The sequence below is a fragment of the Halichoerus grypus genome, chromosome 9 (genome assembly GCF_964656455.1).
Source record: "Halichoerus grypus chromosome 9, mHalGry1.hap1.1, whole genome shotgun sequence".
Lineage (NCBI taxonomy): Eukaryota > Metazoa > Chordata > Mammalia > Carnivora > Phocidae > Halichoerus > Halichoerus grypus.
In genome coordinates this window covers 144,383,541-144,453,551 of record NC_135720.1, presented here as the reverse complement: position 1 = coordinate 144,453,551, position 70,011 = coordinate 144,383,541, and the positions used below count along the sequence as shown (strand labels likewise).

The 70,011-nt window shown below is 49.5% G+C and overlaps 1 protein-coding gene and 8 non-coding genes across 9 annotated transcripts; 4 read left to right on the top strand and 5 right to left on the bottom strand.

The window, feature by feature from the left end:
* Positions 1–5,897: 5,897 nt before the first annotated feature.
* TRNAV-AAC (transfer RNA valine (anticodon AAC)) lies at positions 5,898–5,979 on the bottom strand. Its single transcript has one exon. It is a non-coding gene; the product is annotated as a tRNA-Leu (tRNA).
* Positions 5,980–11,709: 5,730 nt separating this feature from the next.
* Positions 11,710–11,781, bottom strand: TRNAE-CUC (transfer RNA glutamic acid (anticodon CUC)). The gene has a single exon. It is a non-coding gene; the product is annotated as a tRNA-Glu (tRNA).
* A 9,215-nt stretch (positions 11,782–20,996) lies between these two features.
* Positions 20,997–21,069, top strand: TRNAM-CAU (transfer RNA methionine (anticodon CAU)). Its single transcript has one exon. It is a non-coding gene; the product is annotated as a tRNA-Met (tRNA).
* Positions 21,070–23,204: 2,135 nt separating this feature from the next.
* TRNAK-UUU (transfer RNA lysine (anticodon UUU)) lies at positions 23,205–23,277 on the bottom strand. Its single transcript has one exon. It is a non-coding gene; the product is annotated as a tRNA-Lys (tRNA).
* A 1,877-nt stretch (positions 23,278–25,154) lies between these two features.
* Positions 25,155–25,227, bottom strand: TRNAM-CAU (transfer RNA methionine (anticodon CAU)). Its single transcript has one exon. It is a non-coding gene; the product is annotated as a tRNA-Met (tRNA).
* Positions 25,228–25,871: 644 nt separating this feature from the next.
* TRNAL-AAG (transfer RNA leucine (anticodon AAG)) lies at positions 25,872–25,953 on the top strand. Its single transcript has one exon. It is a non-coding gene; the product is annotated as a tRNA-Leu (tRNA).
* Positions 25,954–29,374: 3,421 nt separating this feature from the next.
* On the top strand, positions 29,375–29,446 carry TRNAQ-CUG (transfer RNA glutamine (anticodon CUG)). The gene has a single exon. It is a non-coding gene; the product is annotated as a tRNA-Gln (tRNA).
* Positions 29,447–29,762: 316 nt separating this feature from the next.
* Positions 29,763–29,868, bottom strand: TRNAL-CAA (transfer RNA leucine (anticodon CAA)). Its single transcript has 2 exons — positions 29,831–29,868; positions 29,763–29,808 (listed from the first exon to the last, which is right to left on the bottom strand). It is a non-coding gene; the product is annotated as a tRNA-Leu (tRNA).
* A 19,164-nt stretch (positions 29,869–49,032) lies between these two features.
* On the top strand, positions 49,033–66,950 carry TRIM27 (tripartite motif containing 27). The gene is made up of 8 exons (XM_036122774.2): positions 49,033–49,736; positions 50,890–50,985; positions 53,506–53,736; positions 60,052–60,074; positions 61,814–61,929; positions 62,060–62,092; positions 63,487–63,513; positions 65,334–66,950. Exons 1-8 carry the CDS (start codon positions 49,317–49,319, stop codon positions 65,927–65,929), a joined length of 1,542 nt encoding a protein of 513 aa, XP_035978667.1. The 5' UTR covers positions 49,033–49,316; the 3' UTR covers positions 65,930–66,950.
* The last annotated feature ends 3,061 nt before the right edge of the window (positions 66,951–70,011 follow it).

The window sequence follows — 70,011 nt, the reverse complement described above, 5'->3', positions numbered from 1 at the left end:
AGAGAAAGGTAAAAACGGGCCTCACCAAGTTTTGGCCAGGCCGTGGAGTTGCAGCATTCACTGGTGGTGCTGTAAACGGATGCAGCCTCTTTGGAAAGTGAATAGATGCCATCCTGTAAAGCTGGCCTGTGCCCTACAACCTTACAGGTCCATCCCTAGGGACGCACCCTGACAAAAGCCCCACCAGCACTGACAGCCACGTACAAGGATTTTCACAGCGTATTTGCTCATGATAGCCAAACCTAGCAACAACCCAAGTGTTCACCAACAGTAAGGAGAAGAACATATTTTGCATTTTTAAAAAATGTTTTTCTTGTAGAAGTGAACATGAATGACCTGACTGGGTTACCTACACAGTAACATGGGTCAACAGTGGACAATCCCGGTTGAAGGGGAAGAGCAAGGCCCAGAAACCAGCATACAGTTTGGTGCCATTTGTATAAAGTTCAGAAACAAGGAAGACAAAATAATACATTGATTGGTGATCTATTCATAAATGTATTATTTGTGTAAGTAAAGGAATGATAAACACAGAATTTAGCATAGTGGTTACCTCTGAAAAGGAGTCACAGTGATGGGATAGGAGAGAGGCACATAAGCTGATGCAAATGTCTTAGTAATATTCCAGCCCAGACCTGTCCAGTGGAAACTTAATGCCAGGGGGCCCGGGTGGCTCAGTCGTTAAGCGTCTGCCTTCGGCTCAGGTCATGATCCCGGGGTCCTGGGAAGAGTCCCGCATTGGGCTCCCTGCTAGGTGGGAAGCCTGCTTCTCCCTCTCCCACTCCCCCTGCTGTGTTCCTGCTCTCGCTATCTCTCTCTGTCAAATAAATAAATAAAATCTTTTTAAAAAAAAAAAAAGAAACTTAATGCCAGCCACATACATAATTTAAAATGTCCTCATTAAAAGAAAAAGAAATAAATTTTAGTAGTGTATTTCTACGTGGCCCAGTATGTTCAAACTATCATTTCAATACACAATCAAAAACATATTAATGAAGTATTTTATTTTATTTTGTGCTGTATTCTACATTTACAGCACCCCTCAGTTTGTATGCTAAATTTTCATTAGAAATACTATACTTAAGTCTGTACTTGGATTTCATAAAACTTACAGTTGAAAAAATAAATTCATAAGGCCAAGTTGTCCCAAACAGAAGTTTTCTTTTTTTTTTTTTTTTTTTAAGATTTTTTATTTATTTATTTGAGAGAGAGAGAATGAGAGAGAGCAAGCACATGAGAGGGGGGAGGGTCAGAGGGAGAAGCAGACTCCCCGCCGAGCAGGGAGCCCGATGCGGGACTCGATCCAGGGACTCCAGGATCATGACCTGAGCCGAAGGCAGTTGCTTAACCAACTGAGCCACCCAGGCGCCCCCAAACAGAAGTTTTCAATAACAGAATGCAGAACCCTCTTTTAAATTTAAATTTTAAATAATTAGAATTAAAAATTAACTTCCTCAGTCATGCGAGCCACGTTTGAAGCACTAAATCACCACATGGAGCTGATGGCTACTGTATTGGACAGTGCAATTCTAGATTTTGAGTGATATGTTCAAAAGTGCTCATTTTGGGGCGCCTGGGTGGCTCAGTCGTTAAGCGTCTGCCTTCGGCTCAGGTCATGATCCCAAGGTGCTGGGATCGAGCCCCGCATCGGGCTCCCTGCTCTGCGGGAAGCCTGCTTCTTCCTCTCCCACTCCCCCTGCCTGTGTTCCCTCTCTCGCTGTGTGTCTCTCTGTCAAATAAATAAATAAAATCTTTAAAAAAAAAAAAAAAAAAAAAAAAGTGCTCATTTTGATATTGTGCTTCAAAATTTTTATACTTGCATATCTTTTCAAATGTATAAAAGGGAAACCAAAAAAAAAAAAAAAAAAGTCTAGAGAAGCAATCCAGGAATCCCAATTAGTAGAAGTTCCAAAAGAATGAAATGATCAAAAGAGACAGGAATTATCTAATCATGTAAGAAAATCAGTTCCTAGAGGGAAAGGCCTGCCATGCACATGGTTCAAAGAATGGCAAAACATCTGCACAAAATACTGTGGATAAAGAAAGATTGCCAAAGTTTTCAGGCAGGAAAAAGAAAAGTCAAATATAAATGACACGAAAATAAATTAGCATTGGAATAATCAAGAATAGCACTTGCAGATGACAGACAGTAGAGTAATGCCTTCAAATCCTAATGGAAACAATTTTAACTTAGATTTCTATATTCAAATTATTAAAACTATTAGGTAAAATAAAGATTTTAAAGACATGAAAGGTCTCAAAAATTTTACCTCACATGTTTATCTTATCATAAACTCCACCCAAGCAAATTAGTGAAATCAAGAATTAAAAAAAAGAGATGGGATCCAAGAAGCGACTTTACAGCAAAAGGAAGGAGGCGGCAAAGGCAAACCCCCATTTCTTTGCAATCAATCCAGACGAGCATGACAGAGAAGCAGTCTGGGAGCAAGGTCTCCGAGGAAAGATAATACCTGATGCACTGAGTAGTTAGAAAAGAGTATTTGGAGTTTCACTGTCATTTTGAAGAATTAGGGAATAATATGCAATAGTGACAGGAAATTAATCAAGTGACAAGATAAGGCAATTAGTAAATCCGATATGCTCAAATTTTACAAAATGGAAAATATCATCAGATAGCTCATCAATATCATCATTTCATACATGTCTCAGCATGAAAAAATGTGTTGTACCGAGAGGAGGAAGATGGGAATCCATTGTGGGATAATGAGCACCAGAGGGCAACTCTCAAATTCCAGAGTGGAAAGAAAAGACAAGTGTCTAAAAGGGCTAATAAGGAAATAACAATAGTAGTATGATTTTTTGGCTTTATGCAATCTCATATCCTGCGTCCCTTCCCTTCACAGCACTGTAATTCCTAAATGTGAATTGTAACTTACACTTAAGTGGTAACAATTTAAACACCAAAGTGTCTCCTTTTCTCTGCCTGTTGACAACATGTATCTTTCAAGAACTGTGAACATTCTGATATTTTACTGTGTTTATAAGGTAACTAATTAACCTGCCAGTTCCAAGGTTGCTTGTAGAACACAAGAGACTCCTGGGTCAGAGATGTAAGGCAAAAATTTACCTTACCCTCTCAGGATTTTCATCTGGGCCTGACATAGGATCTGACAAGCAAAAACCATACAAACTTATTTCATAAAAGTTCTACATGACATGTGAACCCTCATAAGGAATGAATATCCAAAGAAGTGGCAAAACTGAACTGCTTTTATATGAGGTTGAACAAAGAAAGGCAATGGTGGGAAAGTAACTAAAATAGATGAGGAGGCTAAAGGAAGAATTATTGTAACAAGGTCTGTACAGAATCCTCTCAGCTTCAACTTCCTGCCCTTGATGTTAAGAAAATTACTTTCATTTTAGTATATAGGGAGGACATCTTCCACATAAGGGTTTTATCTCCTGCTTTCCAGAAGAAAAAGGAGAGGGTCAGAGCACCTTTCTTGCACCTCTATTGTTAAGTGCCTTTAGCTCAAAATAATTCTTATGCCAAAGTGACATATTCTGCCACCCGTCAGAGATAAAGGACATTTTATTTCTCACAGTAATAGCAGGAGCCAGATTATCAGCCTCCCTGCAGATTCCTCAAAAGCACCAATTCCCACAAGGGTGGCTCAGATGGGCCCAGATGGATGCCTGCACACAGAGTGGGCAGCGTTGCAGGAGAGGAACCCTGAGCACCAGGAACTCAGTAAGAACGCCTGTCCTTTGCACCAGATGGAGACACTATCTCTGTCTTCCAAGGCTGTTCTTTATATGCATATCCTCGAAAGACAGTCCAGGACAAAGGACAGTTATTGGCTCTGTGGGATAATAAGAAACATATATTTGGTCTTTGTCCCCAGTTCCTAGATAGTTTCAGAATGGGACTAGTAGCTGGAAAGATCAAGCCGTAGTTAGAAGCCTAGAACTTTCAGCCTCCACCTCCATCCCCAACCTTCCCAGGAGGGGAGAGGGGCTGGGGATTATAACCTGTCATGCCTACATGATGAAACTGTCATTTAAAAAAAAAGAACCCTAAATGACAGAATTAGGAGACCTCAGAGCTGATGAGGGCATGGAGGTGCTGGGAAGGCGGCCCAGCTGGAGAGGGCATGGAAGTCCCATATCCCCCCACCCCTGCCGAGCTTGTCCTGTGCATCTCTTCCATTTGGCTGTTTCTGGTTTACATCGTTTATAATAAACCAGTAAATGAAAGTCAAATGTGTGCCTGAGTTCTACGAGCCATTCTAGCAAATTATCCAACCTGAGGAGGGGGTCTTTGGAACCCCTGATTTATAGCTGGTCAGTCAGAAGTAAGGGAAGCCTGGGACTTATAAATGCCATCTAAAGTGGGTTACAGTCGGGCTGCCTGGCTGGTTCAGTCCCTACAGCCTGTGATTCTTGATCTTGGGGTTATAAGTTTGAGCCCCATATTGAGTGTAGAGATTACTTAAAAAATAAAAATCTTAGGGGCGCCTGGGTGGCTCAGTCGTTAAGCGTCTGCCTTTGGCTCAGGTCATGATCCCAGGATCCTGGGACCAAACCCCGCATCGGGCTCGATGTTTCTCCCTCTCCCACTTCCCCTGCTTGTGTTCCCTCTCTCGTTGTGTCTCTGTCAAATAAATAAAATCTTGAAAAAAAAAAAAAAAGTAGAGTACAGTCTTGCGCGACTTTTTGGTGTCTGCAGAGAATTGTTTTTCGGTGAGTGAAAATGATAAAGATCCTCACGATGCATGCAGAAACTGAGAATCGGTGAAAACTTGCCTGCCATCCCACCAGGGGATGTCCCCCCCCGAGGCTGGGGGGACCCGAGGCTGGGGGGGCGGGCACCCGGCGCTAGGGGGCACCAGACGCTGGGGGGCACCCGACGCTGGGGGCACCCGGAGCTGGGGGCCGGGCACGCAGCGCTAGAGGGCACCCGGCGCTAGATGGCACCCGAGGCTGGGGGGACTCGAGGCTGGACGACACCCGCAGCTGGGGGGCACCCGGCGCTAGAGGGCACCCAGAGCTGGGGGGGGACACCCGACGCTGGGGGCACCCAGAGCTGGGGGGCACCCGGCGCTGGGGGGCACCCGGAGCTGGGGGGCAGCCGCGCTCGAGGGCACCCAGAGCTGGGGGGGGACACCCGACGCTGGGGGCACCCAGAGCTGGGGGGCACCCGGCGCTGGGGGGCACCCGGAGCTGGGGGGCAGCCGCGCTCGAGGGCACCCAGAGCTGGGGGGGGACACCCGACGCTGGGGGCACCCGGAGCTGGGGGGCACCCGCGCTCGAGGGCACCCAGAGCTGGGGGGACACCCGACGCTGGGGGCACCCGGAGCTGGGGGACACCCGACGCTGGGGGCACCCGGAGCTGGGGGGCACCCGGCGCTAGGGGGCACCCGGAGCTGGGGGGCACCCGGCGCTAGGGGGCACCCAGAGCTGGGGGGACACCCGACGCTGGGGGCACCCAGAGCTGGGGGACACCCGACGCTGGGGGCACCCGGAGCTGGGGGCACCCGGAGCTGGGGGGCACCTGGCGATCCCGGGGGTCCGCAGCCGTGGGACCAGCACCCGCGCTTTCCGCGGTGTGTCTTCTCGGATCTGCATGACAGGGTCCGGAACAGCGGTCAGGCCGCGGCAGAGGCTGCAGGAAGATCAGCAACTCCGCAGGCGCGGGAGGCTCGGTCCCGAGTTCCGAGAGGACTGCGGCGATGTGACGCCCAGGACTGCGTGCACAAGAGCACCTGTCGGCCGGGGGCCTGCACCGGCCTGTCCTCGTGGACGAGCAGACCGTGTGGGCGAACGTTCCGGGGCGGCCCTCTCCCGACCCTGCGCAAACAGCGGTCCCAGCAGAACAGGCGGTCTGACTGGAGGATGCGGCCACACTGGGCGCGAAGAAGGAAAAAAAAAAACCTTGGCAGCGGTGGGATTCGAACCCACGCCCCCGAAGAGACTGGAGCCTTAATCCAGCGCCTTAGACCGCTCGGCCACGCTACCACTTCCGGCGCAAGCGCTCCCTCACGCCCCCTAGAGACATGAACACCGCCCCGCCAGAGCCTCCGCCCTCGCGCACGCAGGCGGCTTCCCTCACTGCGCGCGGCGCCGGGAGCCCCGCCCTACCGAGCGGCCGGACGGCTGCGTCGCATCCTTATGTCGTCACAGCGCAGTACGTCAGCTGTGTGCGCCGCGTCTCCTCTGCGCAGGCGCGGGGCTGCCGCGACCAGACGCTGGCACCCGGTCGGGGATGTTGACACGTGAGAACACGCGGTACGCGTTTTATGTCAGAAATACGGTCGCAGTAAAGTTAGCAGCTGCCGTTTCTGCGATCGGCCCTTCATCCTCAGTAATTCAAGGCATGTATTTAGCGGACGTTACAGCGAAGACTGGCCTTCCTTACAAATCCCCACCTGAACTGCTCTGGATTGCCCTGCGCCGTAACGAATTACCGCAACCCCGGACCGCGCGCTCGCGGTTCCGGACGCCAGAGCCGGGGTGTCCTCGGGGCCGCGCCCTCCCCGCCCGGCCCGGCCCTCCCGGCTGGCACGCCCCGCTTCTGCCACGTCTCCGTTCTTCACGGCCAGCGCCTGCAAAGCTCTCTCTGCTCGGTCTTCGCAGGCCGCCGCCTCCTATAAAACGTCCCAGATCTGCTCCTTCTGAGGTTCAAACTGGAGCGCCTCCCACATAAGCATGAAGGGGCCCAGGAGCTCCGCCCACTTCAGACCCCCCCCCCCCCGCCCCAGGAGCCCCAGGGCAGCATCGGTTATGTCACCAGGGCTTTGACCGGAATGCCATCTTTGGGAGACCCGCATAGACTCAGCTATGACCAGGCAGCTTGGCTTAGGGAGCCAGGGAAGCCCCTTGGAAATGTTGGCCGATACCTCGCTTGCAGAGTTCTCAGCAGCCTCACCACGTAGGAGAGCACCTGCACCTCCGTCACTGACAATGTTCGTCCACCTGCAGGGGAGGACTTTTCCAGATGGCCGAAGCCTGGCTTTTCACCCTGTGGCTGACACGACCCTCTCCCACCAGAGCCAGGAACTCCCTGACTCCCAGCCCACGACAGGGCGTTTGTTGTGTTAAGTTGTGGTTAAAAATAGACATCACCTACAACTTAGCATTTTAACCATTTACAAGTGCTGAGTTCAGTAGCATTGGGTACATTCACATCCTGGTCATGGCGTTATCGCTCTCCATTCCATTTTTTAAACAACCCCAGGACCACAACTCAGAGTCACAATTTGCCCGAAGAGAGCCCCACCCACCCCTCCCTGAGGAGGTGCCAGCTGTGGGGCTGGTTCATGTTTGTCCATCTTCCTCCCTCCTTTCAATGGAGAGAAGGTGGCTCGTGAAACAGCCAGTGACTATGTGGAATGAGACAGGATTTCCTTGGGAAGCAGGTGGGAGGAGGAGGACAGATGGATGAATAATCAATAAAGTGTTAGTGTGGCTACAAAAAATAAATCAATAAATAATAATTTAAAAGGTCACAAATTGATCCACTGGTATCTCATCATCCTTAGTTGCAATACTTTAGCAATTACCAAACGTTCTTTCCTGGGGATAATCTTTTATCAAGAGAGCAAAGCGACACAGCCACCCCCTTCTCTTCCTCCTCTCCAAAGCCTCACTGTCCCCTGTTCCTCCCTGTATTCCAAGCTGGGAGCCTCCTTCCTTCCCTGCGGTGTCTGCTGTCCTCACCTGGGCTCCCTGCCTCGTTCTCCTCAATCCCTCACCACAGCAGCAGACCCCTCTCCACTGTCAGGACTGTGGATTCCCGCGGGTTCTGGATCTTTGGGAGCAAGATGGCCGAGCTTGGTACAGACCAACCCCTTGGTGACCATTTTAACCCTCAGAGACACAGAGCAAGAGTGCCCTCCTGCGAGGTGTTGAGTCCGTGCTTCCCAAGCTTCATCGTGGTCCGTCGAGACATCAGTCCAGGAAGGAGTTTTCTCTCTCATGTTTGCACTCCTGCATGATGAACTCAGAGGGGGAAACGTATGGTGAGGAGGCAAGTTGACAGAAAGGAACTGTATCAGCCGTCCACTCCTCATTCAGCAGGACGGACCAAGTGCCAGCTACGGACGGTACAGTGTGTCAGCTCGCCGTATACACTGACGCCGCTCCGTGTCCGTCAGCTCGCCGTATACACGAAGCCGCTCCGTGTCTGTCAGCTCGCCGTATACACTGCAGCTGCTCCGTGTCTGTCAGCTCGCCGTATACACTGCAGCTGCTCCGTGTCCGTCAGCTCGCCGTATACACTGAAGCCGCTCCGTGTCCGTCAGCTCGCCGTATACACTGCAGCTGCTCCGTGTCCGTCAGCTCGCCGTATACACGAAGCCGCTCCGTGTCTGTCAGCTCGCCGTATACACGAAGCCGCTCCGTGTCTGTCAGCTCGCCGTATACACTGAAGCCGCTCCGTGTCCGTCAGCTCGCCGTATACACTGCAGCCGCTCCGTGTCCGTCAGCTCGCCGTATACACGAAGCCGCTCCGTGTCTGTCAGCTCGCCGTATACACTGAAGCCGCTCCGTGTCTGTCAGCTCGCCGTATACACCGAAGCCGCTCCGTGTCTGTCAGCTCGCCGTATACACTGAAGCCGCTCCGTGTCCGTCAGCTCGCCGTATACACTGCAGCCGCTCCGTGTCCGTCAGCTCGCCGTATACACTGAAGCCGCTCCGTGTCCGTCAGCTCGCCGTATACACTGAAGCCGCTCCGTGTCCGTCAGCTCGCCGTATACACTGCAGCTGCTCCGTGTCCGTCAGCTCGCCGTATACACGAAGCCGCTCCGTGTCTGTCAGCTCGCCGTATACACTGAAGCCGCTCCGTGTCCGTCAGCTCGCCGTATACACTGCAGCCGCTCCGTGTCCGTCAGCTCGCCGTATACACGAAGCCGCTCCGTGTCTGTCAGCTCGCCGTATACACTGAAGCCGCTCCGTGTCTGTCAGCTCGCCGTATACACTGAAGCCGCTCCGTGTCCGTCAGCTCGCCGTATACACTGCAGCCGCTCCGTGTCTGTCAGCTCGCCGTATACACCGAAGCCGCTCCGTGTCTGTCAGCTCGCCGTATACACGAAGCCGCTCCGTGTCTGTCAGCTCGCCGTATACACCGAAGCCGCTCCGTGTCTGTCAGCTCGCCGTATACACTGAAGCCGCTCCGTGTCCGTCAGCTCGCCGTGTACACTGAAGCCGCTCCGTGTCCGTCAGCTCGCCGTGTACGCCGAAGCCGCTCCGTGTCCGTCAGCTCGCCGTATACACTGAAGCCGCTCCGTGTCCGTCAGCTCGCCGTGTACACTGAAGCCGCTCCGTGTCCGTCAGCTCGCCGTATACACTGACGCCGCTCCGTGTCTGTCAGCTCGCTGTATACACTGAAGCCGCTCCGTGTCTGTCAGCTCGCTGTATACACTGAAGCCGCTCCGTGTCTGTCAGCTCGCCGTGTACGCCGCAGCCGCTCCGTGTCTGTCAGCTCGCCGTATACACTGACGCCGCTCCGTGTCTGTCAGCTCGCTGTATACACTGAAGCCGCTCCGTGTCTGTCAGCTCGCTGTATACACTGAAGCCGCTCCGTGTCTGTCAGCTCGCCGTGTACGCCGCAGCCGCTCCGTGTCTGTCAGCTCGCCGTATACACTGAAGCCGCTCCGTGTCCGTCAGCTCGCCGTGTACACTGACGCCGCTCCGTGTCTGTCAGCTCGCTGTATACACTGAAGCCGCTCCGTGTCTGTCAGCTCGCTGTATACACTGAAGCCGCTCCGTGTCTGTCAGCTCGCCGTGTACGCCGCAGCCGCTCCGTGTCTGTCAGCTCGCCGTATACACTGAAGCCGCTCCGTGTCTGTCAGCTCGCCGTATACACTGAAGCCGCTCCGTGTCTGTCAGCTCGCCGTGTACGCCGCAGCCGCTCCGTGTCTGTCAGCTCGCTGTATACACTGAAGCCGCTCCGTGTCTGTCAGCTCGCCGTGTACGCCGCAGCCGCTCCGTGTCTGTCAGCTCGCCGTATACACTGAAGCCGCTCCGTGTCTGTCAGCTCGCCGTATACACTGAAGCCGCTCCGTGTCCGTCAGCTCGCCGTGTACGCCGCAGCCGCTCCGTGTCTGTCAGCTCGCCGTATACACTGAAGCCGCTCCGTGTCCGTCAGCTCGCCGTGTACACTGAAGCCGCTCCGTGTCCGTCAGCTCGCCGTGTACGCCGCAGCCGCTCCGTGTCTGTCAGCTCGCCGTATACACTGAAGCCGCTCCGTGTCCGTCAGCTCGCCGTGTACACTGAAGCCGCTCCGTGTCCGTCAGCTCGCCGTGTACGCCGCAGCCGCTCTGTGTCTTTCTGCCTAACCTTTCCCGAGAAATCAGCCCTCCAGGCCTGATAGCAGCTGCTTCCTGAGCACCATCATCTTTTCGTGTTGTCATACTTTGTCTTCTCTGTATGTAGAACAACCCTTTGCTTCATTTCTTTTTACATCTCTTTGTAGGGAGCAGTCTGGGTGGGACCCCTGAATGTGCTTAATGTTTTGTTTTGTTTTTTAACTTCTCCACATAAAGCTAATTAGATTAGAGACAAGGGACTCTTCTTTGAAAGCTATTTGATTTTTCTCCTTCTGTTATAGGCTGTTACTCTTTCTCCACGAAGAAAAAAAATACTTCCCTGATCTCTATCTTAGCACAGTAGATGTCGTTTTGTTCACCCACCGGACTGCAGCCTGTGGATTTGGGGTTTGTACATATACTCAGTGCCAAGCCTAGCACCCAGGTCCATTGTAGGCAAATTTCTTAGACAACTGAATCTTACACACGTGTCCAAGTTTATTAACTGAAGGAGAGTATTGGCAAGATGACAAGGGAGTGTCCCAGCTCACAGAGGTTTAGGAAATCATGACTTTATATGTGGGGGAGGGGAGGGGGAGGCAGGGAATGTGCAATTAACCAGAAAAAGACGACTGCTTCATTTAACATGATCACGTAAAGACCATGTCCCCATCTGTTGGTGAAGCGAGATCAGAGGCCCCAGGATCTTTGGCAGCTTGCAGAGAGGTCAAACGTGCTCGGAACTTTTACGAGAAATGAGAAGGAAATAAGCAATACAGTGTGGCTGCTATTTAAACAAACCAAAGGGCGAAGATTCGCGCCACGGCGCCCAGACGGGAGCCTGGCAGCCCAGAGAGACCCGGAACCCTGACAGAGTCCGGGCGGTAGCAAGGTGCTCTCGCGGGCGCGCGTTCAGGATGCTGAGGCCGCGCGTGCCAGCGTCCGGGTGTCGCACAGCAGTGCCCCGTCCCCGGACCCCGCCTCGGGCTGCTGCCGCCACCAGCGTGCGGGGCAGGGCGGCGGCCCGGCGGGGCTGGGGGCCTGGGCGCTTCCGGGCGACCCCGCGGGCACCTGCCGCCGCGCCCGCCAGCTGACTTCCCGGCCCGCCTCTCCTCCTACCGTCCTCCAGGCGCTGTGCTCCTCGCGAACAACCCTGCGGGTGACCGCTTCTCTCCGGAATTCCCCGCTCACGGGGCCACCCAACCGACTCCAGAGGGTCCAACACTCAATGCTGCGGCCTCGCGCTCGAGCCGGGGCAAGGGCTCTGTAATTGCATTTTTAGAGCAATTTCGTTGCTTGTCATTTTGCACTTGGGAGTATGAACACTGTCGGAGAATTTCTAAGCACAAGACGCCTCGTGTGAAAATTAAGAGTTAAGTCTTACACGATTTAATGCCGAGTCTTTACAGGATTCCTGGTGCCCGCGGAGCAAAAATGCACATTCCCTGACCGGGAATCGAACCCGGGCCGCGGCGGTGAGAGCGCCGAATCCTAACCACTAGACCACCAGGGACGGTGTTAGGAGCGCGCTCTGAACAGGCCTACAGGCTGCACGCGGGGCCGCTCCGGGCTGCAGACCGACCGCCGCCTGGGACCGCGGCCGCAGCGACCGGCGGGGCACCTGGACCCGCCGAGAATCGGCAGGTGTGACAGGCTCCTCAGGGCGGGTCTCACGACGGCGATCTGCGCCGCTCTTCCCGTGTTTCTCAGCGACCGGTGAGCCGCTCGAAGAGGAAAACCGTTTTCTGATCGTCTCTGGTTCCCTCCGAGAGCCCGTCGCGTGTTCATTCCGTAAACAATGTGCACTGGGTAGGAAGCCGGGGCGACGAAGTCATCCGAGACACTTCAGCGCGGCGGGGGCGGGGCCGAGACGGCGTGGTTGGGAGGGCGTCGGACCGAAGCTCTGAAGGTCCCGGGTTCGACCCCGGGCCTCGGCGGCAGGGGGCGCCCTTTTAGATCCCGCGGTCCTGGAAACACGGGCCCTGCCGGCGTCAGACAGAGCCGGGAAAGCAGCGCGGCCCTTTTCCCAAAGACACGGAAACCCAGGAAGGCCGCGCACAGGGCGGCCGCCGGGAGCCGCGCGAGAGCACCCCCCGCCCGCTGAGCGCTGCTCCGGCCCGGGCTCCGCCGGCGCCGCGTCCCCGCCGTCACGCGCGTGGAGCTCCTCCCGCACCGGGGCCCCTCCTCGGCCGGTTCTCCCCAGGCCCGTCCCCGCCCGGACGGGCCTCCGGGGACTTGAGGAAGGGTTAACGTGGGGTCTTCTGCGCCCCACGGTCCGCCGGCAAACCCACGCGGCTCTGAAGAGCGACGGGGCCGCAGGGCAGGCGCCGGGACGGGAGCGGGCGGCAGGGCTGCGGCGGGAGGGAGCGGACTCCGCCGCAGCCGGCCTGCCCCGCCCCCTCACGCGCGGGCCCCGCCTTCTCCCCCGGGAGCCCCGCTCCCTTCTGCCCCGCGAGCCCCCTCCCGCGTCGGCCTCTCCTCAGACTCCGCGGTGCCTCCGTCTCCCTGCAGCGGAGACGGACCCGAGCCCTGCGGACTCGCCCAGGCGCTCCCCCCACCCGCCGCCGGGCGCGCTGCAGGGGCAGCATTGTCGCCGCTTCCGCGCCTCTCCCGCCGAGGTCGGCCTTCCAGTCCCGACACTATTACCCTCCAGCCTCAGAGCCTGGGTCCGTCGTGGCCCTAAAGTTAACTGGGTGCAGGCCGCCGACTCTGGCAACGCTTCCCTCCTGGACGGTCCCTCCGGCGCTTGGGGCCCGCTCCCCCCACTCCTCTCTGCGCTCTGCGTGCTCTGAGTGTCCTCTTCCCCTCTTGTAGGGACTCCTTAGAAATGGCTCCTTTTCAGCCCCCGACCTCCATCTTCTCTGAATTAATTTTTAATTGCTAGACGTGCAGTTATAAATAATACACAGAGATCCCAACTAGGCACCTTTACCGAGGTGCCCCCAGTGGTAACATCCTGCAAAACTGGAGTGCAGCATCTCCAGCAGGATACTGATGTGGATAAAGTCAAGACACAAAACATGTCCATCACCGCTGCGATCCCTAATCTGACCTTTCCTGGCCACGTCCACCTTCCCCTCTCCCCCACAGGCGGCAGCCGCTGATCTGCTTTCCGTTCCTATAGCTTGGCGACTTCAAGATGGGATGTGAATGGACTCGCACAGCGTGTAACCTGTAGAGATGCTGCCATTGGCTCTCGCACTCACCCTGATCCTCTGGAGATCCATCCAGGTGGTCGGGGGCATCGATAGTTGGTTCCTTTTTATTGCTGAGTGGTATTCTGTGGTGTGAATTTACCACACTCTGAACATCCTCCCACTGAAAGACATCTGGGTTGTTTCCAGATTTTTACTATGGTGAATAAAACTGTTGTAGACCATTGTGTACAAGTTTTTGTATAAATACCAGCCTTCATTTCTCTGGAATAAATAGGCAGGAGTGCAACTGCTGGGTGGCATGGTCCTTTCATGTTTAGTTTTTAAAGAAACTGCCAAACAGCTTTCCAGAGTAGCCGCACGGGTTAATGCTCCCCCAAGCCATGTACACAGCCTCGTAAGTATCTGGGGTGTCAGGATCTATTTTAGCCGTTCTGACAGGTATATAATGACATCTTGTGCTGGTAATTTGCCTTTCCCTGGTGGCTAATGGTGTTGAGACCTTCCTCATCTGCCTATTTGCCATCTGTGTATCTTCTTTGGTGAAATATCTCTGTAGGTCTTTTGTCCAATCCAAAAAGAACATTCGAGCACAGGTTTTTGTGTGAGAAGTCCCTGAAAAAACTTGAAGTTCAGACGTGTTGCAAATCTGTCTTGGATTGTGTAGTTGTCACACAATGCGATTGTTACGCAGCACCACTTACAAAATGTGACACAGTCTCCCTGCGTTGGGAAAGGCCCAGGGCAGAGTGGAGAAATCCCCAGGGTAATAGGCTAGTAAGAGGAGTTTCTTCCAGCCCCAGCTAACTACACCACCCTTCCCTGCGGGCAAAACCTAAAGGTCAAGCGTAGGATAGTGTTTAAAAAAACAAAGACAACAGGCCCAAAATGGAGTCACTTACCCTAAGCCCCAAGTCACCAAACCAAGACTTAAGGACGGTCTTGGCTCTCCCAGAAATGGAATCCTAAACCAATCAATTGGGAATCGCCTGATCAGCACTGGTGAGGTAACCTGCCTGATGGACACCCGCCCATCCCCCCACAGAAGAAGTTAGCCTTCCCATAGGAGGAGGGGCGGGAGGGTCCTAACAGGTGGAACACCTCGCCTTCCTTCCTGCGAGGGAGAAGGCCCACGTGACAGATTATCTGTTTGGTGCGGATTAGAAAACTCCCCACTGACCCATTAAGACTTTCATTCCTGGGGGAGGTTGAAACTGCAGTCGGGTTTGGTGACTCGGCCTAAGTGATGTCATTTGGGACCTGTGGTTTTATTTTTAACAATAATAAATACATATTCAGTCTTTGCACCGTAGCTGGCAGAGCTCCAACAGCCCTTGGAATTTCCTAAGTGAGGAGACCGGCGGAGGTGCCTTTTGTTATGTTAATGAGGCGACTTTGGGAAAGCTCTAGGTCCCCTGAGGAGGGAGACAGTTGCCAGGGAAACCAACCTTGAAAACCACTAGTGATTAGTTTAACTAGAGCCGAGCAGAGTCAACGGTGCACAGGCTGAGAGAAAGAAGACTTACCCGTGTAACAGCCGGTCTCCGAAGACTGACCCGAATGTCACATGTCTGTCAGTGATCGCCCCGTGGCCCAGTCCCAGTGGATCTGGGCTGACCTAATGGAATGTCATTGAAGGGACCCAGTGACAGTTCTGTCAGGGTGGGCAGTTAGTGAGGCTCTAACGGGATGCCCGGAGGCCGGCAAGGAGGCGGCCATGGCCGGCTGTGGGGAAGGTCAGAGGCCTCTCCTGGCAGCATCCACAGGAAAGCCACGAGAAACTGGATTAGCCCAGACAGGCCCAAGATGGCTGACAGGTGGGCCACAGTTCACGTTATCCCATCATTGTGCTACATTAACATACTAACATCTCCTCCCTAAGCGTGCCAGACAAGAAACCCCTAACCGAATGGGGGGGGGGGGGGGACCAGTAACTAGAAAAAAAGCACGTAACCTTGTTTCCAAGAAATCTGTCTCCAGTGATGAATATCCCACCCCCTCGTGAACACCTGTCAATGAAAGATAGAAGCCCAACCCCAGGGCGTCTCCCTTGAGCTGCCGGCTCTCACGTCTCCAGACGGTACTTTGCTTTAATAAACGTTCCTGCTTGAACCCGCCGTCCGCTGGGCTGTGTCTGTCCTTGAATTCTTTCTGAGGAGACCGAGAGTCTTGGCGACTTCTTTGGGACAGGCTGGGTTGAGGCGCCAGGGCCCAGGGTCTCCCAGTGCACCGGGCAACAGTTCCAGGCCTGAGTCATAAGAACCTTTGCAGCTTCTAACTCAGTTTCTTGGAATGCTCGATCCTGGGCCGCTCCGTCTGAGAACCGTGACCAGACTGTGAGAAAACCAAGCCCCGTGGGGAGGCCAGCGCACCCCGGGCAGCAGCTCGGGGAGATCACAAGCATCAGCCGTTACCTGAGGCGTCCCAGCCCTGTCAAGCCCTGAAGGCCTGGAGTTCTTGCTGTCACCCCGGGAAACAGAATTGCCCACGTGAGCCCACAGAATTAAGAAAGACACTAAAATGGCTTTTAAACAATCATAGCCTCATTACCACAAACTTACTGGTTTTAAGTGACACAAACTGATTAGCTTCGAGTTCTGTAGGTCTGAAGTCTGGTGTGGTCTTACCACGCTGAAATCAAGGCGTCAGCAGGCTGCATTCCTTTCTGGGAAGCTTTCAAAACCCAGGTCTTAGTCTTCTGCTGGCTGTAAGCTGATGGCCAGTCCCAGCTCGAACAGGCTGCTGGGGGCCCATCAGTGGTGGGCCTTCCTAAGTCACACCTCTCTGACCTACTCTGTGCTTCCCCTGCCACTTGTGATTAGGATCACCTCCCCGTCTCACGGTCCTTAACCTTAATCCCGTCGGCAAAGCCCCTTCTACCATGTACCATTCACAGGTTCCAGGAATTAGTGGGTGTCTGTGGGGGGGCATTACTCTGCCCACCGCAAGCCACTCTGCTTTGGAACCGTGTGTTACATTGTAGTACGTCGGAAGAACACATTGTGAGCTGTATCCTGACAATGCTCAAGACTTTGAACTCGACCTCAGAGCCTCCGGGGAGCCAGAGACGGGTCCCTCTGAACCAGCGGGTCAGCGTGCCTGGTACTGCGGCAAGCTTGTCGTGCCAGGACTGTGCAAGGGCGCCCACGGCCAGCACATGGCGTGCCTTTGTGCAAATCATGTAATAATGACCCACTTTGGTGGATGAATTCCAGAAGGGCAGCCCTCAGGCCTGATGAAGTACCAGAAAGGGAAAAGGCCACCTGTCTTCAAGGACTCGCGGCTCGGCTCTCAGGGCTCAGGCCCGACCTCAGCGCCTCTTCACCTGCTCCTCCAGTGTGTTGCAGGGCACCTCACATGGGAAATAGCACAGGACACGCAAGAATAGAAGCCAAGAAGCCAGACTGGAGGCTGTTGGCGGCCTGGAGGAAAGACGCCGGGAGGAGGAGCAAGAAGACACAAACCTGGCAGTGGGAGAAAGAAGACAGACCCAGGGATACAGAAGAGGGAGACCTCCCGGGACTCTGTCGCTGGTAGAATGTGGCAAGTAAGACAGAGCAGGGGGCTGAGGAGAGCAGGAACGGGATGATGCCATTCAGGAGAGGAGCCGGTCTTCTCTGAGGGGATGCTTTTCTTGTGAAGAAGCGAGATTTGAAAACCAGGGAGAAAACAGTGAAAACAACAGGCCTGAGTCCGTGCAGACGAAGAAAGGCCATTGCACGCAGGCACGTGGAGACCCCAGGGTCAGCAAGATGGGGTCCAGAGGTGAATAAAAAGAAGCCAACAGAGCTGATGAGGACATGTTGCTGGGAATCACCTCCTAAACACACTTGAGAATTGGCTCAGGATTGAGGGGTCTCAGCAGGTGAAGAGGACAGGGTAGGAGATTGAGAAGAAAAAGGAGGAGAAAAAAAGGATAAGAAGATGCTAACAGGAAAATACTTCAGGATAAAATCTAGGCTAGTCTTCTGGTCAAAAGGAAAGAAATCTTAACACTTCCCTTAATCTGAGAACTGTGGTTTCTTCCTGCTTAAAAATCAGTTTCAGTAAATTTGCCCGCATTACTCTGTCAGGAGCTTGACTTCTCACCTTCTCTAGGTATATATGAAACTTGTGAGAAAAAATCCTACCACACTGTCTTCCTTTCCCTCGCCAGCAGAGGGGACACCACAGAGCCTTCCAAACCTTGTTGAGCAAATGGGGTTCAGGTGTGCAAGTGGGATGTGGGTTCTCTCAGCCCTTGCTGCCCATCCCACCCCACCTCCCCCTAGGCTTTTCATTTCTAAAGATTATTTCCAAAAAAAAAGATTATTTCCTTTCCCTTCCTACCCTGATGTTTCTCAAACTTTTTCTAGTGGGATCCATAATTAGAAATACCATTCACATCACAACCCTTATTCATTTGTAATGCATGCTGACATTTTGCACTCAATTCTTTTTCACCTAAATTGAAATTCTAGTTCCTATCCATTGATTTCATGACGCACAAAGGCATCACAACCTGCAATTTGAAAAACACACTACCTTTGACCTTACACTTAATTTAAATTTCCAGTACCCACCCAAGATGCGCATTTCAAGCATATCTTATACTGACCACTTCTTTTTAGCTCAATTTCTCTTGCCTCCTGGCAAATTTTTTAATGCATCTCTTTCCTCTTCACCTCTTTACCTCCTTCCTTATGCAACCTAGATTTCATGGGTAATCACCAGCATTACTAACTTGGATAGCCTTCATGTCCTTTGTCCCACTCCCAACCCCTGGTCAAATCAAACACACCACCACTTTCTCTAAAACCTGAGTGTCTACAGAGGAAGAGAATCCCCCTAACTGTGCTCCTCTCTTTAACCCACTCTAAACCAAACTTCAGCCTCCCCTCCACGGAAAACTGGTCAAGTCCCAGCAGACTCCATCTTGAGAAATCGGTGGTCAATTCTCAGTCTTCAGTTTGCTCTACTTCTCAGGAGCATTTGGCCCAGTTGATATTTCCTCTTCATGGAAGCACATTCTTCACTTGGCTTCTGGAACACCACACCCTCTCAGTTTTCTTTCTACCTCAATGTAGTCCCTTCTTTATCTCCTCCTCTTCCCAACCTCTAAATTTTGGAGTTCTCCAGGGCTCTGACCTGAGTCCTCATATATTCTGTATGTGCACGCTCTGCCTGCCCGAGCTCACCGATCACGTGATTGTAAGTACCCTCCACACCCTGATGATTCCCTCAACTTACGCCTCCAACCCCATTTCCCAGTGAGCACAGCCAGTGATGTGACTGACGTCTCCACTGAATATCAAAAAGCATGAACATGTTCACAGATGCCTTGATCTCCTCTCCAGCCCACAGACCTGCTCCTTCTCCAGTTCTCCTCATGTTGATAAAAGCACAGCAGGAATTTGAACTTGTGAAATAAAACATGGATTTTAAGTAAGTTATACTTTTAGTAAAGAAATTAAGGAAGTCCTGTTTCACTGGATGCTTGGCTGTCCTTCCCTGTGACCATTCTTTTTTTTTTCTGAAGCAGTCTTGTTTCCACCAAAAAATGAGTCTTGTGTGTGTGTGTGTGTGTGTGTGTGTAAGCCTTTGTCACAATCTACATCACATACCACCAAACAACGTTGGAGAAAAAGCATACAAATTTCTGTTTGGCTGTGGTCCTTTTTGCCATTCTCATCCTTAAACTGTTTCCAAATTAGAGAAGACATTCTTTTTATCCCACACTTCGGAAGTAAAGGTTTTATAGAAGGCCAATGTTTTAACATTTTTCCTACAGCTCACAACGACAACAGCCGTCATGGAGATGCACGCCTAAGAAGGCTATCTCCTTCCATTTTTATAAAGTCAGAAATCTCATTAAGTGCTTCTGTGCATTTTGAAGAAAGTAAACAGTGACCGTAAAGCTCAATAAACCATGATGGCCTCAAAATCATGAGTAAACAAACCACATTTTTTTTTTTTTTTAGCAGTGTTGCCTACAAGATGCATGGAACATTCACCAGATAGTGTCTTTTCATTTTCTTTGGTAAAAAGTTTATAGGCTAAATGGAATTTGCCAAAATTTACATTTGCACTTTCTGCCAAATATGCAGATAGGCAAGCAAGGTCCAGTTTGTATTTGAACAAGATACCAGCAATCATTTGTTTTATGTATCTGGTAGTCTCATTAAAGCTGCATACTGATCAGGAAGAAGGTTCTGGATGCTATGCTTCAAGTAAAAGTAGGTAGGAGCTAGGGGGGATTTTTTGTTGTTGCTGCCGTGTTTTTACACACGACTTAAGTTGACACCATAGTGTAGAAAGCAAGGTCATCTGCTGGAATCAGCTCCTCGCTGCAAGGGGCCATACACGGTATGGAAATGCCCCGTTTTGTTTGTCCACCCAACCTCTGAATCAGGAAATAGAGCAATCAATAAGATAATGCGTGGTTGTTTTTTTTTTTCTAGTATTAGACCCAATGCTATTTTCAGCGGAGTGTTGGTGTCATTTGGCTGGCGTTCCTGGGGCAACCATTCTCATTTTCACTATCTAAAGCCTTAGACGAGGTGGTCACGCTGCTCACGAGGTTAACAATGGACCAGCACTGGAATGAACAAGCCAGGGGCTGAAAGGTTCGCCGCGCAGGGACCAGGCCCAGGGGTCCCGTAACGGCGCCGCACGGCGCGATGGGAGCACGGCCTGAGCACCGACTTGTCCAGCACCCAAGACTAATGTCCCATCGTGCGTCAGCTACGCGTCATTCCAAGTCCTTAAACTAGCACTGTGTGAACTCAAGCCAACAGTTCATCTCCAGGCAGAAGCACGTTGTTACCGACACGCTTCGTCGGCACAGCGAAGTCACCGAGGGCCTCGGCCCTGAGCGCGCGCCCCCGAGCCACAGAGCGCGGCTGGCGGGACGCGCGGGGGTCAGGACGGCAGGTGCCGAAGCGGGAGGACGCGCGCAGGTGCACTTGACTTCGACGCCGCCGAGCCTCCTGCCCCGGGGCGGCTGGAGGGATGAGGCTGTCCAGGGTGTGGCAACCTGCGCGCTGAGCTCCGACCCGAAGCGGTCTCCCGGCAGGTGGACAGCCCGGCGGCCCTCCTCCCGTCCCGCACCCCCGCCCGGGCGCTGGCACCCCTCGACGTGCGCTCCGGACGCCTCCCCCTCCGGACCGTGTGCCGTCCCGCGGGTGCCCGGGCCGGACGCCTGCGGCCCCTGGACTTGGGGCTGTCTCCTGGCGCGGACGGCAGCAGGCCTCAGGAGGAACCTGTGCGTGTTGTGCGAGACGGTCGCACGCGAGCGCGTGGACTGCTGATGCGCAAGCAGTCGGACGCGGGGGCCCGTGCAGGGCGGGCCTGGGGGCGGGCATCTAGGAAGTCTCCTTCTGGTGCCGGGGTGGGGTCGTAGCTCGGAGGAAGCGGAGCGAAGGCAGGAGCATCAACGGCTACTTTGTCCACCTGACTCGGGTTTGAGAAGCTGTTGTTGCCGGAGAGCATTTCCGAAGGATAGGGGGAGAGTAACCTGGGGCAGAACGAAGTCGAAGCGAAGTAAAACCCACTGTCACTGTTAAAATCATGTGCTGAGGCCCTTTCGTCACCTGCCTCCTTAGCGCAGTAGGCAGCGCGTCAGTCTCATAATCTGAAGGTCCTGAGTTCGAACCTCAGAGGGGGCAGTTACGTTTTGCGCGGACTCGGTCAGGAAATAACGCCCGTCCTTGACGTTATGCTGCCACGGAGGCTGAGTCTCAACTTTCTTCCTCCTGATGGGTAGATACGTACATACGGAGATTCTTCTTTAGTTCTACACGTGCAATGACTTCGTCTCTTTCCAATGAACAAGCTCTTTTGCCCAAGTTCCTCTCATTTTGATTCCTTCTTGGGAGGCTATCCCTCGATTGATGCAACTTAATTTACTGAAAAAACCAATGGACAGATAAGTGAAAACCTGATATTGAATTTTCTCAGCAAGTCTTGTAGCTTCCTCTTCTTACATGCATGCTATCTGCTTGCCGGGCCTCCCTGTATAATCTGGTTCTAACTAGTTTCCATCCCACTGCACTGGTCAGTGATCTTCGAAAACACATGTGCAAGGATTCCCACCAGAAGCTGGAAGAGGCGAGGAAGGATTCTTCCCTGGAACCTTCGGAGGGAGCACAGCCCTGTCAATACCCCGATTTTGGACTTCTAGCTTGTGGCAATTTGTTAAGGCAGCGTTAGGAAATTAATACTCAGCCACCAAACTCCCACTACATCGCTGCACCTGTTTTATTGTCTTCATAGCACTTATTACTATATGAGTTGCCTTGTCCTTTTATTTAACACCTTATTGTCTATTACCCGTCCACCTGCTTAGACTGTATATTATGTGAAAGTCATCACTGGTCTGTTTTATCCGCTCCTGTATTCCCAGTGCCTAACTCAGCATCTGACAATGAACACTTGTCAACTAAATCAATGAATTCATTAGCATATTAAATCCTTTTCTTCCCTATTCCTTATCACTCTTACTCAAGGCAATGAACATCTCAAATCTGGATTTTTGCAATAGTCCCCACAGGAGACACACCTACTGAAATTCACCCTGCAGGCCATACCTCTCTGATTCAGTCAGTGCTGGACAAAGAGAGGGCAATACTTGGACTGCTCCTGCAAAATGTCTGGACCTGAGAATTTGTATTTCAGGAGAGCTCTGTCAACAGTTCATTCTGATGCAGACTCAAGGCATATAACACGGCTCATCTTAGTGTCTTCTGGACCCTCGGCCTCTGGTTCCAGAAGCCTGCATCTGCCACCGTTTAAGAGATGCACTAAAAGATTCGGGAGAGGCCAAAGAACTGGATGGGCTAGTCAGGAAGTTGTTTAGAGAATGCTTGATCCTGGTCGGAGCCATCACTAGTCAGAATCTTTCCCTCTCCTTTATAGAAACAGAAACTATTTTTTAATTTATCCCAGAGTTTTTCAGGCTTGCAGGACTGACACACAGTAACCAAACGTCAGAGACATTCCAAGCCAGAATGTGAATATATTATAGCCATATTCGTGGTTGATTAGCATATTCTCACCTATGTAAAATAAACTCTACAGTGGAAATCAAATCTATGCATCTGTGATAGGAGTACCAGAAGTAATAAAATATCAGTGACTATGCTATCAAGCAACAATGGTCTGGTACATTCACCACCAAAAATGAAGCCAAGCTGATTTAAAGTTGTGTTGGTCCATGTGGTTCGCCCTGGGCGGACTCCGGAAACACGGAGTTCTGAGCATAGCATGCTACTTTCCTAAAGAAGGTTACGATACCTTTATAAGGTATTGTATAATGCAAGGTTAGATGAGAGTTTTTAGTTCTATTTAATTTTTATCATTGTCACCCTTATTGAACTTGAATGTCCAAAAAAGCCCCCACAGCCGGTCATTTACCAACCAGCTCTTGAGTAGAGTTCTTGTGCTTCACTCAGGGAATTCTAGAAATGGCCAACCACGTCCTTTACAAAGGGGGGGGGGGGGTAGTAACTTCACTCTGGCCTAATTTGTTTTAGTTAAATGAGATCAAAGGCAAAAATTATGACTCTGGGACTATGCACATTTAGTTCTCTTCACAGAGATTTGGGCCATCTTACTCTAAAGCTCCCACCTATTCACTACTATCTTTCTTCACTTACTTACCCATTTTGTGGGCTACACATACTTAACCCTAAAGGTTTTCTGTTGGTGTTGCAACCTAGGTAATTTGTCCCTGTCCCATTTCTGCATAAAACAGACAACTTTCCAAAGGTGGTCAGAGTTAGATGCTGAAAACCAAGAAATATGCCCAAACAGGGACTTGAACCCTGGACCCTCAGATTAAAAGTCTGATGCTCTACCGACTGAGCTACCTGGGCACCTCGCTGTGGTGGGTTTCCTCTGTGTCCTAGTGTGAAAAAAAAGTGTATGTCCAGAATGCAAATATATTTCTTTTTATTCTATCATTATTAATATTTTTAATGTCTCTCTTTTTAAATTCTGTTTGTGTTCCTTTTCCTTATTCCCAACTCCATCCCTTGCCCTTTTGAATACGGCTCCAGACAACTTCTGCCCCCAGGTCACTGGGGAAAAGTAACTTACATCCTTGTTTTAACACAATGATTGTCATGTGGTTCATTTCTAATTATGCATTTATTCATGCCACCATTAAAGGCAGATTTGAGGTGGTCTTCACAACTATACTATAGTAAGATAAAATGGGAAAAGTTAATAGATTTAAATCAGGATAAAGGGAGAACAGAGGTAGAAAATTAAGAAAAAAAAATATGCACACTATAAATAGTGCCCCAACCCCCCCCCCATACACACACACACACACACACACACCCCTCCAATAGCGTGGATTGTAAAGGGAGGTGATCTCTTCAAGGGGGTGAGGAGACTTCTCCCAGGAAGTGTTGTTTTAAACTGAGATTTGAAGGCTTGGTATAATAAGTTGGAGAAAAATGTGGCTCCAGCATTCCCAGGAAAGCAGAGAGCACAGCACCTTCAGAGTGCTGAAGGCAGGCCCCAGGTGCTGGCAGGCAGAAGGCTAGGGACAGAGTTGATGGCAGGGAGGGGGACAGGAAGGCAGGGGCCTAGCAGAGACCGACAGGTTCTGAGGTTATTGTGGCCAGGTGTGTGGAGTGGAGACCTCACCCTTGAGGCAATGCAAAGTCACTGGGGACTTTAAGCAGAGAGAAACAACATGATCAGAGATGATCTTGGAGAGACTATCCTGGTCTCACATACAGAATGGGCCAGAATGGGGCAAGACATGATAGGAACACAGAGTAGGCCACTGTGAGGTAGAAGGCCACAGAGATTTGGCCTAGGGACCATGTGGTGGGAGGACAATGGTGCAGAGCACATCCCAGGCCCAGGATTCCAAAATGTGGTTCAACTGATTACATTCAAGCCCCAGGGCAAAGCTTTGGGAAGTGTAATTTGTGGATGCCCAGCCCACACACCACAGCATAGAGTATGCAAGGATGGATTTAAAGCTGAAAGGGAATAGATTCAGAGGGAAGGACACAGCTTTGATTAGTGCCCTGCGTATACTCAGTTCTCAGTAAATACCTTACTGAGTAAATTCCTACTCCATAGGCTGAGATGTTAAGAGCAAGATATTAACTATCCATCATGTTCACTTTTGTTTGAGATGGTCTTTATCTTGACTCTAAATATCACTTCCTGTTTCTCTCTGGTGACTTGGAGTCCAGTAAACAGTGCTAGGCGCAGGAAAAGAGGGACAATGCAGTGAGACTGAGAGGGGATCATTTTTTTTCACATAGGATGTCATTGGTGATCTGGTGGTAAGCAATTCCAGAAGAATGGTAAGAGATGCCCAAGCAGTAATAATAAAAATGTATTGCACACCATCCTGCACCCTCCCCACCCCCAAACAGCCTTCTGTCGGCCCCTCCTCTCAGCGCCCCTGAGCCAGTAAGGTTCTGACCCTGGTGTTTTTGTAACAAAAACGATTGTCAAGCCCATCTGAAAGGCGTTTTGAAGATCTAGCTGTGTCTGCAACTGGTATAAGAAAGAACCAGAAGACTTGGGAGTATTGAATGCTTAGCGGAAAATCACTATTTTGTAACTGAACATTACATGGTTCTGTTGAACAACAGCGAATTGCCCGTCAGTCTTATCAAGCGATTTCCTAGATTTTAAAAAAGATACATTGTACACTTTTTGGCGTAGAAAAAGAGAAAGAAGGAAGATTTGTCAAGATTGAAAGCGAAAAGGAAGGCTCTGCCCCCTCTGAGGTTCGAACTCAGGACCTTCAGATTATGAGACTGACGCGCTGCCTACTGCGCTAAGGAGGCACCTGTCGTGCCCGCCCGCACAAAACACCTACCACATCTCCCTACGACCTAGTCGTCTCCAGCTCCGCGAACCCGGGTTCCAGAACCGCTCGCACCACGCTACGCACGGCTTGCGGGCGAGCGCTGCGCGGGACAGGGCGGCCGGCCCGGCCCCTCGCGACCCTTCCCGCGGAGACGCGGCCGCGCGCGCGCCCGAGCCGGGCTGAGCCGGAGCCCCGCCGCCGCCCCACCCGCAGGCGCCTGGACCTCCGCGAGCGCGGGACGCAGGGGCGGCGGGCGCGCTCTTGCCTCCGCCCGCGGTCCGCGGGATTCCTCCTTGGCTTCTGCTCCCCCTTAGCAGCTCCCGGGCTCGCCCCGAACGGCCGGACTTGCTCGCTCCTGGAGTCGGGGGGCTCACTTCCCGCCGTCCCAGCCCATCTGCAGCCGCACCTTCGCTGCAGCGCTGGTGACCAGCCGGGCGGGGGGCCTCCGCCCGCGGCGGCCGGTTCAGGGCGAGCCTGGAGCCGCGAGGAAGCCGAGTGGGGGTCGAGCGGGCCGGGGTCCCCGCGCGAACTGGGGGCTGGGAGCGGCGCGGGGACGCGAGCAGCGGCGGGAGACGCGCGACCTTCAGTCGGAGAAGCGCAGGCGGCCGGCAGCGCTCGGGCGGTAGCGTGGCCGAGCGGTCTAAGGCGCTGGATTAAGGCTCCAGTCTCTTCGGGGGCGTGGGTTCGAATCCCACCGCTGCCAGAACGTTTTTTACGGCTCTCTGGCTGCGTACACATCCCTTTCTCACTCACAGCGTGGGCAGATACCCACAGGCTCCAAGTCCAGGCAGGGGCCCCTCCCCTACACCCTCTGTCTTCCCAGGGGCCACGGAGAGCGCCCATTCACACCGCCCCCAACACATGGTGGGTCTTCAGTCAACAAAAAGCCAATGAGCACCTACTGTGTGTGATAGTGACTCCCTCCATCCTTGTATTTTCACCACCCAGAAGTATCCAACATGTAACAGACCTTCATTTAATACACTCATTTATTTTAGAAAATATTTATTCATCCTCTTCTGTGTGCCAGGGGCTTTCCTAGGCCCTGCAGATACAGCAGCACTTACTCTCATTCAATAAACGATGGACGGAGGAAGAGCGGTCAGTCTCCCTGAATCCGCTGCTCTGGGCATGCCCGCGGCCTTTGGTTTCCGGTTCTGACCCTTCCCGGTGCTGATCGGAGCCCCCGCGGCTGCGCGCGCTCTTGGGCTCCCCCGGTCCCTGCTCCAAGCACTTCTCTCCGCCCTCCAGGCTTCTTCTCATGCTCCAGCTCTCAGCTTGGAAGCGCTTTCTCCTGGAAGCGCTTTCTCCTGGAAGCCTGCCTTGATCTCCACCTCCAGAATTACAATTAGTCACTGAAGACATGGAGAGGAACAACAGGAAGGTTCCCTGCCCTGGTGCCTCGTAGGGAAGACAAGCATTAGACGCATGATGGCCCCAAGATGACACAACTTCTACCGTCGAGAGTGAGCTTGGACTCTGAATGAGAGCTTAGATACAGTGTTACCAGAACAAAGAATGTAGGCGAATAGTACAACAGCACAAGGTATAGAAGGACACACTTCAGATTAGTCCCGGTGGTAACAGTGTCCGAGGAGAGATAAGGGGGAGATTATAAATTTTACCTGAGACACTTCTGCACTTCAGCCTGAGTTGTTAGAATGAGTGGATATTTGCTTTATAAATCAAATAACTGGATTCATGAATTTATAAGTGAATTTTTAAAAATCCCAACCTGATAAAGACAGCAAAGGAGAAATGCTGCGTGCTGGGGAGAGTAGAGTGCCCCAGGCCTCAGCACAAGCACTGTCCCTTCGCACACTTTCCTCATTTGCTGTCTGCCCTTCACTGGGTATTCCTGTCGCTGTGTGTTGGCATGTTCCATTATCGCTCTATCCATCACGTGGCATTTACCATAACTTTTGGAAACTTTTGTGTAATTGCCTGCTTTTCTTCATGCATCATAAGCTTTGTCAGATACAGAACCACATTTCTCTGGCTTCCCCATATCAGGAAAACTGAATAGATAATTTGGGTAAATTTCAATGAATAAATATACGAAAGAATAGCTGTCTAATTTGTGAAGTAAGCAGGGTATACAGAGCTGAGCCCCCAGGAAGACCCTGAGATCTTCAGTTTCATGTAGGGTCATGTGTTCTGAAGCCCCCTTTCTCCAGGACACTCCAGCCAAGGTTGGTTGTAGACTGCTGATTATGCCACAATGACTTGCTCTTTCTGAATTCGGCTCTGCTACAGGTGACTGCAAGTCATTCTTGCTTAGATTACCAGACAACGGATTGTTTCTGGATTGTGGGACCCAGGCATCTCTCCACCCTCCCCAAGTCGTTCCCTTTGGTGGTCTTCATTTGTTTGCATTTACCCTGCAGTATTTGTGAACCACCCATGGGCAATCCAAGGAAAAGGTGCAGTCTTTTGAATTCTGCCCTCAAAAATAAACCAACCCCTGGCCATCTGCCTCATTTTCCAGGTCTTTACCCACTATCCTTTCCAAGGGGATAAATGTGCTAAGGTTGAAAAAGCAGTCATTCATACCCCTTCCTTCTTGCCTATCCTCAGAGAGGAGTTGAAAGCCTATAGTTAAATAATGGACTTTTGATGTGCTGGTATCCTTTTAAAACCAGTGGACATTTTTCTTATTCTTTAAGGAATAAGGTTGTGGCTCATGGGAATACAAAGGATGCCACCCGTACTGGGGGGAAAAGACTTGGTTCATTACTCAGATAGATCTAAGATAAATTAGACCATCTTTTAAGGCCAGGAGGCTTGTGAACATGGAATGCAGACTTGCGTCTGTGTAAACACAAGAACTTTAGTCACCTGGCCAAAAGTCTTTGAGTTTCACTGCTTCCCCACCACCACCACCACCATGTTTATTGAGATTCTATTTTGTGACCGGCGCCTTGCTTGGATGGAGATCCAGCAAATGGATGAGTTAAAGAAAATGATTCAGGGATTCCTTAGCAATTCAGCCTCGGGAGACTACCAGAGGCACATTGAGAACAGATGGTCAATACTTAATATTCAGATTGAGTGAAGGTTCATTTATACCTAAGTATTTCTTCCAGTCATGCTCTCTATACAATCTCTTTGTTATGTGTTGTTCTTACAGTTACTAGTAAATAATCATGTTATCTTAATGAAGTTAACATTTTGGAAACCTAAATGAGTATGCCTAGCACTAGGATGTCTTCTCTTGGCCATCCACACCTGAGGACCCCTATTTATGGTTCCCTATGAACACTGGAATGTCCACCTGGGAACTGTGACCCGGAAAGGACAAAAACAAAGCAAAACAAAAGATGCAACAGTCATCCCGCTTAGCCTTGTCAGATTTAGCCTACGGGGAGAAAGAAAAGGAAACCCTCCCAAAAGTCTAAGGCTGGGCTCTTCCGCCGAATATTCAGGCACTCATCCTTTTATCTATGCCCTCAGGAAACACGCTCCATGAAGCTTCTATTAGTACCAGACTTGTGGTGTCAAAGAGGAAAGAGACGGGGTCCGGCACTGGAGACATTCTGGGGTGGACGACAGATCTTCAGATTCCGAGCCCGTGTGGACATCTGAGCAGGGAAGCAGCGAGACCCTGCGAGCTTGCTCTAGAGGCGTCTGCAGGTGCTTTGAATAAGTGAAGCTATAGAAAGGAGATGTTACATTTTTCTTTTCTCCCTTTTGAACAGTGAGATGAAAATCCAATTTGCCTTTTGCGTGAGTCAGAAATGAAGGCAAAACCACCAGAAGAACATCCTCCGGACCATGCGCTGCCCTGACATCGAGGGGAAGAAACCCGGGAATTAGGGGCGGTGGAAACGGTCCGTGAGCGCCTCCTTCCCACCACCTGCCACCCATCTGCCACTCCGGTGTTTGGCTTTTCCATCGCCTTAAGGCTGGAAAGAGCAGGGATTTTCCATCCCCCCCACCTCCCCCAAAAAATGCCCTCGTAGATTAAAAAAAAAAAAAAAAAAATCAAGTAGGAAAAAGAGAGCTTTCGCTTAAAGTGGCCCTTCATTTTCGATTGTATTCTATACAGCGCTCATTTAAAAGAAAAAAAAAAAAAAAAAGGAAGAGATCTCAGATGGACCGTGTAGACAACCGCCACCAAGCGGGGTTCCATGGTGTAATGGTTAGCACTCTGGACTCTGAATCCAGCGATCCGAGTTCAAATCTCGGTGGAACCTTCCTGTTTCCCGTCTTTTTGCCTGACTTCCCCGTTTCACTTTGGGCAGGTGGGTTTTTGATGGGCTGGGGCAGGACCCGCGCGCAGGACCTGCCGTGGGGCGCCCAGGTCTCAGGCCCTGGGTCCACGCGCGCTCGGGGAACGGCGTGCGATGCACTAAGAGGGCGCAGGGGACAAGGAGGGCCGGTGGACTGCAACCCAAACGGGGGAAGGCAGGAGCCAGACCTCACCGAGGCCCGTTGTTTAGGTCGCAAAAGGAAAAGCCCAGAGAAGACGGAAGAAATGCAGTTGAGATGAGAGGCGGGGGGAAAACGGTGTGTCAGAAGTGGGATTCGAACCCACGCCTCCATGCGGAGACCAGAACCCTCTTTCCGAGGAAGCGAAGCTTGAGTCTGGCGCCTTAGACCACTCGGCCATCCTGACACGCGGGGCCGCCTTCCCCAAACGAGTAAAATCTTGCCTTGTTATGGATGAACGCCCACTCTGAGCCGTTAGGATTTTCTACCGCTTACGGTGCATCCGAGAAGTGGGGGTGAACTGAACCACTTTCCTGGCGGATCCGGAGCTGCGCGTGAACTCGCGAGGCTTGGCTCCGGGCGCAGGCTGCGATTCGGGATGCCTCTCCCGCCCTCCGCCTTCCCCGCCCCGCCGGGACCCCGGGGCGCGGGAACGACCCCAGCTGACCTTGGAGAGCCCCTGTGTGTACCCGCAGCGCGGCTCGGGAAGAACGCGCGGAGCTCAGCCGGGACGTGGGCGAGCGGGTGTAGACTGGGAGACCACCGGCGCGCGGGTCTAGACCGCAGGGGGCGGGGCGAGCGGGCCGGGGGCTGCGGGTAGCTGCGGAGTCCCGCCGGGTCCGGACCCCCCTCCCCGCAGGTCCCGGAGCCCGAGGACAGGTCCGCCGGCTCCGCGTGCTTCCCGCGGGAGCCCGGGTGCGCGGGCGACAAAGGACAGACGCCGACCTTGAAGGCCCCGCAACCACACGGTCTCCCCGCGTCCGCAGACTCTCCAGCCGCGAGTTCGCTCCACCCCCACCGCCCTACAGCCGGTCTGCAGGTCTTCACTTCAACCGGGAACCACGAACAACTCATCGGATGCTTGTGAAAATATTTCTAGGATAAAGACCAAAACTAACAGGAGCTGGGAAAAGAACTAAGGCGAAACAAACGCATGCGGGAAACTGAATTTTTAAAAATTATAATTAAGTCCTCAGTGAGGTAAGAGAAGACACAACATTCGTGAGACAAGGGGGAAGGCTGAAAATTAGTATTATGATGGCAGAAATGTCTTTTTAAGAATTTCAAAATAAGGCTGCAGAAATCTCCTTGAAAGTGTGGGGTGGAGATTGAAAGCCGGAGAGAGTCCAACGGAACATAAAAGGGTATTTGGTAGAAGGTGTGCCATCTAGCCACGGGGGTTCCCGGGAAGAGTAAAGGAGAAAATGAAGGGAAGGAGATACAAACATAACCCCAAGGTTATTTTCCAGAACCAAAGACCTTAAATCTCCAGATAAAAATAGGCCCACCAAGTGCCCTGCGTGGTGTGGGAGAAAAGCCCATCATGACATATCAGAACCTCAGGGATAAAGTGAAGATCCTACAAGTTTCCAGAGAGAAAAGAAAAAAAACGTGGCATCCAAAGGACTAGGGTCAGGATGGTAACTTCTCCACAGCAGACTGACGCTGAAGACAGAGCAGATCTCGGAGATCACGTCTGTGAAAGAAAACCGTGCACCGTAGACTTCAGCACCCAGCCCCGCAGCCAGCGAGGTGCGAGCGGGCCTTTCGGCCTTGCAAGATCCACCCCCCCCCAAAAAAAGAAAATGCCTCCCATGTCCTCTTTCCCAGGACGCTTCTGAGGAATTGTTCCACCAAACATGGAATTCCAGTAAGAAGGAACAGATGTGAAATCGGGGATAGGGGACGCACCGCAGGACAGAGGTGCGGCCCAGCTCCACGGTGCGTGCGCACGCGAGAGCAGCAGGTGCAAGGCCCTGCGGCCGGGAGTAGGGGGCCCCAGCCTGAGCTCCAAGGGAGCTGACCTTACCCGGCGCTTGGCCATAACACGGTCAGAAAGCTGCTGGAATAGGAATAGGAATAAACACTTAGAAAAGTAAGCACAGACAGAGGACGCAATTAGGTCTGGGAGGAACAAAGTTTGTAAAGGAGGGAAAAGTAATGATGGTAGATCATGTAGCCAGGCTCTGAAAAATATTGTGAAGTCATAATGAAGAGAACTCAACACTGATTTAACTAAAAATGAAATATATATTTGAGAATTTATTTAATAAGTATTTGTTGTATTAATGAAGAAATGAGTAAATAAATATATCCACAAAAAAGCAATTCATGAAGAACATATGCCTAAATATAAAGGATTCTTATGGATATATTCTTATAATAAATATACTTGCATTAATATATTCTTTTTATGTCCCTCAATCTGTCCTTTCTCTGCTCGGCTAAGGACAAATTAAATCTTCCCTAAAATGCCATTATTAAGACCAATATTGGGCGCCTGGGTGGCTCAGTTGGTTAAGCGACTGCCTTCGGCTCAGGTCATGATCCTGGAGTCCCGGGATCAAGTCCCACATCGGGCTCCCTGCTCAGCAGGGAGTCTGCTTCTCCCTCTGACCCTCCTCCCTCTCATGCTCTCTGTCTCTCATTCTCTCTCTCGCAAATAAATAAAATCTTAAAAAAAAAAAAAAAAAAAAGACCAATATTGATCTTAATGGTCAATTATAACCTCACAGAAATCTCTAAAAACTGTTAAAACCACCCCAATGTATATGAATTGATGTAAACGTCATAATTAGTTAAAAGAAACAAGTAAATTTGGTGAAATGGTTTTCCATCAGCACATCTACTTTCTGCTTTTAAGGACACAGTGCTAAAATGAAGTGAATAGACATATATGCATTTGCACATTTATGATCCAGCTTTTCAGTAAATGGTGCTGGACCAACTGGGAAAAAATAGATGTAGACCCCTGTCTCACACCTGTTAAATAACAAAAATTCAACTGACTAAATTTTAAAGATCTAATTGGCTTTATTAATCAACTCATGAATTGGGCAGCATCCCATCCAGCGAGTAGAGGGGAGCTCCAAGGGGCTAGAGAAAGGGGAAAGTTTTTAAAGGCAGGACAAGAAAGTCATCAACAGAAAAGAAGGATTATTTCAGGTTCAGTCACCTTCATTTGGGGACAAAAGGGTTTTAATAGGTGGATGACTTTTGGGGGATGAAGAGGGCCCATGTGACAGATAACCTTATTGGCACTGACCAGGAAATTCCATGCTGACTGGTTGAAGTTTACATTCCTGGGGGCTGAAATTGCAGTCAGGATAGGGATTAAGTCTTGGTTAATGACTTGGGGCCTTAACCTAAGTGGTGCCATTTTGGGATTGTGGTTTTCTTTTTAACATATCAAACACAAAAATTAATTCAAAATGGATCATACTCCTAAATATGAAAGGGAAAGTAAAGCTTCTAGAAGAAGGAGAATATCTTAACGAACTTGGGGTAGGCAAAGGTTTCAAAAACAGTGGTGGTAACCAAAAAGAAAAAAGTCGGTAAAGCAGAATTCATCAAAACTAAAGACTGCTCATCAAAAAAGATCTTTAAAAAAGTTAAAAGGGAAGCCATAAACTGGGAAAAAATATTTGCAATATATGTATCTGGCAAGGGACTCTTTCCAAATATATAAAGCCTTACTAAGAATCAACAAGAAAAAGACAAATACCTTATTTTTTTAGTGGGTGGAAGACTTGATCACACACTTCACTAAGGAGGCCATTCAAATGCTCAGTAACCATATGAAAAGATGCTCAATATCATTAATTATCAGGAAAATATAAATTAAAACCACAATGAGTTACCATTACAAATCTACCTGAATGGCCAAAATTTTAAAAAAACAAAACAAAACAAATACACCAAATGTTGGTGAGCACATAGAGCAATTAAAATTCTCATATATTACTGCTGGAAATGTAAATTAGTACAATCACTTTGGAAAATTGTTTGGCAATGTCTAGAAAGTTGAACATATACCTATCCTTGATCCATTAATTCTACTCCTAGAAATGAGTGCATTTGTCCATCTACAGACATATATAAGAATGTTTGGGGCAGTTTTATTCACAATAGAATAAAATTCTTAAGACAACTCAATACCCATCAATGGCAAAGTAATAAAATAAATCGTGATATAGTCACATAGTGAATCACTATAGCAGCAGAAGTAAAAATTAAATTACTGCTATAGATTAGAATAAATCTTACAAATGTAAAGAGTAAAAAAAAAAAAAAAAGCCAGACACCAAAAAGTGTTTATTGTATGATTCTGTTTATTTGTTTATTTTTAGGCTTTTAAAAATTTTTGGTATATAATTCATATGACATTATACATATTAGTTTCAGGTATACAACGTAATGATTCAATATTTGTATACATTGCAAAATGATCACCACTGTAAGTCCAGTTAATAGCCCTCACCACACAATTACAAAATATTTTTCTTCTGATGAGACTTTCCTTTTTTTAAATTCTAGTTAGTTAACATACAGCGCAATATTGGTTTCAGGAGTAGAATTCAGTGATTCATCACTTACATATGATACCCAGTGCTCATCACATCACGCGATCTCCTTAATGCCCATCACCCAATTATCCCATCTCTCCACTCCCCTCCCCTCCAGCAACCCTCAGTTTGTTCTCTGTCATTAAGAGTCTCTTATGGTTTGCCTCCCTCTCTGTTTTTATCTTGTTTTATTTTTCCTTCCCTTCCCCTATGTTCATGTTTTGTTTCTTAAATTCTATATATGAGTGAAATCATATGGTATTTGTCTTTCTCTAAGTGACTTATTTCACTTAGTTTAATACCCTCTAGCTCCATCCATATTGTTGCAAATGGCAAGACTTCACTCTTTTGATGGCTACATTATATTCCATTGTACCTATACAACACATCTTCTTTATCCATTCATCTGTTGATGGACATCTTGGCTCTTTCCACAGTTTGGCCATTGTGGGCCCTGCTGCTATAAACATCGAATCTGTATTTTTGTATCCTTTGGGTAAATACCCAGCAGTACAATTGTTGGGTAGTAGGGTAGTTCTATTTTTAACATCTTGAGGAACCTCCATACTGTTTTCCAGAGTGGTTGCACCAGGTTGCATTCCCACCAACAGTGTAGGAGGGTTTCCCTTTCTCCGCATCCTCGCCAACATCTGCCGTTTCCTTTTCCTGTGCTGTTAATTTTAGCCATCTGACAGGTGCGAGGTGGCATCTCATTGTGGTTCTGTGCATGATTCTATTTATATGAATTTCAAGAACAGGTAAAATTAATATTTCTGGAAATTTGGAATAGTGGTTTTCTGTGGGTAACTCTTGGGGATGGGTATTGATGGAGGGGAAGCATGAGGGAGCCCCTGGGATGCTGAAAATGTTCTTCATTATGATCTGAATGTTGGCTACACACACGTAACAATTCATTACACTATACATTGAAAACTTGCATATGTTATGTGCATTTTACCTCTGTAAGTTTGAAATTACCATATAAGACAATTTCTTATCCAGTGTCAATTAGATGCTACACAGTATAAGCTCTGAAGATATTAAAAGAAGGGAGAAATTGTTGTATCTTGGAAAGATGCATAAAGTTTTCTGAAAGCCTGGTTGTGGAGGGAGTGGGTTGCCTGCCAGGAAAGCGGGGGCGGCCGTTTATTCGAGTTCAGCACAGAAACAGGAGAGAAATGGTCCCAGAGCTCAAAGAGGTGACGTAATCTTCTTCAGGCCCAGTGTATTCTGGGTCCTTGGATGATTTCTTCCTTGCTATCCAGGATGCCACTCCTACCCACCAGGGTCACAATTAGTAACCACATGCTGATTGCCTGTTTATAACTGTTTCAACCAGGTAACAAAGTACACCCACACCAGGGCTCCCTGGGCTGATCCCATCCCTCTGCTCCACGTGGCATCGACTGTCAATCAGAATGTAGCCGTCAGGCAGGTGGGCTGCTCTTCATTCGCCTAAAGCCTTCGTCAGGGAATGGCTGGAAAGATGGGCCCAGCTGAGCCCTTCTCCCCTGCTGTAGGGTCCCGTGGTAGAGTAGTCACACTGCTATGGACTGAATTGTGTCTCCTGGAAATTCATGTGCTGAAGCCCTAACCCCCAGTCTGACCGTATTTGGAGACAAGGCTTTTATGGAGATAGTTAAGGTTAAGTGAGGTCATAAGGATGGGGCAAGGACGCACGGGGAGAGACGGAGGCAGCAGCTGTCCTGCCCCCACCCAGCCCGCAGTGGCTTGTGAGCTCCCTGAGGGCAGACATCTCACCTAGGCTGATTACCAGGAGCTCTCTGCTCCTATCAGAGTGACTCTCGCAAAATGCTGACAACTGCTCTCCAAATGAGTGATGGATAGTTGGATGCTCATTATACGTGTCTCTCAACTTTTCTGTGTGTTTGAAAAATTTTATAATATACATTTTGATTACAATTGTTGGCTTAATTGTATGTCTTCTCTACTTGAATATAAAAACCATAAGGGCAAGGAACATGGCTACCTTGTTTATTGTTGTATCCCAGGAGCTGTAATATGGTACGTGCTCAAGAAATGTGTAATTAAAGATGAAAAGAAATAAATAAAACAAACAAGAAAACAAAACAAACAAAAAAACCAAAAAACCTCTAACTTTTCGGAGGCTTACACAGAGCTCCCCCATTGCAAAAGTCCCTTTTCTTCCTTATAATTATCCTTTTGAATAAAGTCCCTGCGAAGTCCAGATTTGTTTTCATTTGACAAATGTTTCTGGATAAACATTACTTATAAAAGTTAAAATACTTAAGGTTAACTTCTTTTATGCCACACACCAAAAAAGTCTATACTAAAGAATTTCTGTACAACGGCAATAAAATGTAAACTAGATAAACCTATGAGTTCCCATCATCTGTCAGGAAATCACAGCAAAATGTAGGGCCTTCCATTATATGTACCTTGGCTTCTTTTAATTATTTCTATATTTTGTCTTTTTTTTTTCCTTTTTATAAACAATAAAGCCTTTTGGGCTGCCTGGGTGGCTCAGTCATTAAGCATCTGCCTTTAGCTCAGGTCATGATCCCGGGGTCCTGGGATCGGGGTCCTGGGATCAAGCCCCGCATCGGGCTCTCTGCTCGGCGGGAAGCCTGCTTCTCCCTCTCCCACTCCCTCTGCTTGTGTTCCCTCTCTCGCTGTGTCTCTCTCTGTCAAATAAATAAAATCTTTAATAAACTAACAAACAAACAAAAAACAAACAACAACAACAACAAACAATAAAGCTTTTCTTTTTTAATAAAAAAAAAAAAGTGTCTGTATTCAACGAAATCCCCTAAACCGTTGCTTTTTAAAAGGACAGGTCAGGGGTGCCTGGGTGGCTCAGTCGGTTAAGGGTCTGAGTTAGGCTCAGGTCATGATCTTGGGGACCTGGGACCAGCCTGCTGCTGGCTCGGTGCTCAGCAGGGAGCCTACTAGGCCCTCTCCCTCTGCCCCTCCCCCCTCGGCTCCTTCCCCACCCCCATGCTCTTTCTCTTTCAAATAAATAAATAAAATCTTTAAAAAAAAAAAAAGGACCGGTCAGCTTAGCTTTTCCTCCATTGCCTCCAAAGATCTTTCCTCAGGAAACAGAATACAATTAAAAGTTGGGAAGCAAATGACCAATTCAAAAAGAACTAATATTTAAGTGACTGGACATGATCACATTTTTCAGTGATGGTATCACCTGAGTTTGCCTTGGGCTCTCATACCCTGTATCTGGTCTTAGATGGCTCTATAATCTAGGACTCTTCACACTGGCCTCTCAAGGTAATGCCCATACAGGGAGTGTTGTCAGGAGAAATAAACCCATGTAAGTATGCGGTTGGGAAAAAACAAGTGTCGGGCAGAGACCTGGGTCAGATCAAGAGAGGCCGTTTAATGGAGAGAGAGAGAGACCATTAGTGTAGTGGTTAGGGCTCAGGGCTCAGACTCAGACTCCAGTCTACCTGGATTCCCGTCCTGGCTCCGTCATCCACTGACTCTGTGACCTTTACTTACCAATTTCCCCAGCCAGAAAATGGGGATCATAATCATGGCCCCTACGTCGCAGGATCTGGAAGGACTCTGTGCCCTAATAACAGAGCCCAGTATACAATAGCTTCTAAGTACCTATTCTGATACCTATTAAATAAACAACGCATCTCTCCTTCTCCATCAACCTGAATGAGAAGAGGAAGGATTCGCACAAATCAATGATTCCTACAAGGTTCCTAATGTTTTCCCTCCTCTGGATGCACAGCAGTCCATTCTGGGAGTTTGCCATCGGGTCGGAAAACGACAAAGCATATCTGTTCAAAGAGAACCTGTGTCTCTTCCCAAAGTGCAAGTAGATCCCTCTCCTTTATCAGATGTCGGCGCTCCTTCTCTTTTTCTGCTTCTAGCTCGTCATTACTGTGTGCTTCTTTATTCCTCTGTTTTAAGAAGTCTCTTTCTTCCTCGCCGGTTTCAGTTTCATCCTCTGTAGAGATAGATGAGAAGGGCACGGGGGCTCGGAGTCCTATCCGGACTGTCTGCCCGGTCCCGTTTCCATCATTCCATCAGCTCCTTCCTGGCCAACACCCTCTTGTACCATCATCGCAGGAGCCTCCAATGGGTAGTGCGGGTGCCGTGGCTGATCAGCTCACAAACTTCAGTGGTCCTGCCTCCTGCAAGGGTTCAGGGCTCGGAGTCTGTCCCTCACCATTGCTTCTTTACCCGAAGGTACCTAGCCAAATGGATCAGTACAGCCTGTCCACATTTTCTTCCACATATTCACTCCTAAGCTTAGAGCAAGTCAGATTGTCCCACAGTTTACAATATCCTCCTGATGGTTTAATTATTACCACTTTCATAGGCAGCCGCAAAGGATTTGAGGGTCTTGAAAAGGGTGCTAATCATCCAATAAGACATGAGAATTTTAAATTTGGGGGGAAAAAAGTCTGAGGAGGGAGAATGCTTCAAGTTCTTGGCTTGTAACCCTTTGGTGTCTTGCCTAGCTCTCTAAAATCCCTCCCTTTTTGTAATTCTTAAATTATCTGTACAAAATAGCATACGCTTATAGTAAAAATAAAACATGTATTGCAGAAAAATACAACCTAGAAAGTAGACGTCACTCATAATCTATCCCCTCCTCCCAGTTCTTCTGACACATCACACCCATTTTTTTTAAAAGATTTTATTTATTTATTTTAGGGAGAGAGAGAGAGCGGGGAGGGACTAAGGGAGAAGAAGAGAGAATCCCAAGCCGACTCCCCACTGAGCGCAGATCTTAATGCAGGATCGATCTCAAGACCCTGAGATCATGGCCTGAGCCGAAACCAAGAGTTGGACACTTAACCAACTGAACCACCCAGGAACCCACAATGCATCACACTTACTAATTTGGGTTATAGTCCTCTATGTATTTTTTTAGTGTGTACATTTGTACATTATTCTCTTACCAAAAAAAAAATTCATTCTACACAATCTACTGCAACTTGCTCCTAACAAAACAACATAATGTGGAAGTCTTTTCAAATCAGTACATACATTCCTTTTAATGACAGAATCACATTGTAGTGTGTACCATAATTTTTAAACTAATATATTTTTGATGATTTCTTTCTTTGTTGCTTTCTTTTTAACTACTTTGGTTCTCCTTGTTTTTCTCACTAGACCAAAAAAACCTAGATTTAAATAGTAAGTGCAAGATGAATGATGTCTTATAATGGAAATTTTCAGATGCTGAGGAATGGAGAGACTGCTATGTCAAAATGAAATACTTCATGTTTTTTTTTACTGTTAGAAGAAATTTCAGAGTGGGGCGCCGGGGTGACTCAGTTGGTTAGGTCATAATCTCGGGGTCCTGGGATGGAGCCCCATGTCGGGCTCTCTGCTCAGTGGGGAGTCTGCTTCTCCCTCTCATTCTCCCTCTGTGCTCTCTCTCTCAAATAAATAAATAAAAACTTAAAAAAAAAAGAAATTTCAGAGCTTATTTGTAAATGGACCAATATTTTTCAAAATCAAAAAGTAAGTTTCTGAAACAAAACTAATTCCTTTATTGAGGCAAAACCATTTTTACAGTTACAAATTTAAAATAGAATACCCGTTTCTCTGTGCAGAAAGGAGTGCTTTATATCCTTGAGAATTCATTTGTGTCCTTATTTTCTTTTAATTTGCCTTGGATAACGAAGGCATGCACACGGTACAAAATTCAAAAGATACAAAAGGTCCACCAACTTTTCACCCCAATGCAGAAATGCAGAAATGCCTCCAGATTACTGGGAGTCTGATCACTTTTCTCCAGGATTTTTAAATTGTGGACCTAGCAAGCCCCTCCCTCCACCTCGCTTTTTGGACCCCCCTCCCCCAGCTATCTGTCCTTCCAGACCAGCAAGACGGCAAAGGAAATGAGAAGCTGAAGAGGGGCTATAGGGTTCCCTACTTTGTCGCCTTTGCGCACTGCCCTGAAATGCTCATCCATCTGGGGTAAGATGAATAATGGAAGAACAGGCTTCTTACCCACGCTAAACTGGAGACATTTCTAATATTTTTATGGCGGTTTTCTCATCTTCGGTTCATGGTTTTTGTGCAGTAAGGAATTTGGCCTCGCCTTAAGAGAGGTCTGGCTTTCATCTTCTCCGGGAAGTAACCCCTAAACACGTGGGACTCCTCCCGCAACAGTGATGTGTTATCCCGTGGGCCCCTCCCAGCACAGATGACTGTGTTGTGCGCACACTCATCAGGTTGGCTTCATGCAGACGTTTGTCTTTGGGCTGAGGGAAGATGCTGGAAAATGGAGGAGACAAGGACAAGATGAGGAACAGGGCAGGTCTGGCCCTGGTCATGTTACACCCACTATTTTGAGTGACTTCAGAGAGATGGGGGGAGAGAAGAGTCAAAAGGAGGGGTTTCATGGAAACTCTGAAATTAGGTCACAGATATTGCTAACTCAGGGCTTGTGACAGAAACTGCTAATACCCATTTTCACCTTCCTCCTTCTTTGCTTACAAACCCAGGTTTTTATCCTGGTTAGCAATATGTGCTCAGAAAGATGGCCTTTGCCGACGTCCTTTTGCAGTGGCCAAAGGCATTTATGGGAAAGTTGCTGTGCGTAAGAACCTTCTGAATAGGATCTTCAAGACAGTGTGATTTGTCTCGGTTTATCTGGGATGATGTGATGTGATGTTGGGGTCTGGGAACAACGGTCAAGTGGTTTTATTAAAGCGTGGGTGATGTGGTTTTGGAGTATAGGGGAGGTTTGGTGGGGTGGAGTCTGGAGCCAACAACCGAGAAGGAATTCTTGAGACATCTTTGGTGCATAATGGTGGTTTATTTTATTTTATTTTAATAAAGACCCGATTTTTTTTTTAAGATTTTATTTATTTATTTGACAGAGACAGAGATAATGAGAACAGGAACACAAGCAGGGGGAGTGGGAGAAGGAGAAGCAGGCTTCCCGCCAAGCAGGGAGCCCGATGTAGGACTCGATCCCAAGACCCTGGGATCATGACCTGAGCCGAAGGCAGTCACTCAACTGACTGAGCCACCCAGGCGCCCAAAATGGTGGTTTAGTAAAGCCCGGGGTCAGGACCTGTGGGCTGAAACAGCGGCTGCCCCGGGGTTGTGCGCGTGACTGATTATATACTGTGGGGCTGGGGGAGGTGAGGCAAAGGGAGGTTTCAAAAGGACTTTCTTATGCAAAAGAGGACCTACCAGATACTGGAGGCCTTGTATCGTCAAGTCAAGGTTGTTTTTCCCTCTAGCAAGGCATTAACATGATGACAATTGGGAGCTTCCTGGAAGAATGTCACACGTGTCCCACCCAGGAGTGGGGGGCGGGGGGGTGGAGGTTGCAGGGTGTCGGCTTGTGCTGTGTCTTCAGCCCCTTCTGCTCCCTCATCACGGGGACAGGACCCATGAGCAGGACGAGCTGCACTGGGGTCGTGAGGAGTGACTGATGATATACTTTTAAGTTGGGAGGGGGTTAGGGACAGCACAAGTTTCTAAGGAATTTGGAAGCAAGGCTTTCTGGACCTTGAGGGGCTAGCTGCTGTTAAGATAAGGTCATTTACTACTGTCTAGTAAAACATCAGTCATGAGACCCTTCAGATGTATATCGTGGGCCATGGGCCTGGAGGATGATTGCTAACATACACCTTGGGGGGTAGAGACAAACAAGTTTCTAAGGGATTTTTATATGTTAAAGTTGACTTACAGGATCCTGGGGCCTGGGCTAAATTTGCCTTTTGCCCTCAGCAAAGTATTCACACCCAGGCAGCTGAGCTCCCAGAGGAAGGTCTGTGTATCCCAAGGACTTGTCAGTGGGCTGTAAGCTGTAAGGAAGGTTAATTTTTCTACATTTCTTTTGCCTTTGTTCTCCCCATCATGGGATGCTTCCTATTTGCATGCAGATTTTTACGTGAATGTAAGTTTTCATTTCTCTGGGATAAATGCCCAATGACATACGCACTCGAGACTCAAAACTGAAGTAGCCATTTGGCTACCTCATGAGAGAAACCTCCCCTGACTGCCCGGTATAAAAATAACACCCCAATCACTTTCCATGCTCCACATCTGGATTCATTTTTCATGGCATCTTTCACACTGTGCACTTATTTTAGTTTGCTTATTGTCCATCTTTCCTTCTAGAAAGCAACTCCATGTGCCCAGAACTTTGTTTGGTTCTCTGAAGTATCCTGGAGTCTAGAAGAGAGGTGGGCACATACTGGAGACTCAGCACTTGTTGAATGAATGAATGAATGAATGAATGGAAGGATCTCAGACATCTGTCTATATTAGTATGTATAGATTTACCTCACTCCTTTTGGTACCTACATAGTATTGCATGCCTGCACGGTATTATCAACAACCTGTCCCCCGTGGAGGCATGCTTATGTTGGTTCCAGTATTTTACAAATCCAAACAATGCTCTAATTACAATCCTTAAGTCATCCATCACCTTCGTGCACATGGGAGAGAAGTGGAGTGGATGGTTCAAAATGTATGTGTATTAAAATTTTTTTTGGCTATTGCCAAACTGTTCTCAACAATGTTCTCCCAACTTAGGCTCCCACGGTGCACTGGAGTGCTGATTTCCTCCCATTCTCACCAATACTGAGTATTGCCGAGCTTTGTAATCTTTACTAATCTCATAAATTAAAAGCATCACATTGTTTTATTTCATGAACACTGAGTGACTTGAACCTCTTTTCACGTTTATGAACCAATTGTTCTTTTTCCTATGCTCAAATCCTTTTCTCATTTCCTCTCTGCGTTTACTTACATTTGTGAAAGTATTTTGTCTCTCAAGGAAAGTCATCCACTGTATTATTTGCTAAAAATACTTTTTCCTCATTTTCCTTTACTGTTCGACTGTTTAAAGGTATTTTTCTGTATAGAAGTCATTTGATTTTTAATTTTATGTAATCAAATGTATCCATTTGTGGTTTCTGGGTTTGTGGTCATGTTTAGAAAGACCTTCCTCTAGATGACAATTTTTTAAAAAATCAGTTTTTTTTTTTTTTTAAAGATTTTATTTATTTATTTGACAGAGAGAGAGATAGCAAGAGCCAGAACACAAGCAGGGGGAGTGGGAGAGGGAGAAGCAGGCTTCCTGCGGAGCAGGGAGCCCGATGCAGGGCTCGATCCCAGGACCCTGGGATCATGACCTGAGCCGAAGGCAGACGCTTAACCGACTGAGCCACCCAGGCGTCCCAAAAATCAATCAGTTTTTTAAAAAGAACTTTTAGAGATTCATTTTTTAAAATTCAAACCTTTCATTGATCTGAAATATATTTTGGTATAAGAAGTAAGATGGAGGGGTCCTGACAGGGTTGCCAACGAGGGCCTTTAGGGTTGGTCTTGTTTATAGAAAGCTAACCAGGGAACTTAAGTCCTTTTAACATCTCTATTGATAACATCTTCAGTGGCTTACTTCCTTTTTAGGGTCTGGTTATTCTTTGTTGGTCACAGGTGATTATCATAAAGACACCCACCCCACACGCCTAGGGCAGGGTGGTCCGGATTTGTCCCCTTATCTCTCACTCTTGAGAGCTTTTTCTCTATCTTCACTTAACAAACTTCCAAGGCTTTACTCACACACACACACAAAAGAGGATGGGAATTTTTTTTTCCCCAAATGGCTAGCCAGTTGTCCCAGGATCATCTATTGAATGTGTAAACACCCACCTGAAATTCCCCTTTCATCCTGGACTAAATTCTTATTCAGATGTGGGTCTACTCCTCAGCTTCTCCTCTGTCCCGCGGATGGCGCAGCCTATTCTTACTTTAACTGTCCTAGCCTTGTGCTTCTCCTGATAGTCTTCATTTCTCCAGACTAACTTCAGTGTCACGTGGCAGGGCCGGAGAAGAGAAGCTACAGGAAGCAGGAATACCGCAGGCCTCACCCGGTCCTCTGCAGTTTAGTGCCCTGAGGATGAATGGTCCAAGCAGGGCGGGGTCAACAGTGTCAAATGCCCCCAAACCATTAAGATAAAGACTGCAAAGTGTCCTCTAGACTTAGCTAATACTAGTAGAAATTAATGGTACCCTTAGGGCAGCTAGACTGAGTAAAAGGAGTAGGTTAGGAATTCATTTTAAAATAAAATATTTAAGGGGCACCTGGGTGAGCGTCTGACTCTTGGTTTTGGCTCAGGTCATGGTCTCGGGGTCATGGGATCAAGTCCCGCCTCGGGATCAAGTCCCGCCTCAGGCTCTGCGCTCAGCACAGAGTCTGCTTGAGTTTCTCTCTCCATTTCCCTCTGCCCCGCCCCTGCTCATGCGCATTCTCTCTCTCAAATAAAATAAATCTTAAAATAAAATAAAATATTTTATTAATAATAATTGTATTTTAAATCAAAATCACAATGAGATACCGCCTCACACCAGTCAGAATGGCTAAAACTAACAAGTCAGGGAACGACAGATGTTGGTGAGGATGCGGAGAAAGGGGAACCCTCCCACACTGTTGGTGGGAATGCAAGCTGGTGCAGCCACTCTGGAAAACAGTATGGAGGTTCCTCAAGATGTTAAAAATAGAGCTACCCTAGGACCCAGTAATTGCACTCCTGGGTATTTACCCCAAAGATACAAATGGAGGGATCCGAAGGGGCATGTGCACCCCGATGTTTATAGCAGCAATGTCCACAGTAGCCAAACTATGGAAAGAGCCAAGATGTCCATCGACAGATGAATGGATAAAGAAGATGTGGTGTATATATATATACAATGGAATATTATGCAGCCATCAAAATAATGAAATCTTGCCATTTGCAACAACGTGGATGGAACTAGAGGGTATTATGCTAAGCGAAATAAGTCAATCAGAGAAAGACAATTATCATATGATCTCACTCATATGTGGAATTTAAGAAACAAAACAGGATCATAGGGTAAGAGAGGAAAAAATAAAACAAGATGAAATCAGAGAGGGAGACAAACCATAAGAGACTTTTAATCATACTGAGGGTCGCTGGAGGGGAGGTGGGTGGGGGGATGGGGTAACTGGGTGATGGACATTAAGGAGGGCACGTGATGTGATGAGCACTGGGTGTTGTATGCAACTGATGAATCACTGACCTCTACCTCTGAAACTAAATACACTATATGTTAATTAATTGAATTCAAATTTTAAAAATGGTAAAAAAGAAAAAATTTAAAAATAATTGTATTAGTTAGGTTTAGTTTTTGTTTCTTTTTTTAAAGATTTTACTTATTTATTTGACAGAGAGAGCAAGAGAGCACAAGCAGGGGGAGCAGTAGAAGGAGACAGAGACGGAGAAGCAGGCTTCCTGCTCTGCAGGGAGCCCTGATGCAGGGCTCGATCCCAGGACCCAGGGATCACGACCTGAGCCAAAGACAGACGCTTAACGACTGGGCCACCCAGGCGCCCCTTTATTAGTTAGGTTTAGTTTTTTGTTGCATATGCAGACAAACCAAATAAATGGCTTAAACAAGACACTGACTTTAGTCTCTCACATATATGAAGTTTGATGCAAGCACTCTGCGGTGTATAAGGACCCAGGCTTATTCACCTGTCACTACACCATCCTAATTGGCTTCCAGCATTCAAGATTGCTTCATGGTCCAGGACAGCTGCCCAAGCTCCTACCATCCTGTGCACATTCCAGGCTGAAAGAAGAAAGAAGGACAAAGGTTAATCCCAGTGTTAGAGCTGACAGGTAGGTAGGCTCTAATAGGATGCCTGCAGGCCAGCAAGGAGGCAGCCGTGGCCGGCTGTGGGGAAGGTCAGAGGCCTGTCCCACCAGACAGGCCCACGATGGCGGCGCCACGACAGGAAAGCCCTGAGCAAGTGAGGAAGAAAAGGCGTGGAAACCCTGCTTCCAAGAAGTCCTTGCCCTAGTTAACAACTATCAGTAAAAGAAGGTGAACCCCACAGGCTGCATATGCAGCTCGCTGGCTTGCACACTCCCTTTCCCTCTCCCTCTCCACCCCCTCTAGCCTACTCTCTCTGTCTCTGTTTCTTGCTCTCACATCTTGAGATGGTACTTTCACTTTAAAAAAAAAACAACATTATTTATTCATTTGCCAGGGAAAGAGACAGAGCATGTGCACAAGTAGGGGGCACGGCTGTCAGAAGGAGAAGCAGGCTTCCCGCTGAGCAAGGAACCCGATGCGGGACTCGATCCCAGGACCCTGGGATCATGACCTCAGCGGAAGGCAGATGCTTAACCGACTGAGCCACCCAGGTGCCCTGGTATTCTCCACTTTGATAAACTTTCCTGCTTGTGTCGCTCATTCACTATGTTGTGTGTCTGTCCTTGAATTCTTTCTCCTGATGAGACCAGGAAACTTTGGTGACGTCTTTGGGCCAGGCTGGGTTGAGTCCTCAGGACCTGTGGTCTCCACAGTTCACTGGGCAACAGATCCATCGCCAGCGGGACAGGGCTTCATCCTGTTGCGTTGCCTTCACGAGCATACCTTAGTACTGGCAGCAAAGGGGCTGGGAAGTACCTTTGAGCTGACTATATTGCTATCTGCAATTAAACTTGAAGGAAGGAGTGGAAACTGGCTATAAAACAGTCAAACAACAGTCCTTTCTACGTTGTATTAAGATCGAAAAGCACTTATTAAAATAAATGTGTGTACCAGAAGTCCCAAACTGGAGGCCAGGAGCTCAACCTCATCTGCAGAGATGATTTTACAATTTTTAGTTTTCAACACTTAAAAGTCAATAAGTTTCATACAAAACTCCAGATTTGGGGCATCTGAGTGGCTCAGTCATTAAGTGTCTGCCTTTGGCTCAGGTCATGGTCCCAGGGTCCTGGGATCGAGCCACACATTGGCTCCCTGCTCAGTGGGAAGCCTGCTTCTCCCTCTCCCACTCCCCCCGCTTGTGTTCCCTCTCTCGCTGTGTCTCTCTCTCTGTCAAATAAATAAATAAAATCTTAAAAAAAAAAACACCAAACCTCCAGATTTCTGGAGTGGCTCAGTTGGTTAAGTGTCCAACTCTTGGTTTCGGCTCAGGTCATGATCTCAGGGTCCTGGGATCAAGCCCGTCATTTGGCTCTGCGCTCAGCAGAGTCTGCTTGTCCTTCTTCCCCTGCCCTTCCCCCACCTCGTGCTTCCTCTCTCTCAAATAAATAAATCTTTAAAAGAAGAAGAAGAAAAAAAAAACCTCCAGATTTCTGCCTTCTCTTAAGCTGAATCTGGGCCCAGATTCTCAGCGGCAATCTTTAGCGAGAGAGAAGTAGCTGCCTCTTGGGAAGGACATCGGTCCTCCAATGAGTCCCTGTCCCCATCTTTCCCTATTGGTCCCCTGTCTGGGCTGCTCATTTAAGTTCCCCTCTTGCCTCTAACAGGCATTCATGTTTGCACACTGGTCACTTTACAAATAAATAAATAATAATGATTACTTTCAATGTGATTAGAGAGACCCCAAATTGAGAGTATAGAGGGTCTGGAGAGGAGTCTCTGTCTCCACTTAAGCATCTGATATCAGTTTCTTTATTTATGAAGTATGTTGGACTATGTGAAAACCAAAGTCACTTCCTACTTTAAATGTATGCCCTGATTGAGAACTTTGAGAGAGAGGTAAGGGTTCTATGCAAGGCAGTCAAAGTGTTCCCCTAGAAAATAACCAAGTACTCAGAATTTGAGGTTCTGTGTGACCATGGGAGGCTGACTGGAAAGGAGAGAGGTCAGTGTGGTCAGTTTGTTTAGGCTATGCTCTAAGGAAGGGGTAGGACTGATGAGCAGGCTTGCAGAGGACTGTGGTGGGCACAGCCCAAGCCCTGCGAGGCTGGGTTGGGATTGTGGCTTCCTAAGAGGACAGTGAAGGCGTTACTTCATGTTGGAGGCCAGAAGAGCTAACTGGAAGCCCATGCTCAAGGATTTGGACAATGACCTGGTGGCAAAAAAGGAAGCTTTGAAAATTTCTGAGAAGGGAGAGAATAAAAGGAGCATTTTAGGGTTTTTCTAAGGATGATTCTTACCCTGGAGGTGTTCTTATAAAGAGGCTGGAGGGAAAGACTCGCAATAGGGAAATGAGTGGAAATGCTCACAGTCACCCGGCTATCAACTCATCTAAAAAACATCTGCAAAACTGACAGTGTTGAAATAATTTCGCTCAAGGTGTAATAATGGAAATTAAAGTAAACAGAGGCACGTTGAGAAATAAAGCAAGGCAAGGCTGTCTGGATTCAATGAAATCAAGAGGATGAGGACAATACCGAGGAAACAGCAAAGGAGACCAAGAAATGCCAAGGCAGGAAGCATGCGTACAGCGCAGAGCCTGAATCAGAGTGGGATTCTCGCTTTCCTGCACTCAGGAAGGAGCACGCAAGCTAGGTCCTAATCAATACTCCACGCACTGGGTATTTTCTTCGCTAATGGATGAACACCCTCGGGTTGAAAACCTAAAAGAGGTGATGAAGTCTTCCTCCTTGTTGGGGTATATGCTCATCCCCGTTTCTCCAGAGAGGAAGCCGAAGCTCAGAAGGGTAGACCAGTTGGCTCTGGCACAGTGGGAAGAAGCCGAACCGGGCTTGTCTGGCTCATTCTGTCTTGCAGACATGTTGCCATCAGATAATTAAGACTTCCTTTTTAAAACAAAATTGCAAGTGCCTGCAAGTAGGGTCGTTGAATGGTGCAGCTCAGCCGGCTACTCCCATCCTCCGGCCCCCTGGGGAGGCCAGGCGTCTCCTCCGCCCGCACCCACATCAAGCCCGCACTCCGTGGCACCGCACCGAGGCCCGGGCGCCCGGCAGGACACCCAACAAAAGCCTCGGGGTCCAGGCCCAGACGGCGGGAGCTCGGCGCGGGGCCCGCAGCGCGCAAGCGGGGTTACGGCATCCCGGCCGCGGCCACCCGGCCCCGAGGAGCGCGCCCCCGCGCGTCGCGCCCCGGGCGGTGGCGGGGCCTCCCCCAGCGCTACGAGGAGAACCGTGCGCACCCGAGGCCGCGAACGCGCGTCGCGAGGGGGGCCCGCGCCAAGCCCCGCCCCGGGACCGCCCCTTCCGCTCGCGCCGGGATCCGCTCGGACGCGGCCACGTTGTCCTGCGCGCCCCGAGCGCCGGCCCCGCGAGTCCGGCCGGTGGCGCCCCTCGGCCGCCCCCCCTCGCGCAGCGGCGGGGCTCAGCGGCGCCCGGGGACCCCCCACGCCTGCTCGGCGGGGCGCCGCGGCGCAGGGAGGGCCGGGCCACGCGGGGGCCCGCGCGCGCGTCCGCGCCCCGGGCCGGGAGGCGCCGCCCTCCGCCCGCCCGCCTCTCCGCGCCGCCCGGAAGCCGCGAGCGGGAGGGCGCGCGGTCGAGTTGGGCTCCGCGCAGAGCTGGGCGCCGGGGCCCATGCCCGTGCGCCCCCGCGGGCCCGCGCCATGGCCTCCGGGAGCGTGGCCGAGTGCCTGCAGCAGGAGACCACCTGCCCCGTGTGCCTGCAGTACTTCGCCGAGCCCATGATGCTCGACTGCGGCCACAACATCTGTTGCGCGTGTCTCACCCGCTGCTGGGGCGCGGCGGAGACCAACGTGTCGTGCCCGCAGTGCCGGGAGACCTTCCCGCAGCGGCACCTGCGGCCCAACCGGCACCTGGCCAACGTGACCCAGCTGGTGAAGCAGCTGCGCACCGAGCGGCCGTCGGGGCCCGGGGGCGAGATGGGCGTGTGCGAGAAGCACCGCGAGCCGCTGAAGCTGTACTGCGAGCAGGACCAGATGCCCATCTGCGTGGTGTGCGACCGCTCCCGCGAGCACCGCGGCCACAGCGTGCTGCCGCTCGAGGAGGCGGTGGACGGCTTCAAGGTGAGGGCCGCGCGGCGCGGGAGGGGCGGCAGCGCCAGCGGACAAAGGGGGGAGAGAGCCCGGGGGCTTCCTCTTTTCCGCCTAGAAAATGGCTGAGCCGGACGTGTGCTTCACAGCCGTCACTTCCTCTCCGTCCGCTCCAGAGCCTCGGCACTCAGATTTGGGAGAACCTGTAGCTGCTGAGGAAGCCAGAGGTGTCCCCACCCCCACCCGTCCACCCCAGGGGCTCCCGGGCACCTTACACGCGGAGACCCCTCCCTCCCTTGACGGTGGAAAGGATGTGCGTAAAACCAGCACACATCGCCACGCTCGTGCGCCTGTCGGATCACAGATGATCTCACACACAACACACTCGGACGTTGACTGGCTGTGTGCGCGCCCGGCAGGTGCCCGTCGCGGAGTCTGCAGCGTGTCCCCGGCACTTGCCTGTGCGCCGTCCTGTTCTAGAAGCTCACGGAAAAGAGCAGCTCTTTCCTGCTGAAGTCATTTAACCACCGTGAGACTCCAGACCACACAGTTACCGTGAAGATTAAACGAAATAAAAGGAGCGGGTAGCCCTTTGTGAACGGTTGAATCCGCAGACCGCACAGCCAGACAGTGACATGGAAGCGAAGTGCTGACTGGAAGAGTTGTGTCTGGCAGCACGGGAGGAACGCGGGTGCTGTGTTGTGTTCTGTGTTGGAGGGCTCCAGGACAGAAAGGTGCCCCGTGACGTTTACATGTGGGTACATGCGTGCAGTTAATCACTTAGCATTCATGGCACTTCCGGATGTATCATTTTACACCGGCAATAACCCTCGAGTAGGTTGGGAAGGTGGTGTTTCCAGGCCGCCTGCGAGGACAATGAGAGGTCACAGCATTTTCTCTGTATGCTTCTGTGGGGAGTCACAGCCCAGCTCTGAGCCTCGAAGGCCACTCCCCTTTCCACTGAGCCCCGCAGTATCCTTCCGGGGATAGGCAGGTGACCCATCAGTTCGAGCTACACACAGACTGCCAAGGAGAGTGTGCGGACCCCCTGTGCCCTGCGGATGTCCGCAAGCCCCAGGACCGGCTCTAAGCAGGGAACGCGGGTTCGGTGTGATAAGCACGCCAGCCATGCTGATGCTAAGGTCTGCCTAATCTTGAACTGTGCACCTGTGTTTGCTTTTCTCAGGAGCAAATCCAGAACCAGCTGGACCACCTGAAAAGAGTGAAGGACTTGAAGAAGAGGCGCCGGGCGCAGGGAGAGCAAGCGCGGGCTGAACTCTTGGTAAGGGTGTTTGGAATTCACACGTAGTACCGCTTCTGTTAGCCGCTCTGTGTTTTGTGAGGCTGGTGTTACTTCCCTTAACCTTAGCCAGTCAGGTCACCCGGAACTTCCAGGTGTGGGTGAAACAACCCCCGATGGGAGTGGGGAACCCACCTGGAGAAACAAGGGATTCCACACGGCGGGGGGAAGGGATAGAAGAGCTGAGGTTGGAACCCCTGGGGATCTGACCTATCAAACGTTTAACCTCCTAGTCTTGTATAGATCAGGGTTGATCCTTGACAACGCTGATGTGGGTGAGGGTCTCGGGCACGGTTAGCCTCCTTTGGTGACATTCTGCAGATGGATGCTGACTGTGGCTGGGCGAGAGACTGAGGTGCTCATTTGTGATAGGGATATTTGGGGCTTTTGTTTTGACAACCAAAAAAACAAAAAAAGTACGGAGACTTTTGTAACATATCCTTATATCCACCACATAGGTGCTCAAGCAATTTTTTTTTTTTTTTTAAAGATTTTATTTATTTATTTGACAGAGAGAGACACAGCGAGAGAGGGAACACAAGCAGGGGGAGTGGGAGAGGGAGAAGCAGGCTTCCCGCTGAGCAGGGAGCCCGATGCGGGGCTCGATCCCAGGACCCTGGGATCATGACCTGAGCCGAAGGCAGACGCTTAACGACTGAGCCACCCAGGCGCCCCTCAAGCAATTTTTTTTTAACAGTAAATAAAATATGAGAAATTCCCAAGACGTGCCTGCATCTGAAAAGCAAACTCTTAGACTGGCAGCGTCTAGCAGCGTCTTGTGAAATTTTGTCAGTCCTGGCCAGGGGGTAGTAAGGAACTTTTGGGCAGGGAACTTATTCTCCGGATGTCTTCAGGTACCACCATTTGTTCTGCCCGCACACTCCCCTGAGACCTCAGCTCCCCTAGCTTGAAAGCAGGGCTGACGGATGGACAGTCTGGTGTGCCTGAGTGGGAGCCCCATGCACACAACCGTTGTGTCCTCTGTGGGAGGACTGTCAGAGGAGAAAAAGCCCTTCTCTGAGAATCAGGACACTTGGACGTACTTCTCGGCTCTGACACTAGCCAGCTGGATGGACGGGGAGAGTGATACACCCTCTCTGGCCTGTTTCCTCCTCTCTGAAATGGGCACGTTGGGCTCGACCTGTGGTTTTTCAGCAAGGCTGGTGCTGCCCTCTCCTTCCCTCCCGTGGCGTGTTCCTTTGGTTGTCACTTGAGGAACTGAGTGACTGTGGAGGGGAGGGCAGAGATGCTGAATGTCCTGCTGTGCAAGGGCGTCCCATGCTGGGCAAAATTGTCCCACCACCAGCGCGCCTAGGGCAGCCCCTTCCAGAAGCCCGGAATCAGTTGCTCTTTAAGGTCTCTTTCAGCTTTAATGTTTCATTTCTAAGGTTACATTGTATCTCTTACGTCTTTGAAGGGCTTTAGCTAAGGAGAGCTGTAACTTTACCAAAAGGATTTGGAACGAAGGTGTGTGCAGCCCAGTGAGTGCTTAGGAAGGGCGGAGCGGGGGACGGTTCATGGGGGAAGATTCTCAGGAGGAGGGGAGCGGAGAACAGGTGTCGGCAAGCTTCCGTAAAGGGCCGGACAGGATTTTTGGCTCTGTGGGCCACATGGGCTCTGTCACAACCACTCAACTCTGTTGTGATAGCTCAAAGGCAGCCAAATACAAGATGTGAATGATGGGTCTGGCCGTGCCCCAATAAAACTACATTCCCCAGGAGTAAGCGAAGGTTGTTGCTGGCCCTTTGTTGAGCACGGAGCCGTAGAGCCCTGTCAGTGGGAGAGGGGTGGGGAAGGAAGGGCTGACTAGCTTTGGCAGCGAATCTGTGCCCAGGGGGATCCACACCCACAGCCAGTGAGGAGGGGGTAGTTGAGGAACACTCCTGGAGGCCAGAAACAGGCACGGGCCACATGGGAAAGGCCTCAGGGACGCAGTCCCGGCCACGGTGCGAGGATTGAGTGTTCCAGTCCGGCCCCGCGTGGCACATGGCCGACCCTGTCCCTTCCCCGGCCGCCTTTCATGGCTCCCAGTTGCAACAAAGTGTTGCCCCACCTGGCCTGCCAGGCAAGGTCTGTTCTGCCCTCTTACCTTCTCTGGCTTCCCCTCCACGCCCACGGGCTCTGCGGGACAGACTCGTTGGGGCGCCGTCTCCTTGCCGGCGTCATTCCCCCTGCCGGGAAAGCCTGTCTGCTCTCTGAGCACATGGTGCACTCCTGTCCTCCGACAAGCCTGTGTCCGCGCTGCTCCTGGGAAGGCTGGACCAGCTTCCCCCAGGGCAGGCCGACCTGTCCTCTCGCACCGTCTGTGCTTACTCACCTGCGACCGAGTTCTTTGTTATCCCCGGGGTAACTCACCTCTCAGCGCTGTGTGTCCAGTCGGTAAAGCCTGACAGCAGGCGGGGGTGGAGAAGGTGCCAGGGGGAGAGGGGAGTCGGGGAGGAGACGCGGAGGGCCCTAGAAGGGAGCCTTTCCCCCTTCAGTGCCCGTCCCTGTCTCCGACAGAGCCTGACCCAGATGGAGAGGGAGAAGATCGTCTGGGAGTTCGAGCAGCTCTATCACTCCTTGAAGGAGCACGAGTACCGCCTCCTGGCCCGCCTCGAGGAGCTGGATCTGGCCATCTACAACAGCATCAATGGCGCTGTCGCCCAGTTCTCTTGCAACATCTCCCACCTGAGCGGCCTGATCGCCCAGCTGGAAGAGAAGCAACAGCAACCCACCAGAGAGCTCCTGCAGGTAGGCTGGGGGGCCCCGCTGGCCCGGTTCAGCTCGCTGGGCCTGCCGGGGAAGCATGCCCCCCGGGGGCTCCAGCCGACACGGCTGGGACCGGGCAGTTGCACTGTCTCACAGAAAGGGCAAAAGGAGGTCCTCAGGCCCAGGCCCGTCCTGCGCCGCGTGGTCTGGTCACACGCAAGGCTCTTGACCTCCCCGGGCCTCAGCGACCCCATGGAATGAGGGGTTCGGCCCCCGTGCCATGTAAAGACTGCCTCAGTGCAGCATCCTGTGACGTCACCGTCTGTGTGCGTGTTGGCCCGGCCATGAAACAGGGAGCACTTGAGTGGGAGCGGTTGGCCCGAGCGGTCCCGTGACTTCAGCTTGGTGTCCCGCAGGTGACACGGCTGACCACGGGAAGTGAGCTGTCGTGCGTTCGCTGCATATGAACTGTCTGTTGAGTCGGGCACTGTTCCAGGCACTGGGATTAAGTGGTGAAGAAGCTTTCCTAAAATTTATATTCTAATGTCCAGGGCAGACAGTTAAAGAAGTGAACAGTGGGGATAACGGGTGTTGATAAATGCCGTTAAAAGGGCTGATGGCACAGGGTAGGGGTCAGCAAACTGCCCCCCCACCTGCTTTTGTATGTCCTGCAGGCTAAGCCTGGTTTTTACGGCTTTGGGGGAGTTTTTTTGGGTTTTTTTTGTTTCTTGGTTTTCTTGGTATTTTTGTTGTTTGTTTTTTAGTGGGGAAGGAGCAGAGGGAGAGGGGAAGAGAGCATCTTAAGCAGGCTCCACACTCACTGCAGAGTCCGACTGGGGGCTTGATCTCACCGCCCTGAGATCAGGACCTGAGCTGAAATCAAGAGTTGGACGCTTAAACGACTGAGCCACCCAGGCACCCCTGGTTTTTACAGATTTATGTATTTATTTAGATTTTATTTCTTTGAGAGAGAGAAAGAGCGCACAAGCAGGGGGAGCAGTAGAGAGAGAAGCAGGCTCCCCGCTGAGCAGGGAGCCCGATGCGGGGCTTGACCCCAGGACCCCGGGATCATGACCTGAGCCGAAGGCAGATGCTTAACGACTGAGCTACCCAGGCGCCCCTGGTTTTTACAGTTTTAAATGATTGGAAAAATCAGAAGAATTTTATTTCGAGGTATGTGAAATTATATAAAACTCAAGCTCCGTCGTCCGTCCATTTTATTGGCACGTAGCCACCCGCATCCCGTTATGTGCCGTGCATGGTTACTTTCCACCAGCACAGCAGAGCAGAGTTGCAACTGCAAGACGATGCATGGCTCCCAAAACCCAAAATATGTACTGTCTAGCCTTTAAGAAAAAGTTTACTGACTCCTGCTTTAGAGTCATAAGAAGCCTAGCCTGGAGCCTTAACGAACACCAGTATTTAACTGCCAGGGAGAAAAGGAAGAGTTTGCAACAGGAACACTTGGCCAGAGAAGCAGAGTGACCAGGAAAGAGGGAGTGGACAGCAGAGTCTCGTGCAGTTGAGGGCCGACGTCCATTTGGTTTAAAGCCGTGGGCATCACTGACGCCCTCAGACAGGACTGCCGCGGTGAGCAGTTTGGGCAGGAGCCGCGTTAGGGAGAGTGGGGACTGGCTGGGTGAGCAGCCACTGCAGGAGGAGGTGACTGTCAAGGAGGAAGACCATGAGGAGAGGTAAGAAAATGCTCAGAGGTGAGGTGGGATTGTGGGGCTTCATGAGGAGGGGATGCTTAAAGAAACGAGCTAAACATTCCGGAAAAGAATATGCAGGAGGAGAGTCTGTTGTAAGGATCCGGGTGAGGAGAATCACTGAAGCTGTAAGAGTGATGGACTTACCACTCTTGTCCGTGCCTGAGAAGACAAGGCAAGGGGACTAAGGCACATGTGTAGGAGGTAGTTTGGGGAGGAAGGGAGGGTCAGGGAGGTGGATGCAGGCAGGTTGAGGTTTGGTAGCAGAAATGCAGCGGCTTCTATTCTCTTGACGTGAGAAAGCAGGATCCCCTGTCGCTTTTGGGCAGGAGTTAGGGAAAACATTAGCTTTGAAGACTACGGGGAAGTTTTGAAATTACTGTTTCAGAGTATGGGAAAACCAGGTGGTTTGTGAGACACAGTAGGATTGCTTGGTGGGTGACCGCCAGTGTGTACTGGGGCCAGTCTGCCTTGTGTGACTTTCTCTTCTGCTTTGCTTCCTGAGCCCATGACTGCTCTCGTGCAGACATAGGGAAAGCAGGTAGTGAGGTGCATCCCGGATTAGGGCTTTATAAGATGGAGTTGAGGGTTTGGTTTGTTCTGTTATGGTGATAAAACATATATAGCATCAGTTCCATCATTTCGGCTATTTCAGAGTGTACAACTCAGTCGCATTTGGTAAGTAAGCAAGTAAGTGTTCAGTCGTCACAACTGTGTGGTTCCGGAACACTGTCCTCACTGCAAAAGGAAACCTTGTATCCATTAAATGGTCACTCATTCCTTTCCACCGACTGGCGGCCATCAATCTGCTATGTGTCTCCAGGGGTTTGCGTATAATATGTGGCCTTTTGTGTCAATTTCTTTCACTCGTACTTTTTTCAAGGTTCGTCTGTCTTTTAGCATAGATCAGTACTTCCCTTCTTTTTATGGCTGGCTAATATTCCGTTGTATGGATAAACACCACATGCTGTTTCCCTGTGTTGCATTCATGAGCTGACAGACATTTGCTTTGTTTCCACCGTTCGGTGGTTATGAGCGGTGCTCTGTGAACATTAACACCGTGATATGCTTCGGCAGCTTCTGGCATCATCTGTGCCGGGCACGTTCCAGTTTGAGTATATGCGCTGCCAAAGTGAGCACTGGAGGTTTTAATTTTTTTTTTTTTAAGGTGGAAGATACTTGTGAGGACATTTTTGAACAGATGGGGTCTGTTGAAAGAGGGGTCGTGGACGTGGAATGAGAGGGAGAGAGGGTTATGGTGGATGTCATTGGAAAAGCGAGCTAAATCTTATTTAAAGAGGAAATATTAGAGGCAGCCCCACTGAGGTCAGGAACAGAGCAAGATGCCCACTATTGTCTACCCCTGTTTAACGTTGTACTGGAGGTTTTAACCAGTGTAGTTAGATAAAACAATTACAAGCCTTTCCAGCGGCACAGCAGAGCGGAGTTGCAACTGAAGACGATGCATGGCTCCCAAAACCCAAAATATGTACTGTCTAGCCGTTAAAAGGGCTAGAATTGGAAAAGCCCGGGGCACCTGGCTCACTCAGTCGCTGGAGCATGTGACTCTTGATCTCCGGGTTGAGTTTGATCCCCATGTTGGGTATAGAATTTACTTAAAAATAAAATCTTTAAAAAAAAAAAAAAAATTAGAAAAGACATTAAACTATCTTATTTAGAGAATATGCGTTATGTAATTATAAAATAAAGAATCAGTGCTATAATTAATTAAAGAATTCAGCAAGGCAGCAGGATGTAAGATAGACAGAAATCAGCAGCCTTTGTATGCACAGATAACCACCAGAATACGTTTTAGAAAAGGATACCCTATTTCCAATTGAAAAAAAAGAAAAAAAGGTAAAATACCTGGGAATAAACTTATAAGCAATGTGTGAAAACCTGTGTGGAAAATATTATAAAACATTCCTGATGTACACAAGATAGACTTGAACTAATAAAAAGACATCTCTTGTTTTTGGCTAAGAACATGTCGACATCATCACATCAGTTTGTCATAAGTTAATTTATAGACTTAATGCAATTCCAACAAAAAACACAACACTCTTTATCTGGAGCTAGACAAATTGATGGTAAAGTTCAGATAGAAAAATAAGCCCATAAAAATAGCTGGGAAACACAGAAAGAAGAGCCGTGGGTGGGAACTGGCCCTATTAGACATTAAAACATACTATAATGCCTGTGTAACCAAGACAGCTGGTAATAGCGCAACGGAAAAACACAAAGACACTGTAACCATTCAGAAGACCAGTGTCACGGGCTGCCTGGGGGGCTCAGTCGGTTGAGCATCTGACTCTTGATTTTGGCTCAGGTCATGATCTCAGGGTCCTGGGATCGAGCCCCACATCGGGCTCTGTGCTCAGCGGGGAGTCTGCTTGAGATTCTCCCTCCCTCTCCCTCTGCTCCCATGCACACCCTCTCTCGCTAAAATAATAAATAAATAAGTCTTCTAAAGACTAGTGTCAAATTGAAAGAAAATCGCAGCAAATATCACAAATAGGGATAATAGAAATAGTAATAGAAAGAACATTCAAAAAATTGAGGGGGGGTGAAGACAAATTCTATAGAAAAATGAGCAAAAGATATGAACAGGCAGTTTGCAAAAGAAAAGTAAAATTGGACCGTGAACTTGTGAAAATGTGAAAATTAAAAACCATACTATAATACCCTTTCTCCCCCATTGGAAAGCAAAGTTATCTTAATTCAGTACACCGTTAGCAAGGATGTGAGAGAGTGAATCTCATGCTGGTGGGAAGACATTGTTTTGGCAGCATTTAACAAAAGTATACATGCAGTTAGAATTTGACCAAGAATCCTTTCAGGAATTTACCTTGAAGATATGAAAATATGTACAAAAATACATACACACAAGGTTACTCGATGTAACATTGTTTGTAATGCAAAATATTGGGAAAAACCCACCTTCCAAACCAAGAAGAGTGGTTGAATCAACTGTGTGTGTGTGTATACCATGGAATAATATGCAACTCTACAGAAGAGTAAGGAAGATACTATGAACTGATAAGAGTGGTTTCCGGGAATGTGTTGTTAAGTGAAAATCATAGTGCAAAATATGGAGTGTGCTAACTTTTTTGTATGAAAAAAAGATAATTGGAACATCATGTATCTGCTTATTTTTGCAGAGGAAACAGTGGAGGGGTAAACCAGATGGGAATGGGGAAAATGGGGTGGGAAAGGATAGGATAAAAAGTGACAGAGACTCTCTGGCCAAGTTTCGGACTTTTTTTTTTTTAAAGATTTTATTTATTTATTAGAGAGAGACAGAAATAGTCGCAGAGATCATTAGCGAGCTGAGCAGGGAGCCCGATGCGGGACTCGATCCCAGGACCCTGGGATCATGACCTGAGCCGAAGCAGACGCTTAACCGACTGAGCCACCCAGGCGCCCCGGTTTCAGACTTTTTGAGCACCAAAATAAATAAGAACAGTGATGGATCATAACCTATTAAATAAAATAAGAATATATGAGTCCACACTAATAATACATGGGGAAATTACTCCTTCTAGTAAAATGTTGACTAAGTAACAAAGAAGGAATTTTGAAGCTAGCCAACGACCCTTTTACCATCATAGTAGAAGCTATTTCAGACAGTAATTATCAATGGATGCTAAATCTAAGGGAGGTAGTTTGACAAGGATTAGAGTATTAACATAATTTCGAAGTATCATTTTTAGATTGCTTATTAGTTACAAAAGGAAAGATAGTAGCTATTCAGTGATCAACATATGGCCAGTAAGGGGCAAGTGAGTATCATGTACCTTTAGAAGGACATACCATATACTAGTCAAAGATGACACAGCCTGGACTTAATCATGAGGGGGAATGGCTGACAAACTCCAAAGGAGGGAGGCCTCCTGGAGAATGAATGGCCTGTATTAAACCAACGTCAGTGTCACAAAAGAAATCAATGCTAAGGAACGATTCCAGATACGTGTGGTGATAGCTCAGTGTGGAGAATGGTCATGGATTACTGAGCGGGGAGGTGGGTAGCTGCAAGTAACTTTATTGGTTAAACTAGACTATGGCTGTGGGTTAGAGAAAGGTTCATTTAGATCATTGATTTATTGATCATTAGATCAATGTTCCTTTTCCTGGGTTTGATAACTGGACTGTAGTTGTGTAAGAAAACGTACTTGCCCTTAGGAAATACAGAAGTCTAAGGGGGCAAAGATACATTATGTAACGGAAAGAGTGATCTCTCAAATGGTTCTGAATATAAACATGGTTATAATAATCTGGTAAGTCTGGGAAGGAGTAGACAGGAGCTCTGTGCTAGCAGCTTTTCTGTGTATTTGAAATTATTTCACAATAAAAAGTCAAAGCAAGCAGGACAAGTAGGCAGTTGTGGTCCAAGGGTGGGATACTTGTTAGGAAATGTGAAGTCGTGAGATCCTTGGCCAGTAGGGCAGGAGGAGGGCATAGGAAATGCTGGGGTAGTAAACAGTGCATCCCAGATTTTTAGCTCCTTGACTGTGAGTCCTGTTCCTTGTCTCCCTGGCTTCTCGCAGGAGGGCCAGCCAGTAGCTGGGTTTTCGGCAAACATCTGAAAGAAGACTGAAGTTACGACTTCTATGACTTCTCATGGTTATCCTTTTCCTTTCTCTTGTAGGACATCGGGGACACATTGAGCAGGTACTGTGTTCTCCCTCCCCAGTGTTAAATCAAGTGCAGGAGGATGTTTCCCTCATACTCATAAATCCTGGAAGGAGCCCTGAGAAGGACATCTTACCAGAGTGACACGTACCCTGCCCGTCTCTGAACAAGTCACTTGTGTGCAAAGAGCTAGATGGACCTGTTCTTCTCAGTAAAGCTCAGGAATTACTGACAATTTGGGAGGGTGAGGGTAGGATGGGGCTACCGTGGTTTGTGACGACACCTCCATGGAGAGTGAAGGGTCACACACACCTGGGCGAAGTGCACGGTTTCTTGTGGTCATTGCTGCTTCAGGGTTTCCGAGTCCTCCCGCCACTGCCCCCTAATTCCGTAAAGGGGAAAGTACGGCGTCAGAAGAGTGTGACTGGCTCAAAGTTACAGAATTAGTGCTGGGTTACCTGGATTCTGGCTCTCGTTCTCATTATTGCTCGGCTGTGTCATCAGGTGGGGGGTGAGGAGAAGCTCGGGGAGCAGGGAGACCTCTAAGTGGGCAGATGGCAAGGCTCACTTGTGTTGCAGGGCAGACGAGGGGGTCGGCCTTGGGAACATGCTGTTTGTGCGGGAGAGCCCACAGGGACAGAGACTGACTTTGAAGGAGCTGAACTTTGAAGCTGGTGCAGATACTGAGTGGTGAAAACCCTCCAGAGGAATGCAGCCGGGCTGTGTGGGAACGTTTGCGGGGCTGGGGCAGGGCCTCGTAGATGGGTTGGGTCGGCTGGGAGTGCCATGTGGGTAGCTTATGTTGGTGAAATTGAGGCTTTTGAGGGAGAGGGGTTAGAACGTGTCCAGTCCCAGCCTGATGGCCCCAGCGATTACTGCCCTGACTTGTTACCTTTGCTTTTCGATGCCAGTCTCGTTCTGGTCCAGCACAGGGAGCTAGATCTTCAGAGCCTCGCACTTTGTGACATTAAAGTTTGGGTTTGGCTATATGAGAGAGGAAACCCAAAATTTCATTGGGTTAAGGCTTACAGGTAATTTAAGACATTGTTGCCATGTAGGAAATGTGCAGGTAGGTAGCCCTGGGCTGGGCTGCTGGTCTCCTTCCCTTCACTCTCCTGCCGTCCCTGAGTCCTGGTCCTCGATCTGGCAGTCCGACATGGTTCAGCCAGCCCGGGGGGGGGGGGCGGTAAGTCACAGCGCACTCCTTTTTAAGCAGGCTTCTCAAATTACCACGAGACACTCCTTACCTCTTAATGGCCAGAACTCGGTCACAAGGTCCCATCTAGACTGGGCAGCCATGAACCCCGTATAACTTGGAAGATGGGAGACAGGGATACTGGGGAGGCAGCCGGCAATCGGTTTTTGCCATGGACCCCCTGAGCAGGGCGGGTACCTGTCTGGAGGGCCTCTCTCCGTATTTGGGAACCTGAGGGCTCTGGGTTGTTGCCCACCATGAATCTCCAGGACTTTGTCTAGGAATCTAGTGCTTTCTGGCAAGGTCAGCCTTAGGTTCAGTTTAATTCAGTAAACCTTTTTGAGGACAAGCCATTTGAAAATCCATGAGCTAGGTGCGATGGGGGGAATGAAAATGAGTAAGATGTTTCTCCTGCTCTTGTCTAGAGGATCACAGTCTAGGAGGAGGACAGGGAGAGAAGTGTGGTGGCTGCTTTTAAGGACCCGCCAGTCAGTCTAACCCGGGCTTTGTCTGGGCCCCTCAAGGTGTGGGGGTGGGGGAGGGAGTTACTCATTTTTTTTTTTTTTTTTTTTTTTAAACTTAGAGCTGAAAGAATCAGGATCCCTGAGCCCTGGATCACACCTCCAGATCTGCAAGAGAAAATCCACATTTTTGCACAAAAATGTCTATTCTTGACCGAGAGCCTGAAGCAGTTCACAGGTAATATGAGGAGAGGGGTCCATCGGGGAAATGCATTTATGCTCTGAATATCTGTGTCTTGACTGAGAGGAGGATATATTTTCCAGCCAGATGTGGGATGCAAACTGATGGTCTTCTTTTCTCTCCTTAGAAAAAATGCAGTCAGATATGGAGAAAATCCAAGGTAAATTCATGTATTTACTGGGCTTTTGATGTTGAAGTTTCCTGGGAAGATGGACATCTGCTTTAAAAGTGGGGGGAAATGTGAGGGGGGGTGATACCCACTGGCCAGCCTCCTCGGATCTTCTGCATCTTCCCTTTGCTTTAATTGTTTCAATTAATATCTTCTTCTTTGAATATGAAGTCCTTTATATGCACTCAGCTCTCAGTCTATTTTGATGGGGGGTGAAAAACAGGCAGTCCAAAAATGAATTAATCCAGAATAAAGAATGAACAGAAACTATGCTAGCTGCATTTCACTTGAGCTGGTATTCAAAGTTATGATTTGCTGAGCTCCTCCTGCTCGTGGGCATTGGTGCTGGCCGGGATGGGGGGAATCAAGCAGCGCTTATTAGGTAAAGTGGTTTAGGTATTCAAGGGAAGCCCTTCTACGTGTAAAATTTTCTTTTTCTTTTTTTTTTTTTTTTTAAGATTTTATTTATTTATTTGACAGAGAGAGAGACACAGCGAGAGCAGGAACACAAGCAGGGGGAGTGGCAGAGGGAGAAGCAGGCTTTCTTCCGAGCAGGGAGCCCAATGTGGGACTTGATCCCAGGACCCTGGGATCATGACCTGAGCCGAAGGCAGATGCTTAACGACTGAGCCACCCAGGCGCCCAACGTGTAAAATTTTCTGTTCATGAGCCACATTCGGTTAGGAGTTGGCTCTATCCTAAGTGCTAAAATTCCTGGACAGTCTAGTGGGATCTGAAACCTCTGTATATGGGTAAACCCTTTTCTTAATTGTTACACATCACAAATCCCCGAATCTCTGGTGATTTCCTGTGTGATGTATCCTAAGACCTTGTTTGCACTTTATCTTTTCAGATACATATGTAGGGGACACTCAAATGTCTTCCACCATCAAACAAATAGGGACAAACTGCACTAGACACCGTGGGTGACACCAGAAGGCATGACTCCTTGATCAGGCTCTCATTGATTTCTCCTTCTCCCCTGCCACTTAAAGGGCTCGTGAGAGCTTATTTGTGAACATGCTTTGTCCACTGTTAAGTGCCTCTGAAGTGAGTGGTCTTGTTTGCCCCAGCATGGCAGTGGGCATCTCCCAGTTGAGCCACCCAGCCTCTAGAACAGAGGTGGCTTATGAAAGCCGAGAGTTGCGTATGACATGGACTTGGAACCATGTTTCCCCCTGCAGGGCTGTCCCTGTTCCCTTAGGGCTCTTGGTTGAGCGATGGAGTCAGATGGTGCGTAGGGAAGTCAGCACATGACGACAACAGCAGTTCCGGGCTGTCTAATGCGACCGTAGCCTTATGGGGACTCTAATGGGAGCTCCTTCAGTTAGGTAGTCCTTGGAAATACTCACACATCCGTAACTTCTTCTCTCTTGTTCTTTCAGAATTGAGAGAAGCTCAGTTATACTCAGGTAGGTGATGGAGACAAAACCATATGGAAACAGGAGTAAAAGTCCTAAAGACCTAACTACTGTTGTGAATGATTTTGGAAATTGCCTAAATTGGGGTTCTTTAGATTACGTGTATCAAAGTGATAAACAGCAACCACAAAAAAAACCATTGATTGTTTCTGTATGTTTACAATATCTTTGCCTCCCAAAATGCCTCAGAGCTGAAGCCAATGACCTTTGAAGTAGGAGGAAATCAAGCTCAGGTGCTTGAGTAGAAGCTGCAGTCCCCAGTGTGTGCTCTGCACAAAGCAGTCATCCTTCCAGAGAGTTAGGGGGCCCGATTCTTCTTCTTCTTCTTTTTTTTTAAGATTTTATTTATTTGACAGAGAGAGACACAGCGAGAGAGGGAACACAAGCAGGGGGAGTGGGAGAGGGAGAAGCAGGCTTCCCGCGGAGCAGGGAGCCCGATGCGGGGCTCGATCCCAGGACCCCGGGATCACGACCTGAGCTGAAGGCAGACGCTCAACGATGGAGCCAGCCAGGCGCCCCTGAGTGCTGGGGAGTGTAGGAATCTCGGGTCATCCCCTCTCTGCTGGGGCAGGCATTGAAGCTCCCCGAGGGCCGGGAGACTGGGTGAATCTGTGGTCCCAGGGCCATTCACACCTCGGGTGTGTACTTCCCACCGTTAGCTGGAATCGTCCCTGAGGAGAGGGGTACAGGAGGCGTTCTCGCCACGCTGTCCCCCACTGATCCGTGTTTGTTCTTTCAGCAAGTGTTAGCTGGGGACTGTGCATGAGTCCTACACTGTCCAACGTTGTGCGGGCTTCTCTAGGGGGAACAGAGAGCTCGGGGTGTGGTGTCTGATTGGGGCATGAGGCACACCCACGACCTGGGGGACAGCTCAGTGACTGCTCTGCACGGATGGTTGAACCACGAGCCTGCTACCCGGGGCTCTTGGTCACCTCCACGGTTGCCCGTCATGACCCTTCTGTGGGAGTCACTTAGCCTGAGCCGTGGTCCGGAGAGGCAGTGCTGGGCAGCTTTCCCCCTGAGCAAGACTTGAGCAGCAGCTGAGGGAATCGTAGCAGTGCTTTAAAGCAGGAGGGCAGCACGGACACAAGCTGCTGTGCTGAGCACCCGAGCCCATGACATGGATGGCAGTTTCAGGTTTAGGAGAGGGGGAGTGGCATGGCTGGTTAACAGCGGCTTTTTGAGGAAGACGTGAGTGTTGCATGGGACATTAGAAAAAGATGAATGGGGTTTGCACGGCTGAGGAAAGATCTCATGGAATGGAGGATATAAAAGAGTGATTCTTTTAAAGATTATTTATGTTAGTGTGCGTGCACGCATGGATGGAGGGGGAGAGAGAGAAACCCAAGCAGATACCGCTCTGAGCACAGAGCCTGTCAGGGGCCCCGATCCCACGATCCTGAGATGACGACCTGAGCCGAAACTAAGAGTTGGACGCTCAACCGACTGCACCACCCAGGCACCCCCAGAAGAGTGAAACAGGTTTCAGTCCCCTAGTCACATATCCAGAACCCCAAAGTTTAAGTTGGGAATTCAGTTTATAATGGATACTGTGGCTTAAGGTGTTTAAAAGAGAGGGAATGGAGGTAAGATCTCAGTACCTTCAATATATCTTGGCTTAGGAAAGTAATCAGCTATTCCAAACAATAATTTTTGGAATGTAAACTGCGGGATGAATTCCGTAAGATGAATGCAGCCTCCCGTGGGACGCTCGTGTTCTCTTCCTGGGGGTTGGGAATGAGCTGGGTGTCCTCTGGTGTGCTCTCCTGGCCCTCGGCTGACGCCCCGCCCGCCCCTCTGTGTCTCCGCAGTGGATGTGACTCTGGACCCAGACACAGCCTACCCCAGCCTGATCCTCTCCGATAACCTGCGGCAAGTGCGGTACAGTTACCTCCAGCAGGACCTGCCTGACAACCCCGAGCGGTTCAATCTCTTTCCCTGTGTCTTGGGCTCTCCATGCTTCATCGCTGGGAGACATTATTGGGAGGTAGAGGTGGGAGATAAAGCCAAGTGGACCATAGGTGTCTGTGAAGACTCAGTGTGCAGAAAAGGTGGAGTCACTTCGGCCCCCCAGAATGGATTCTGGGCAGTGTCCTTGTGGTATGGGAAAGAATACTGGGCTCTTACCTCCCCGATGACTGCCCTCCCCCTGCGGACCCCTCTCCAGCGGGTGGGGATTTTCTTGGACTATGATGCTGGTGAGGTCTCCTTCTACAACGTGACAGAGAGGTGTCACACCTTTACTTTCTCTCACGCTACCTTCTGTGGGCCTGTCCGGCCCTACTTCAGTCTGAGTTACTCGGGAGGGAAGAGCGCAGCCCCTCTCATCATCTGCCCCATGAGCGGCATCGATGGGTTTTCTGGCCATGTTGGCAGTCATGCTCATTCCATGGAGACCTCCCCTTGAGGAGGTGAACTCGGGCCACGAGGGCTGTGGGCCATAATGCTACCCCAGGCATAAGGCGTCTTGTTGCCTTGCCTCGTTCCGCTGGTCACGGCTGGAAGTCCTCGCCACTCCCCATGACCTGCCGGGGGACACGGGTGTCCGCTCTCCTTTCCCTTCCCAGGCAAACTGTCAGATTGCCCAGAAATAAAAACCCGGTGTCCACCTCCGGTGTTTCCACACTTGCGGTTTTACACATTACTGGAGGGGATAAAGAGTAGGGATAACCCTTGGAGAGCCATCAGGATACTTCACTGTGGCTCGGCCTGGCTTCCCCTGGTTCAGCCCCACATAGTGATCGTGGATATTTGCTGTTTTCCGGACCAGGGCTCCTTTCTAAGAACTTAGAGTGGACCTACCTGGCCTGTCAGCATGGCTCCCTCTATCCCGGTTTTTCCTTTGGGAATAGTACCTCTACCCCTAGTTCCCATTCTGCCGTAGTTTTATTAACTCCATTAAAGAGGCCTACATGTGTTTTGATTAGTTAAAGTTATTTTACAATAATGGTGGGAAATGGCCCCACCTCTGTTACGAGATAATGTTCTAATCAATGTGCTCTTTGCCTCTGTATCTTTTCCGAGGGCTTTGTCTGCTCCCTTCATTCTAATGAAAGGTGTATCCTGGTGTTGGGTGCACATCATCCAGGATAATTTTCTGCCAGCACCATCCATTGTTCCTAGATCCCCTCCCACTCACATTTGTGGACTGACGGTCAGTCATACATCGTCCCTGGAATGATTCTGAGGCAGTATTCCAGGGACTTGCCTCCTTTTCTCCATTTCCTTTGGGGAATGGGGGAATTGACCTTTCTAATATGTGTACCATCAAGGGGCAGTTCCATCCCCATAGCCATTGGGTCACGAGGCATTCTGGGGCCAGAAGGCTAAGGCAGATGACTTCAAGCCCCCACAGTGGTTCTTAGTCCTGCTTCCCTTTGGGTACATGACCCTCTGTTTGAAAATAAAGTGAGTATGGATGTTGTTTACATTGTTGTTTTCTGGGTCTTGGTAGGATTGCGTTCGTAGAGGTTGGGGTGGGATTGAAGGGGTTGGTTTATGGTGTTGATTTCTCTTAAGGGTCCAGAGTCCTGTTCTGGCCAATATTGTACTTCAAACTGGATGATAAAACTACTTTGCAGGACCATGTCACTGTCTCACGGTGTTGAGAAAGTAGTGTTGGCCATCCATAATTTCACCAGGAAAGGGTTCTCTCAAGTCCTTTTTATCACTGGCGGTGGGAGGATGCAGCAATGCTTGGCATAGATCAGAGGGCCCAGACCACCATCCTAAGCCCCTGGGGGTGCAAAGGCTGCCGCGTGCCGAGGAGGCAAGACCAGGCTGAGAGAACAGCTTCGTTCCGGGGATTTGGATCTTTTCTGCGTCTGGACATGGCCTCAGAAGACAAGATTGTATGGTCTATACTCCGTCCTATGCAGAGCATTGAGGTCCCATGGCTGAAGATCATGAATTGGTGATATCATGTCCTAATTCATTCATCTCTTCATTCTGTTAAAGGGAATAACATAACCAGGACCTATAGAGAGGGGCTTCCATGAGGAGACAGTGTGTGTATGTAAAATACTACTAACACAGACACGGACCAAGGCGCACAGTAGTTTTTGAATGGTCCTAACAGCCGCACTCTGTAGGGTTGCCCTTATTTTAGAGATGCAGAAACGGAAGCAGAGAGGGCATGTGGCTCATCCAAGGTGCACAGCTAGGAAGCAGCTGAGCCAGCATTCAGACAAAGATGGAACACTCAACCACATACGCCTTGTCCTTCCTCTCAGGATGTGTGGATTGTGCTTTTCCGTGTGGGAAGGCAGAGCGTTGGCTGGAAGCCTTCAAGTGCTGGTCCATTGACCCAGGTACCTGCCTAAACAGGAACTGTCTACTCGAGATGTAAGGGTCTGCAGTTGGAAAGTTGGGCGTAGAGTCCCAGTCAAACCTGCATTCCAGTTTCGCTTAGTTTAGTGCACAGGGGCAGGGAGGAGGAATAAGGACCCGCAAAGAGGACGCCTTGCGGGTGTCCAAGAAAATGTGTCCCTGGTGTGGACGCCCAGTCCTATGGCCAGTATTGGAGTGGTGTCCAGGCTTAGAGGGGCTCCCCAGGGGACCCACTGCTCTGGGGGCAGCATTTATAGGAACGTCAGCCGCAGCTAGAAAAAGTGTCAGAAGACCACCTACCTTACGATACCCTTTTTATAATATGAACAAAAGGACTGGTTACCAGTGGGGTGTGTGGGAGGATGGCAAAGACCTGGAGGGACAGGTTCGTATGTTACTGGTTATCTTCTGGTTCTTCTGGTGGGTTCATAGGTATTTAAACATTATTTAAATTTTTAATTTAAAAAAACCTGCCATTTTGGATGAGGTTCAATGAACTTGTAAATGGTTCTAAATTTACTCATCTGCTGAAAGGAAAGCAACATCTGAATTTGCTGAATCAGGATTTGGGCCCCTCAAGGCAAACGGGGGGGCCAGTACCATCCTTTTGGCTCCTGTCTGGTTCTTCCCTCAGAACGTCGGAGGTTAATTACACATTAGGACTTCAACAACTCATTCGTTAGACCTTTGCTATCCATCTTCAGCTGCTCCTGTTTTGGGGACACTGACCTGGCAGGCAGAGAAGAGCCTCTCCCCCAAGAGCAGACAGGTCTGGAAGAGGCCCATGCAGAGAATACAAGGAAACTGAACGTGGATCCTGCCCGTCCAGGATGTGCATTTGAGAAGATGAGCCATCCTGGGGAGAGCCGCCTAACACAGGAATGAGATTGAAAGCCAGTCGCTGTCACACCGTAGACGTGCCGTTTGTTAATGCCTTCCGTTATCTGCGATCCCAACCAAAGAGTGTGCACGGAAATCACACATCTCCTCCCGGCAAAACAAAAACACTTTGAAGGTTCTTTCCTAGCGTACTAAGTACTAACCGTGGGCATGTTGCCTCTTCACAAATGAAGGACTGATTCTTTGTTTCAAATGACACAATCACCCAGTGTTGGGGACCCCAGCTGAACTTGACTCCCCAGGAGGATACAAGAGAACATGGCTTCTGTTCTTGGAAAAGTTAAAAAAGTCAGGAGAAAAAATAAAATGAAACAGAAGTAGCAACAAAAGCTGATTTGTGGGCAGGTGAAATGTGTGCTGCAGACCGGCGTGGTCTGAGGAGCTGAAATCCACGCTTCACTTCCTAGGCTGAGAGGCTGGTACTCACTAGCTCAGGCCGGCAAGAGAAGTTTTGCTTGATTATGTGACTAAATCACGAAACCTGTGCACCTCCTTTAACCCAGGAACTCCCCCTGCGTGAGGTCTCAGGAATCGTGAGAAAGCCCGGCCACGCCAGGGTAGATTATGGGGGACTGGCTTTGCTAGGGTGTTAATCAATAGCTTGGGTTTAAAACTCCAGACAGTACTTGAGTATGACCATATTGGCCATTATATTTCCCTTTTCCCTATTGGAGAGAAAGCATAAATATCTCAGATTTGGCTTATTTGGTGGCTTAGTTTCACATTTGAAGATTGAAATGTAACCAGGGCATTTGAAGGTAACTGAGCTACATTCCTCCCCCCGATTCCTCATTCAGAACACACAGGATTTGTCTGGATAATAGTGTGGGAAAGAACTGCCAAATCCAGTTTGGGGTTTGTGATGCACAAGAATGTAATAGAAAAAGAGGAAATAATTTATTTTAGTGTAGAGATTTCACATTTCTCAACCAACACGGTGGTTTTTTTTTTTAAACTGGAAAGAAATATGCCAAAGTATTAACAGATGCTTTTGATGAGATTATGATTTTTTTCCCCCTGTATTGAACTCTTCACTATGGAAACCTTTAAGCATACACAAAAATGAGGAAAATATTCCGTGAACTCCCCGTAGCATCCCCTAGCTTCAACAATCAATTTATGGCCAATTCCATTTCCAAAATAGCCTCCTCTGAATTTCCACCCCTATCCCTGTTACTCTAAAGCCAATCTTGGACATGATAATCAGAGAATCAGATGTGTTTATGAGCTTCACATAAAACATTCATTTCAAGGTTGGGA

What these genes read in the sequence shown, in the direction of transcription:
- TRIM27 (XM_036122774.2), top strand. Translation starts at nt 49,317, where the DNA reads ATGGCCTCCGGGAGCGTGGCCGAGTGCCTGCAGCAGGAGACCACCTGC. An exon ending in AAGCGCGGGCTGAACTCTTG is followed by an intron (nt 50,986 to 53,505) that starts GTAAGGGTGTTT and finishes TGTCTCCGACAG; the next exon opens with AGCCTGACCCAGATGGAGAG. An exon ending in AGATATGGAGAAAATCCAAG is followed by an intron (nt 62,093 to 63,486) that starts GTAAATTCATGT and finishes TTGTTCTTTCAG; the next exon opens with AATTGAGAGAAGCTCAGTTA.